Source organism: Bidens hawaiensis, unplaced genomic scaffold (assembly GCF_021521415.1).
Source record: "Bidens hawaiensis isolate Kalapana, Puna unplaced genomic scaffold, B.hawaiensis_p1.1 tig00024244_1, whole genome shotgun sequence".
Taxonomy (NCBI): Eukaryota; Viridiplantae; Streptophyta; class Magnoliopsida; order Asterales; family Asteraceae; genus Bidens; species Bidens hawaiensis.
The window spans coordinates 97,186-169,274 of NW_027493815.1; the positions used below are offsets into that span (position 1 = coordinate 97,186).

The 72,089-nt window shown below is 38.3% G+C and overlaps 2 pseudogenes across 2 annotated transcripts; one reads left to right on the forward strand and one right to left on the reverse strand.

Moving 5' to 3' along the window:
* The first annotated feature begins 13,323 nt into the window (after positions 1-13,323).
* On the forward strand, positions 13,324-15,357 carry LOC143568905 (peroxidase 27-like; annotated as a pseudogene). The gene is made up of 5 exons (XR_013141644.1): positions 13,324-13,330; positions 13,385-13,650; positions 13,731-13,918; positions 14,007-14,166; positions 14,321-15,357. The product of XR_013141644.1 is annotated as a peroxidase 27-like (transcript).
* A 6,959-nt stretch (positions 15,358-22,316) lies between these two features.
* Positions 22,317-36,502, reverse strand: LOC143568906 (MLO-like protein 4; annotated as a pseudogene). Its single transcript, XR_013141645.1, has 13 exons — positions 35,908-36,502; positions 35,692-35,749; positions 35,377-35,585; positions 34,087-34,162; positions 33,495-33,579; positions 33,091-33,203; positions 23,945-23,994; positions 23,812-23,852; positions 23,553-23,717; positions 23,455-23,490; positions 23,059-23,126; positions 22,912-22,972; positions 22,317-22,797 (listed from the first exon to the last, which is right to left on the reverse strand). The product of XR_013141645.1 is annotated as an MLO-like protein 4 (transcript).
* Between the last annotated feature and the right edge of the window lie 35,587 nt (positions 36,503-72,089).

A 72,089-nucleotide genomic window follows, 5' to 3' on the forward strand; every position in this document is an offset into this window, starting at 1 on the left:
TCCAATGCTCAACTTTTCAAGACAATTGCCGAATATTCTCTCGTTGACGACTTTTGTTAATATATCCGGTAATTCGTCTTCCGATAGAACGAAACGTAGCTCTATCATTTTGGCTTCATGTTTTTCTTTATTGATCGATGTGTCTATCAACCCCCACTTGTTTTGTACCATCGTGTTGAACTGGGTTTTCAGATATACGTATTGCATTTTTGTTATCACACATGATCCTAGTGGCTTCGGTTTAGGGAAACTTGGTTTCTGTCAACAGTTTTTGTATCCATAGAACCTTTCTCACACCCTGTGCAATGAAAATTTAGAAAGAGCAAGAGATGGACGGGAACGGCTTCTTAAAAGTCCACGCAAAACCAGAACTATAATTCGCAAAGGATGATTCATTCACTTTATTTAAAGAATGCCTATGTGTGTAAAAGACTATAACAATTGTTGTAATATAATATTACCATGAACGTAGGTACATTTGTTGTTGTTCAAGAAACAGGTGGATACTTGTAAGGCCCGTTTCTAGTATTAGTCTTTCATATTTGTTATTTTTAGTTTGTTAGTTTGTTATTATTAATCTTTTGTATGTTGGGGCCAAGGCCATTTGTATTAGGAGCCCACTGGGCATGTTATATGAAAGATGTGTATGTGAATATAAACACTATATATTGTGTGTGTATCACATACACAAACCAATCCTTTTGAAAATATTATCTTCTAAGCCTACAAACTCTCTCTTCTCCCTCTTCTATTCTAGGCCGGAATAAGCACACAACAAGATCCGAGATCTCGGTCCTAGCTAGTTGTTTCCGCCAACTAGTTGAGAGGTTGATCCAAGACAACTAGTAATAGTGTATTTGTTGTTTGATCCGGTCTCGGTACCTACAATTGGTATTAGAGCTTTCGGGCTCTACTAGTTGTAGATCTTGGGTCACAACCTTTGGATTTTGGTCTTGTTTGCGTAGAAATACGGATTTTCAAGAGTTCTTGTGGGTTCGGGTTCACAAAGGTTCAAGAAAATTCTTCAAAAGTTCAAGAAAAGTCTACAAAAGTTCATAAAAAGTGTGTTTAATCTTCAAAGATTCAAAGATTTGTGTTAAAAGTGGTGTTGAATCTTCTTGTGTTGGTGTTTGAAAAGTGTATAAACATAGGGATTTGTGTAATCTATAAAGTGTCAAAGGTTAAAGGTGAAAGAAGTGACTTTCGTAAAAAGGATCTTCTAGGAAAAGGGTAAAAGGAAAGTACCAGTTGCACTTTCCAAAAGTGCAACTCATTCGAATCAACCATTCGAATCAAGTGTTGATTCGAATCAAATAATTATTCCATTCGAATCACCACTCTATTTGAATAAGAGTGTAATTTAGTTCAGTTCAAGGATAATCCATTCGAATTGAGTATCCATTCGAATCGAATCACCATTCGATTCGAATAGAAACTCAAATCAAGTAAAGTCCAAGTCATTCGAATCAAAGTTCATTCGAATACACCATTCAATTCGAATAAACTACTCGATTCGAATACAATTTTACTTGACTAAATCATTCGAATAGTTTATACTTGTGCTAAGTTAAATTGCATTTGAATTATCATTCGAATACCCATTCGAATTGTCATTCGAATTGTTTGTACTTGTTTCCTGAGCAGAATGTGTTTCAAGAAGTGTTTGATCTTTGAGTTGTTGAGCAATGGCAAATCCTAATCCTAACACTGTAGCTAGTAATGAAGCTGCAACCAAATGTGTGATGTTTGAGAACGAGGCTGGAACCACAACTAAGCCACCAAAGCTAATGACATGGGAAAGCGAATTTGATGAATTCAAATGGAGGTTTATAAATTATCTAAGAATCATTGACTACAATCTTATTCAACCATTTGAACATGGTCCTCATATTCCCACAACTACAACTGCTGATGTGATGTTCCCAAGCGAGTGGCTAATTATGATGATAATGTTAGAAGAATGCTTGCTGAAGACAACAAAGCTTTTGGTGTTCTGAGTGTATGTCTCTCACGTGAAATTGCACTAACTTTAAGAGATTACACTACTGCCAAAACACTTTGGGATGCATTGGTTGCTAAGTTTGAAGGAAATTTGGAAATAAGAAACAGCCGGAAAGGGATGCTGAAATGAGAGTTTAACATGTTTAACTATGTTCAAGGAGATCCCATTGCTAGCCTTATTTCAAGATTTGAAACATTGATCACTAAAATCAACAGTGTTGGCATTGAGTATGATCAAAATGAGATCATTGACAAGTTACTCAACTCACTCCCCTATGAACGGAGAAGTAATGTCATTACAATTAAGAGAACCACTAATCTTTAGATTACCAGCCTTGGTGACTTGAATTTAATCATCAAGTCATTTGAAATGGATGAAAAACTAAGGATGGGTAATCACATCAGTTCTCTTTCCAAAGCCGGTATGACTACTGGTTCTGGTGTAAGCACGACTTTCATTAGTCAAGCTCACTCTGCTGCTCCCAATGCAAGCTCAACCTTCAAGACTGCTGCTGCACCAAGCTTCATCAAGTTCAAGCTCAAGTTCCTTCCAAACTATTGTTGACAAAGCCATAGCACAAGCCCTAAAAGCTAATGGGATCAAACCATCTCACCTGATGACTCCAACATGGCACTGTTTCATGCCTTTATGGCAAGCCACGAGGAGTTATTGCAAGGAAAGTTACTTCCTCCTTCCTTTGAGAAGGAGATCTTACCGAGATCAACAAACATGATTTCAAGAAAATGGACATCAAGTACCAGATGGCCATGGCCGTTCATTGAGCTACCAACTTTATGAAGAAGTATGGGAAGAATAATTTCAAGGATCATGTGAATAACAATGGGTTTGAGAAAGACAAGCTTCATTGTTACAACTGTGGGGAACCTGATCACTTTGCCCGAGAATGCACCAATCCACCGATGGCCATGGGTAATATCAAAATCATGGAGATGTCGGATAATGAGAGTGCTAAAAGGCTTGACAAGAGAATCATCCCAAACTACTCCTCGAAGACAAGGGTTCCAAGAATCAATCAAGGAAGTGGATCAAAAGGGAACTTCGAGTCGAGTTCAAAGGCAATGATTGCAAGAAATATTGAGTCAACCCAGCCTGATTGGGAGAGGAGCAATTTAAGGAACTGAAGTATCCTCTGACCTTTGCTGGGATGGCCTTCACCGATCAAGCAAGAACTTCATCAAGCACCACTTATGGATTCCTACACCTGCCTCTCTCATTCCCGAGGTACATGAACTTTGCACACAAGATTTTACTGATAAGATCCTACACTATAGAAATCATAATGCTAAAATCTTAGAACAAATTCATAGCATTAAATGTCAAAATGATGAATTTAAAAAGGATGAGAAGATTTATGCCACTAGGATTAAATCTCATAGGGATGATATGGCTAAACTTAGTGAAAATGTTTTTGTAACTCAAAAATTAGCTGAACATCATGAACGTCGTGTAATTGAGTTAAATGCTAAGATTGTTGAGTTAGAACTAGAGTTAGCCCAAAGAAAAATTAAAATTGAGAACTTTGAGTTAGCCTATGAGAAACTGAATAAAATAATTGGGGCTCAGATGGGGTTAAATATAAAGACAAGAATAGGCTTTGATAGTACTGCAGTTCCACCTCCTTTTAATGATAACTATACTAGCCTTCCTCCCTTTGATTTTAATTCCCCACCTGAGGATGAAATGTTCTATGGTATTGGTTATGTGCCAAAGTCACAGACATTTGTTCATGTTGTTCCTAAAACAGTTGATCCAGTAGTTTCTTCAGTAAGTCCTAATGGTAGTTCATTTTCTTCAGCAGGTTGTGTAGAAGAAAGTGGGTGTGTGGAAACAAACAAGGGTTGTGGAGATAAAAATTTACTTTTTGATTCATCTATTGTCAACCCGGTCTATAATTATAATGATTCCAAAAACATTTTGAACAATCATGAAACTGATGAGAGTGTTCATGTTGGCACTTCTCTTAATATTGAAATTGAAAATGATGTTTCCACTTCTGATAGTGACTGTGAAACTATTTTTATGAGATTGTTTTTGATAGAAATGTGCAAGAAAAGGTATTTGTGAATACCAACTTACCTAGCTGTTCTTCAAGTGATTGTAAAGTTGAGAAAACCCAAGTACATAAAAATTGTTTTGAAAAGGAAAAAGCAAGTACATCCGGTAAATATGTCCCACCTCATAGAAACAATTTCTATCAATCTACTAATCAAACTTATCAAACTCAACTATACAATCAATTTGACAATAGCTACTACGGTTATTATCCACAAGATTATGTCAACTCTGTATATTCAAATGGTTTTGATGATCAGGGTTATAGATCTGACAACCTGTTTGTTCCGTTCCAACCATCACCTTATTCACCATAGCCCATGCATTATAATTCTGACAGTTTCTATAAGGATGACAGAAGAAGACTTTGTTATTTGTTTGGTAACCCATCTCACATTGCAAGACATTGCAAGAACTAACATAGAATGCAAAAAGAAACGAACAGTCAATTTAATCAATTCCGTTCCAGAGCTAAACCAAGCTCAAGAACAAGAAATGATCAATTTGTTAGTTTTGCCAGTGAAATGGATGTGAGATCCATAAATAAGAAAACCAGTAAACCTCCTTTCTGGATAACCAAAAAGGAATTCAAAGACTAAAAAGTCTAAAAATTCAATAAAAAGAAATCAGAAAAGGAATCCAAAGATTGAAAAATCTAAGGATTCTGTTTTAAAACCAAAGAGAAGACAGTCTCGAAATCTTTTAAAAACAGGAAACATGCACGTGCATGGAATCCTAAAGACTGTTCTTCTGATTTTGACACGTCCCGGAACTTCATAAATCAAGACGTGAAAAGGAAATTTGATAACCTTGTGGTTGACCCTCCGAGACTTCTAAGTCTCGGGAACCTATATCTAATTGAGCTGTTAATGTGTGTAAGGTAGCCAAGACGGTCTGTGAATAGTATTTGGTATTTGGATAGCGGTAGTACCCGATACATGGCAGGAGACGAATCCTTGCTGTTTGACGTTAAACCGTTCGATGGAGGATACGTCTCTTTTGCTGGAGATATGGGAGGGAACATTAAAAAACAGGGTAGAGTGTCAAATGGAATCCTGACGTTCGACGACGTCAATTTGGTGGAACAGCTGAATCACAACCTACTTAGCGTCTCACAAATTTGCGATAGACAGTACTCCACACTGTTCACTGAGAATGAATGCTTGATTCTCAAACCAGGTTTTAAAGTTTCGAAAGAATAGATTTTGATGCGTACTCCGAGGCATAATAATGCTTATATAATAGATATGAATAGCACTTGTTCACGTAAGACCGCAACCTGTTTATTATCTAAGGCCTTAGAGAACAACTCATCTCTATGGCATAGACGTCTCGGTCATGTTAATTTCAAAAATCTAAACAAGTTGGTTAAAGGGACCATGTGAGGGAATTGTCTGTTAAATCTTTCTCTTGCATTGAAAAATGTCTTTCATACTCTAAATGCAAGCAACACAAGCTCCCTCACAAACCCAAGACGATCAATTCCATAGATTCCATTCTTCAGATGTTACATATGGATTTGTTTGGTCCTATCCATCCTATGGAAATCGGCCGAAAAGCCCATTGCCTTGTGATTAATGATGACTTTTCCTGTTTCAGCTGGACATTCCTTTTAGGGCATAATGATGAAACCGCACAATTTTTGATCAAGTTCATTACTCTAGTGGAGAGACACACAAACAAGAAGGTCAAGTGTATACGTAGCAACAACGGAGCTGAGTTTTGCAATAGAACAATAGACAACTTATGCAGTTCAAATGAAATAGAACGTCATATACTCAACAAAATGGAGTGGCTGAACGTCGAAACCGAACACTGACTGAAGCTGCAAGAACAATGTTGTCAGACTCCAAACTTCCACTGTTCTTTTGGAGTGAAGCCATCAACACGAATTGCTTCATTCAAAACCGCGTGCTCATTAAAAAACGTCTGAAAAAGACTCATACTAAGTCTACTACAAAGCGAAGCCGCAATTCAACTACTTCAAGACTTTTGGATGTCCTTGCACCTTACTTCATATAGGTGCTCAGCATGATCCCAAGTTCGCAGAAAAAGCTGATGAGTGTTATTTTGTTGGGTACGCCTCTAACAAAACTGCTTATCAAGTTTACAACAAGAAGACCAAGCTGATATTGGAATCCTATAATGTTGAGTGGCAAGAACTGAATGCTACTGATGCTCGCACAAGACCAGATTGGTTGTTTGACTATGACAATATGTTCAATCAGTTTCGAGGCATGTCTATTCCATAACCTGCAAATACTCAAGTTCCATCTCATCACAAGAACTTTTGTTGATGAAAACTTTGATCAACAGTTTGTCTGAGGTGGATCTCTCTGTTATGCCTGAAATACCTGCACCACTTGCAATTCCACCTCCACCTCCACCTCAAGTCAATAATCAAGTTGCTAACAATCCTGCTCCCAATTCAACATAAATTGTTGCTGTTGAAGATATACCTGATTCAGATTCAGATGATTCCTTCCAGTCTGCCGACAATGTGGAACAACATCAGACTGAACCCATACCTGATCTTCAAGTAGCTCCTAGCGTGGTAGAATCTGCCGCTAGCTACTCCTGTTGAAGAACCTGCTGCTGGTGATTCTGACCACAGTGCAACAACTCCCATATAAAAACCATTGTTGTTCCATATGGTGAAGATCTCTCTGAAGAAAAAATTAATAAAGAGAATAGAGTTGATCAACCCGACTCTGTTCTATCAACTGCTGATCTCGCACCTTCCATCCCATTGAGAATTTCTCTATGAATCTTCAAGCAGAGCCGGTCACCATTGTCGAAGACAAGCCGGTCACCATTGTCGAAGACATTCCTCAGTTACCCATTGACCGACGTCATCCTTCAGCGAACATCATCGGCTCTCCATCTGCCGGAATCCAAACGAGAAGTAAATATGGTAACATTAACAAATGTCCGTTTGCTTGTTTTATTGCACAGGTTGAGCCGAAGGACTACAAAATGTCCCTAAGGGAAAACTCGTGGGTTGAGGCAATGCAAGAAGAGTTGTTACAATTCAAGAAACTTTAGGTCTAGTGGAGACAGGTCAAGATGCTGCAAGAAGAGTTGCTCGTTTTACAATTCAAGAAACTTCTAGTTAATCAGACAACGTACATTGCATTCACATATATCAGTGTCAGAAGACACGTATCGTATACATAACTTACATTTCATTCATGCACTCTTGGAGTTTTTTCCCAAACTAGTGTTGGTGGAAAAACTATTTACCAATATAGTGTTCCTCAAAAACTATTTACCAAACTAGTATTTTCATTTATTTTATATCTTTCTTTTATGATTTTAACCAGAATTCTTTTCTATTTTATATTAATATATATATATATACACCAATTAACTAATTAATTAATTAATTAGTGCTGCATTTTATTTTCCATTTTTACGGTTTTAGCTTTCAATTAATTAATTAATTAGTGCTGTATATATATATATTTTTTTCGTTTTTACCTATCTCTTAACCTATCCATTATAGTCTTTTTTTTGTTTTTAATTTTTAAGTTGCTCTCACTAACTCTTTTATTTTTACTTTTTTTTATTAAATTATAAGAATCATCCAATATCAATTTAAATAACAACACAGAAAACATAAAAAAGACTTCGAACATCAAAACTTTAGGCCCCAGCTACCGGTTTCATTAATAAATACAAGCAATTTAAAGATGCCAAATAAATAACAATGTCACTACTGAATACAAATGATAATAACAATGTCAATGAGTCACTACTTAACTCAAAATCTAAAAAATTAAAAAGAGAACATGTCACATAAATTCAACCCACATAACACTATTTTGGTAAATCATAAAAGAAAGATATAAAATAAATGAAAAACTATTTTGGTAAATAGTTTTTGAGAAACACCATATAGGTAAATAGTTTTTCCACCAATACTAGTTTGGGAAAAAAATTCTGTACTCTTGCATTCTTACTTTATTACTTTCATACTTTCATATTTTACTTCTTTCTTACTTTATCTTACTAATACATACATACTTATCTCTACGTTTTAAAAAGCATTCCGCCCTACTTCCTCGAGTATCATTAGGGCCCGATTCCCTTTATGCCTTGGATATTATTAGGGCCCGGTTCCCTTCTGCCTCGGATATTATTAGGGTCCGGTTCTTTTCAGGCTCAGATATTATTAGATATTATTAGGGTCCGGTTCCCTTATGCCTCAGATATTATTAGGTTCCGGTTCCCTCATGCCTTGGATATTATTAGGGTCTGGTTCCCTTATGCATCGAATAACCATACAACCATACCATAGACATACACATGTTCATATAAGTTTACTTGTATATTTCTAATTCTTTCTACATTAAATATCATTCATATATCATCATTAAACATACTAATAGACCTAACGTAAGTGTATTAGCAAATCACATTGAGTATGCACACAACCCCAAAAACATAACAAGAAAAATGGGGCTAGAAACTAACTTGTGTCATGTTCCTTTCTGAGTTTATGGTCACACCTCTTCTCATATAGTCACGACTAAATGTGTAGCAATTAACAGACATCACTTCACTACTCCTAATTATATCATATTTCTAGGTTAATGAAACTTCTAGCTAACAAGGGTCGGAGTGGCAACGGGGTTCTAGGGGCGACATCCCCTAGCAGGGTCCAAGGGGCAGAGCCCCCCAAGCTGCGGTTAAACATATCCGTCGTATATGTATTTACAACGTATATGTTTCCAAACATATATGTTCTCCAGCTTATAAGTACATACACGCTAGATACATATGCGCCCGTATAAGTCAAACATATCCGCCGTATATGTGTATAAATATGCGTCGTATATGTGTATACATATACGTCGTATATGTGTATGCATATATCCACCACACTTATCCACTATCCGCCAGATATGTGTAGGTTAGCTTATCTTTAACGTGTTTTTAGGGTTTTTCAGAGATTCTGGCACCACCATGGTTGGCCGGATATTGATTGTTTATAACCCAGGTAGCTTCGGGGTGTCCATATCCAAGATAAGGTAGCCCTTAAGCTTATTTTTGATTGATTAAACACCCTATTTAAGCTACATCTAGATTCAAACGGCTCATTCGGCATCCCAGGGCTGTGGTGTCGGTTCTAAAATGTTGGGTCAGTTGAGATAAATGATTTCTTGTCTTCGGTTGCTCTTGGATCGTTGAATAGAATAATGTAAAGAGTGTTTGACTTAAGTGTGTGTTTTTTATGGTGTATGCTAAGGTGTAGAATGATGGAGATAGAAAGGATTTAGGGTTTAAGGGGTATTTACAATCCTTAAGCACACGGACCTTATGCCCATCTTCATCTTAAGTCCATGATTTAATCTAATTCTATTTATTTTAGCCTACCATCCTTTAATCATTAAAATTATATTATTATTTTTCTATTAACTAAAATTAATTATTTCAACGTAAATAATATTTTAATATTATTAATAGAAATTCGGGATGTTACAATCTTTCTAGGTTTTACTTGTTCCGTCGATTTTCAGGGTAATTTGTAAGCATGAAATTTTGTTTATTTTCATATTTTAAACTAAATCCCTCAATCATTTTAATGATTGATGAGGTTTCGATGGTCATTTTCAATTTGGCCCGTTTAGGGTATTTGTAAGTCTAATTTGGGGCTTTTAGATTTCGACATGAATCGTCCCGAATTAGCGAATGACCCTTATATATTTTATTCATATCTCATCTTTTTGGACATGTTGGACTTGAATTCGGTCACATACTGACATCCGGGTTAGACACGAACCAACACTCGGTTTAAAAAGTAGAACCTACTATAAATTTACCAAAATATTTTATTTTTAAGTTAGCCAACTCGCTTATCTCTTGTTTTCTCCATAACAAGAGTTGTAGCTTGCATATTCATTTCTTCTCGGTTTTAATATAATGTAATATTTTTAGATTTTTAGAAATTTTCAATTAAGTTTGGTCGACTCGCTTATTCTCACATATCACATCTAATTTATTAACTCGCCTATATCAAGGTGAGTAATCACATGTATTTCCTATTTTTGTTTTGGGGGCTTTATGCATATAAAACTAAATCATTTAATATATTATTTATATACTCTCAATATAATTCCCTTATTTGTGTAATTGTGTAATTGATCGATTAGTTGCTAAATGTTATCTATCTATGTGTTTACTACTTTTTGTTGGTTGATAACTCATCCCATCCTCATAGTATGATCATACACTGTCGGAGTAACTTGACCCATTGTGTGTCAAGAGGAAATGACATACTTTATTTTGTTATTATTATACTAATTGTTGTACTTCACAAGTTTGCAAGGAACTGCTTATAATTTCTCAATATTATTATTGTTATCTCATATGAATTGAAGTGAAGAACTTAGATTGGACCTTAGAATAAAATAGAAAATATATGTAGAATTTAGATCGATGTAATATTTTATTTCTTTGTTAAATGACATTGTGTTCTATTATATGAACGGAATAAATTAGATACTTACACTTGTATTATTTTTAGTGTATTTGAGATATGATACAACTTTAGTTGCACCCCGACATGTTCTGCCGTAGTTTGGTGTGTGACAAGTTGTGTTCCAACGACGCGAACGTGTAGCATTTCATTCGCGGACGCAAGGGGTGCCCTCAACAATTGTTAAAGCTCATAACACCCTGTCCGAATGGAGATTGAGTACAGACGGATCCATCCAAACCTGCAAAATAAAGCTCAAAACAGACTACAAACAGATTCTAAAACTTAAAACTGACTCACAATACAAAAATAAATAGGGAACGCAAAACCTGAAGATAAGAGAAAACAAATTAAAAAATAAACCTATACAAAATCTACAACTTGGAAAAATTCTACAAAAATGCTAAAAAAATGTAGTTGTTTCAGCCCACCATCTTTATACTTCTCGGGACTAAACTTTATACGAGGCATGTAATGCAAGAATTTTCTGTCACTACAAACGATGTGTCGCCTCACCACGTGCTCGTCAAGATGTCTCATGCTTTCGCCATTACGCTTATTCGGGTGGCGATCCACCCTCAATATGTGTTGATATGTGCTTTTGCGTTCCCTCTCCCGTGGCTTTATCGATTATGGTGGCCATCCACCATTTAGTTCCTCCACAGTCGGCTATCCTTAATATGATGTGGCAGCTCAACTAACGTCAATGAGCGCTCCTTCTTTGTTGCAACTTCCTCTTCTTCATCGTTTGGTACATGTTTGATCTACATTGTTAGTTTCCTCATGGGTAACACCTTAAGCAAATAAGATCGCTAACATGGTCAAATTCTTCCTCTTCATCCGTTAGTGTTGAATTAGTAGGAAGTTTGAATGGTTAAGAGATTCTGAGCTAGTAAATATTGACTCGCTGCTGAGTACGCCGATGTGGTGGTGGAGGCGGTGGTGGGTTGAGGATGTGGTGCATGAGTGGCAAACTAATTAAGGGTTATGAAAAGATGTGAATGGACAAATGGATAAAATTTTTATTCAGCATCATTTTCAAGCTTAGGTTAAGAGGTTTGCTAACTGATTCAGATGTGTCATTTAGGTAAACCAAACACACTTAATGCTGACTCATTTAGACTCTTATTGAAATTATTGAAATTATTAAGAAGCTCACAAACATCCTCTTAGTTGAGCTTGTATTTTTTATTTAAATTGATAGCTCCATCATGCAACATGCATGTTAGATCAGAATGGTTTGAGCATAGAGTAGTTTCTTGGCTCTAATTAACGAACTGTTTTTGGTTACACATATGGATTGAGTGGATTCTAGAACGGCTTGGTGTCTAGTATCAATATAAATCATTAAAAAAATTAAATCATTGCACCATACTTATCATAATCTTAAGTCGAAAATAAATCAATAAATTATTTGTGGGTTGGAAATTTTTTTACTAGTTGAATTCACTTTACAATTTAATTAATGCTAGTGGTGGTAAATTTTAATTACCACATCCCCCAGTAATAGAATTCTAACTACATTCATACCAATCATAGATCCATTATTCTACTTATAAAGTTATAATATAACAAACAAACAAAACATAAAGAAAGGAACACAAATGAGAAGAAACTAAAGTCACTTAGGATATATGGCTTACTTCTAAGAAGTGTCTAAACACGGCTTGTGATCATCTCGATCGTACATGTTTATTGTTTATTTTTCCTAGTCTACTTGGTGCAGGTGAATTCCTAAATAAAAACCAAATGCAGGTGACAGCCAATCTATAATGATTAATTGCCACATGTCTAACAGCCTTCTTTTATTTTTCAACTCTTATTTATCAGAGTTCCAGAAAAACAAAGATTCTGTTTGCATGTATGAAGCATTAGCAACAACAGAAGTCAATCAATCAATTTTGTTCAAATATAGATGCAAGGGTTCCCCCCTTCCATATTATGTACTTACAGATTGCCGATCTTAGATAAATACTAACGTAAACTAAATGTTATAATTTTAAACCAAAATTGGAATTCCCTTTAGTTTCGGTTTCGTTTATACCCCATAGTTCTAAGTATACACTATGTAAGGTCCAAAATATGAGAATGATATAATTATTAAATAAATCAGCCGGACATTTCACGCTGTTGGAAGCAACTGGCGACACTAGAAGGGCACTTGTGACACTTAATGAGTTTGGGCGGACAAATTGCGAAACTATCTAGTGCCGCTAGCGACACTTCACGGTTCTTCAGCAGAAGCGACCGCTTGGAGAGCAAGGCTGAAAAAACTATAAATAGTGTATTAGGGCCTCATTTGTGTGTGTTGGTCATTGTGTGAGCCACACCCTGCAAGAGCTCACCCGAGGAGGAAGAAAGTTATCAAATTTATGTTCGGGTTTTAATGTAAATCGTAGTTTTCAATCTTCTATTGTCTATTTTATTGTTACTTGATTGTTTGCTTGGCTCACAACCAACCGTCTCTACCATTTCTATCAAAAACGAGCTTGAAATCCCACTATGTTATGAAATCCTCTTTCATGAAACTCGTAAAGCACTTCAAAAAATCGAGTTTTATTTATACGGTAGTTACAGAGCATGTGCGTCAAGAATCTTAAACAGTAACATGCGAGGAAGATAATTGCATGGCGCATAAATAATATACAATATTAAACAAGCCAAAGTCCACCTGAGCCTTTTCATTAGAATATAGTAGGTGAAATGAAAATAAAGGGTTGACTATATTGAGGAGCAATGCAGGTATCTCACTATCATGTTGGAAACAATGATTAGTTAGCTGATTAGTTAAATGAAAAACAACTCGTATTGGCTACTATAAATTCAAGACTCACATCACCCTCCTAATCATCCTCTTAAAATTGTATTGAAGAAATATGGATTCAGAAAACACATTGCACTATTTCTCCAACTTCTTCTAGTGGCTATAATTCTCAGCGTTGCAAATGGCAAAGGTCTAAAATTGGGGTTCTACAAAAAGACATGCCCTAAAGCCGAGGCCATTGTAAAGAGGACAACTGCAAACTACATTTCCAGAGCTCCTTCTCTTGCTGCGCCTTTGCTTCGAACGCATTTTCATGATTGTTTTGTCAGGGTCCGTGCAGTAACACAAAACATTTTATACACTTTAATACATATAATATAAAATGACGGAATTATATCATGTTTATGCAGGGATGTGACGATTCTGTACTACTAAACTCTACGACAAATAACCAGGCGGAGAAAGACGGACCGCCAAATCTTTCCCTTGAGGATTTCAAGTTATTGATGCTGCAAAAACCGCTGTAGAAGCAGCATGTCCGGGAGTTGTTTCTTGTGCAGATATCTTAGCTTTGGTAGCTCGAGATGCAATCCAACAGGTGTTTACCTCTACCCAACCTTGAATGCACATAAATCTACTCAATCTCTTTTTTTTGTTGAACATATATTCCACCTTTCTTTTTTCAGATTAAGGGACCAGCTTGGCCAGTGCCATTAGGGAGAAGAGATGGAAGAGTATCAAAAGCATCAGAGAGTTTGACCCTACCTTCTCCTGCTGCTAACATTACTCAACTCAAAGCAGATTTTAGTTCTAAGGGCTTAAGTGTTGACTTGGTGGTTCTTTCAGGTATGGTTCAATCTAAATTTACTTATTTATTGAATTTCGATTGTTATAGTCGTAAAATGGACATGCGGAATTAAAAGACATAAATGTTCATAATTTACATGGAGTGAGGGTGGTTTGTAAAGTCCAATAACTCAATATATCTTTCTTCATACAGGAGGACACACTGTGGGTACTTCTCATTGCTCTAGCATAGCAACCCGGTTGTATAACTTTACAGGCAAAGGGGACGCCGACCCCTCTCTAGACTCGAACTATGTGACTCAATTAAAAAGCAAGTGTAAACCCAACGATAGAACCACACTTATTGAAATGGATTCAGGGAGTTTCCGACGATTCGATGATGATTACTACACTATTGTTTTGAAAAGGAGAGGATTGTTTCAATCAGACGCTGCTCTACTTAACGACAAGAAAACAAGTGCCTACGTCAAGCGTCAAGCACAATCTCACGGGTCTATATTTTTCAAGGATTTCAAAAAATCAATGGTTAAAATGGGTCAAATTGGAGTTCTAACAGGAAAGGCTGGTGAAATCAGGAAACAGTGTGCTTTAATTAACTAAATAGTTAAGTAACATCATTTTTTTCATGAAAAGAAAATAAGCTAATGTGTGAGTTGATTAAATAACTAGAGATCACGGCAGTTATTGGTTTATTGACCATGATGCTCTATATGGATCAAGTTTATTGTTGCTTGGACGTTGATAATTCATAGTTTTATGTTGTAAATTAATTTTATTGATGTACTTATCTGAATATTCAAAAGTATTCTTTTTTTTAATTGAATTAACATAAGATTTCTTTTCTTTTGCTTTGGATTTTTCTAAGAGACCGAAACAAATGGTATTACAAAAATGCGTGACATGTACTATTGCATCAATCAGAATTAAGCATAAACGAGGTAAAACCCGCACCGATTAAAAAATAAATAATTCTGTAAATCCCCAAAACATGATCAACACACGTACGACATAGGATTAAAACAACACGAATTTGGTCAGTATCGATTAAGTTCGTTACGTTACCAACACTACAATATACAATATCCCTAGATAAAAACTATAACAAAACTTATAAAATATACAAATTAAAAAAGCATTTGTGGCACCAAGCCGTGGAATATATCTATATATATAGTGTATTAACGATTGAGACAAACTTAAACACAGGTTTATTAACTATCAAATTTACTACATTTGTAATTAAAAAAAAATTGTGTATAATTTCTCTCTTTTCCCTTGAACTCGAGTAAAATTCAGAAAAATATTAGATTGTTAATAAAACTGACCGATTTATTATTTTTTCTAATAAAGATTAAGTTTTGAAACTCTAATACACTTTTAATTCATGATAAGACGACCAAATAAGGCTACACATTTGTCTATATATTAAAATTCAATCTCATTAGCATCATCCAATCAAATAAAATTTTTATGAATGGCGTATGTGTAATTATAACTGATACTTGATAAATTAAATTACTAGCTGTATTTGAATTAAAAAACGAAGTGCATAATTTATTTCTCTTGAACCCAGGTCAAATTTAGAAAAATATTAGCTTGTTAATAAAATGACTACTTTGTTAGTTTTGTGCACAAACCTAAAGATATGGGTTCTAACGATCGAGCAAAACCTTCACGCTTGTCGAGACACAAGAGTCAGGTTTCTTCATGGCAAAGCAACGCCCGGAAAAGGGTCACAGGGAAGATGTATTGAGAGAATGATCAAATTTTGAATGAGATCTCAATCCGCTATTTATAGGCTAAATTTGGGACCCATAGAGGATAGTTATGCCTATTCGTGGCGGTCCGCCACCGAACTACAAATGTTGCATCATCGGACATGGGTTAACCTATGATTGATCAAAAAAGTATGTATGGCTTTAGGTGTAGCATACAGTTTGTTGTGCCGTTAGTGGTCCGATGCGATGATGAGTCACCTAACACGTGTCAAGATCAATGTCTCATCATCTACCATGTGTCAAACCCGTATTGTTTCGTTCATCACTAAGTAATAAATTGTTAAGCTTATGGTAGCGCTCCGTCGCTATTTCCTTTATTATAGCGAATCGTTAAGCCGAAGGATATCGGTTCATTAGCCACTACTTTTTTGCTATCATGGTTAGGCCCACAACCTGGATTTGATATATTAAGGAATTACAGTTATACGCGAGCGCCAAATGTGCCGTTGATGGTGGCGAAAACTTGATGCTGAGTTATTTATATTTTTGAAAACTTGATGCGAGTGCGAACTGTGCTGTCAAGTAACATTTTTTGTTGGCCTTCTTCTACGGATGCAAACCTTTTGGTTGAGAAATCTACAGCTTTCAAAATCAAAAGGGCAGTTTTGGGTTGTGGCATTGTTTGTGACACCGACCCTGGTGGATTTACTTTCAAGTTTATAGAAGATAGAAGATACTGGGAACATTTAGAAGGCAAGTTTCATAACCTTCTTGATAATATTTACCACACCGATAAAATAAATAAAGGTTGCAACTCCTCTTTTGATTTGGGTTATCTTCGTATCAATTTGATTGGCATTATAGGGCTGCAATCAGTCTTTTGTTCTATGTAATTGGAGTGATAGTTAGGGCTCTATGCTAGACTCAGTCGGGTATTCTCATAGTAGTGGTTTCTAACTTGAAGAGATAGGTATTAGTCCATCTATATTTATAGTAATGATGTATACAGATCATTTATAATATTGGAATACTGTAATTTGACGGAAATAAGTGTCGCATCGATCAATGGCTTCTATCATGGTCGACCTAGCATCGAATTTCCGATTATCTCTTGAATTCGATTTTGAAGCTAGATAACACCTTTTGAATACGCTTCACTAATTGGAAGAAAACAAAAACCGTATTTAACCACAGGAGAATATGGTAACCTCCCTGGAAACTTTTGTTTAAGTGATCATATAGGGTCAGTATTTCATCTATAAGGATGACATTTAAAGAAAATGAAGTTACAACATCATTCACTCTTCTCTGACTATATAATATATAATAAAAAAATACAATAATGTATGGGACGCCTAAAGTTGGTGGTTGTAGGTCCCGTGACCGGATCAAACAACACAACAAACTAAGTACTAGTCGTTCTTGGATCAAACTCACAACTAGTTGGTGGAAACAACTAGCTAGACCGAGATCTCGGATCTTGTGGTGTGTGGATGTGGAGGCCAAAACTAGGAAGAGGGTGAGGGAGGTTGAGAGAGTTTGTAAGAGTTAGACAATAATAATGCAAAAGGGTTTATGCACAAGGTTATGGAGAAATGGGTCCAATACTTACATTTTGTCCTTACACAATAAACGTACTGACGTATTACACCGACTCTAAGCAAATATAAAGACATACACAATCCTAAAACTAATATAGAATATTGGCCCTACAATACTTCATGTAATAAGCCTTTCATATTGTTATTTAACCAACTTAAATAACATTATAATATATCTTTTCTCAAAGTATAAATTATCCATATAATTTATTTACTTCACAAGAGCAAATATCTAGAAACCCAATTTCCAAATATTCTAAGTGTTAATATTTACTTGTCAGTTCATATCATAAAATAAATATCGTGGGTGTTTGTCTAGCTTGTTATTGGGTATGACCCGACTTGGATCATAACATACTAGCCACATCAGTTCTAACATGTGTCTTGAGCAGACCAAGTCCAACAGAAAGGACACCATTGTTAATCCGGTCAAAGATATGTAACACAGAGGTATTTGTCTCATCTTCACTCCTTTCTCAACATTTGGAGTTGAATGGTTATAACTTTCCTTCAAATATTGCTACACAAATACTGAAGTCTGAACTTATTGAGAGAGGGTATTTGGGTTCTACCCAAAAGGCTACTCTTTATAAAACTTATTTCCCTCTCCAATGAAGTTCCCTTTTCTCACAATACTTCAGTGTATGTCATGCAAATCCATTAGTTGGATGAATTGCCATTGAATGTTCAATATTTAGCCTATTCCATTCTAACAGGTGAGAATTACTACTTTTCAAAATCAATTTTTAATGACTTGGTTTCAAATATGAAAGCAATGAATGCATCGAAAGAAAAACCATTTTTAATGCTTCCAAGGTTTTTAATGGTTTACCTCATGAAGGTATTACCTCACTTTGATTTGACCCAAGGATCATCAGTTCGAAGTAAGTCTTAACAATGAGTTGTTTCCGAGAATGAAGGATTCTAATCATCATCCTTGGTTGATGAAGAGGAACCTGCCAAAACTGTTGATACTCCGGCAACAACAGTTACAGAAAGCGGGCCCACTACTCAAAGTGATCAAGGTACTCGACCTAGTACCTTAAAACCCACACCTTCCACAAAAAATAATATATCCAAGAAATCCATCAAAGCCAAATTCTCAAAGAAACCCAAAAAGGTAATTCAGGAAGATGAGGTGCCTGATCACCAGTGGCACCACAAAGTCCAAAAAGAAAATTGATTGTTGTTACTTCCTCACAACACGTCACACCTCTACCCAAGAAAACTCCTTAGTCTTCCTAAAAAAGGAAACTATTGTAAGCACATGGGACCTACATCAAAGGGATGATGGGCTAATCAGCACTCCAACTCCAAGCCCCTCTCCACCCCATTGGATCAACACATCATAACCACTGAAAATATTGATCAAGTAATTACCAAAATATCCAACATCACTTAAAGCAGTACTTTCTTCACCGCATTACCTAAAAGGGAAACCACTTCCAAGATCAAGAGGAGGGTATAGTCCGTATCACTACAGGTGATATGGATTTGGGATTCAGAACAGCTACTACAATGTTGAAACAATTGTTTCACAGTTGGGTAGTAGTTTAGGAACTAAGACTCCTATCCTGGTAACAACTGATGATATCTTGATATTAACTCAAGTTGGAAGTCCCAGTACCAAGAAAATGGGGCATCTGATCAATTTCATGATGCACTTCTTGATTTTGATTTAGATAAAACTGCTGATGTAGGTCAAACTACTGATAATTGTACAACAGATGAGACATGGAGCTCAAAAAGCTCAGCTCAAACATGACTCAACCTCAAGTCCAACAACACCATGATAATACCAAATTGTCGCCCATCCGAAGTGAATTCCAATCCTACATACAACAATTAGTCACTCAAAAGCCACCAACCACTCCAAGATCAAGCACTCAAGCGGGTATAACCACCTCTAAGCAGAGCTTGTTGAGCTAAAATCCTTTATTACCTATCAATTCCAAATATTCCAAACCAAAGTCAACACTGATACCACCATGCTTCAAAACTCCCTCAAAACTCTTGCTAATGAATTAAGGAAGCAAATGGCGGATTAAAGAAACCAACTAGCAGAATTCACATGTATTGCTCCTCTTGCACCATGGTTTCCAGAGAAAGCTCGGGCTGCTGCTGATGACAAAAAGTGGGAGAATATTCTTGATGCTTCAAGGAAAGTTGTTGAGAAGAAACCAGATGATTCTGTAAATAAACTTGCTGGGGAAGCTGCTATGTTAAAAGATATGCTGAAGAAAGAAAGGGAAGCAAAGGAAAGAGCTCTTGTTAAGCCACTATGAGAAATACTAGATGAAACAAACACTTCAAACACAAAAAGGTTGAAATCAGTATCCAAAGGTGGAAGACAAGCTGGAAAAACAAACAAAATACTAGTAGTTTCACAAACCACTAATGAATCTGAAAAGATACCAGCAGTTCTTCAAACGAAGAACTGCTAATGTTCAAACAGTTTTTACACCAACTGCTGATGTTGCTACAAAACAAACAATTGGTGTTCCACAAGAAGCAACAGTAGTTTCAGAGATGCATCCAATGCACCACAAGAACCAACTTCCATTCTAAAGGTAGTTGAAACCTTGAAGTCAAAGCCTAGTCAAACAAAGGGTTGTAATAGTAGTTTGAAAAAGAAGAAGTTTATCTCACGTGAAGATGATGCTTTCGCACCATCTACTCCTGCTAAAAAGTTTAAGCCTAAAAATGTTGAAGAACTAATTAGTCATCAAGAAGAGGCTGCAAGAACATTAGCAGGAGCTACTAAAAGAATGTCTGAAGAAGAAGTTGTAAGGTTGTATCAACAAGACCTTCTGAAGGCAAGAGATCTTGAACATCAGGCTTATTGAAGAAGCTTTATTGTATCTGAAAGACCAATAGTTGACAAGCAGCTATTGATGGAAGCCAAGAAATGTGCTCTTATTTGGCTAAAAGAATATGCCAAGTACAAATTCACCACACAAATTTTCAGATGGTGGACCTATGAAGATCTGCAAGCTGAATGTGAAAGAATTGAAAGGTTATTAAACAAGACCCGGATTAGGCTCATCCTGAACCTAATTGGGATGCTGTAAATTTAAGGATTTCTGAAGAGAAGCAAAGGGAAATCTTAAAAATGAAAATAGAATTAGATAAAACTAATTTTCATTCAAGAAAAGAGACTGCCAGATGGGGAATAGATAGGCTAAGGAATGCTTATAGAGATCTTTTTCATGAAAGAAAGAAGAATCCAAGCAAGTTTCTTGAACCAAAAGCCTTATCTGAAATTAAGCTTCCCAAAAGGCAAAGAACTGCCCAAACTACTGCTCTAATCCCTAACTCTACAGAGAGGGAATCAAAGCAAGAAACTTGGCTTTGTATGCTAAGAGAAGGCAGTTGACTTAAGTAGAGGAACTACAAGCCATCAAAGGCATACACATAGATGCTAAGATGGGATTTACATATGATATAAATTTGTTTCCTTCTTCAACTTCTTTACCAACATTGGCTGTTGTTATTGCTGAACAAAGTCAGTCAATCTCTAAAGTCATTCAAAGGAGCAAAATAAGAAATTGTTCTTATGTGGTTTTGGAATTTGAGTCTAGCACTCAACATACGGTGGAACTTCAGGATGTGCCAATATTAGATGAACAACTTTTAATAAGTCTAATAGACCTTCCATTGGAGATGGAAGAAGATGATATTTTGGGCATTGAGTTTCTACAATTCATCAAAGACTAAGCCCAAAGAAGACATTCAAGATAAGACAATGGAGCTAAAGGAATAAATGGTTTTGGCAACATCAGTTCAGAAGGAGATTGTTGAACCTTGCGAAGAACCGATGACCTCGTAAACTGCTGATGACCAAATATCAAACAACTGATGGCTCAAATAAGTTGTTCTCCATTATGAAGTTTTGGCAACTACTGCTCCAAACAGTTGACCTCATAAACTGCTAACATAAAAGAACCGAAGACAACTGATGTTCTACAAACTATTGAAGATTGGTTAAAACATTCGTTGTTTAACAAAGATTGGTAGTTAGCATAGGATTCTCTATATGCAGTTGTTTGTAATAAGTTTATCAGTAGTTTGTAACCGGTTTTGTTAGCTGTCACTATCACCTTTAGCTCATTAATAATTTTACACTTGTATAAAATGAAGAAGAGAGACTCCTCTTTATTAACAATTTTCAATTTCCAATACTCACCTAAATCGTGTACTTTTGTACTAGAAAACTCAGTGTGAATGATGAGCTAAGTTTGAGGGGTAGCAATAGATTGTAATCATTTGATTATAGTTAATGCATAACTGTTTTTCCATATGTAACCAATTATTTAGCTCTAATGAATTCCACTTCTTAAGTTGTTCAGTTCATAGACTAATTGAATTATAGTTCAAATATGATTATAATTAAAGTGATACTAATCCGTTCAAAGGATTAGATTAGTTGTTTACTATTCCATTGATTGTGAATTGTGTTCAAGTTAGCTTAGATTAAAGGTCTTCGATCCTAACAACTATGTTTACTAGTATGCAGCTAGTGTTGGTGAGAAAAGTTATAGCTAAGTTAGTTAATTATTTTTAAGTGTTTTAAATAGGTGAGTTATGTTAAGTTTTGGATAGAAATGAATTAATCAGAAAGCTATTGCAAGTATCATCTATATTCTCTTATATAATGCTTGGGAGATTAGCCTCCTCTAATTGGCTTTTATCATTATACATATGTTTTTAAAGTTTATAAATAGTTTCACAAGATTACATCTAAAGAAAATTAAGTGACCTTAAATGAACAAACAACAAAAAGGTGACAATCTTGAATACTATTGTGTGAATTACTCTATGTTATAAACAATCAAGAGCTAAGAACCAACCAAAATTAGTTGGTTACGGGCCTATTGTTTTTGAGTTTTGTAAACCTTATGAATTTTCTCATCTAATTCATGTATTTGAAATCAACATTCAAGTTGATTCATAATAATAATCCGTGCAAACATTAATGCAACGGCTTGGTACCACGTACTCGAAATCTATAATCTCCCGGTTATAGGTTCAAGTCGTTGTGATTCAGCTGAACTATATATCTCATCACAATCTTCATTTTCATGCATAACTCGATTAAAATAGATGTTGTCATCACCCGTTGAAACTTCAAGAGCTTTACTTTGGTTTTTGTCCAAGAACGCATGAAGAGGTGAGATCGCCTCATCATGATCATCATCCACCATGGAGTCCAAAGACATGGTTGATGATGTTGTCGGAAGGAGGGTGAAAGCGGAATCATGTTTGTGTTTAGCCTTTACCCTCCTCTGCCATGTATGCAATGATTCTCTTACGTTTTCAGACACTATGGTTTTCTTAAACCGAGAGCCCATCTGCAAAACTTAATAGAATGTCTAAGAAAACATGCATGGATAAACACATATAAAGAAAGATATTTTTAAATACAAACGAACAAACTATAAAATAGGATGGTGGTTTAGTCATGCCTGAGTAACAATAACATAGAGAGGAAATGTGATGAAACTACACCAAATTTGTGAGATAATCCTGCAAAAACCACGAGAATGAAGCGTAAAACATTATTTTAAAAGAACATTATAACCAAAATCGAACTTTTTCTGTCGTAAATTTACCCAAATGTCAAGCGAATTACTAGAAAGCTATGGTTTTTGGTAAAGCAAGACGTTTCATTCACCTCCCACTACAAATAAGAGAGATCAAGATTTAATGTTTGTTATTTTAAACTCAAACCCAATATCACATGTGAAATAATTGAAAGAAGAAAATAAAATACAATACTGATGTTGAATGCTTTCGTGTTAATTTTATTAATTACGTATCTAAGAGATAATATACAACAAGATATTATTCATAAAACAAGAAAAAAAATATAACATTTTTATATTGAACCCTAATCTTAATCTGTTAAATATATCTAGAGATTTATTGTTGATATCCTTCTTAAGATAAACATGAGATGTTTAGCTTAAACATAAAATGGAATGGCAAAATTTAGCAAATGGTCTTACCAGGGACCAAAGACAGGTAGCCATTTCAAAAGCATTCTGCAAACAGTGTTAGTGATTCAAATTTGAGCAAGAAGTATGGAACTTCAGATTTGTATTACCTGGAATGATATAAACTGTATGAATCGTAGCAGAATCCTAGGCCTTCCAAACCAAAAAAGCTCATCCCTCAATTTAATTTGACTCGGATTTTGACTCGTGTTTTTGGTTTCAACAGCAAGTTTTATTACTATGCGATGCAGTTTAGTACCCACAAGGACAATGAACTTTTTTTTATAGTTTAAAACGAAGAGAAAACATTAGTATCTTTAATGGTTATGTGTAAAATGAGAAAGGTTTAACAATGGAGTATTTACATACAATTGCTGGAAGGAATGACAACCAGAAGTAGATATTTGTACCTGCGTAATAACAACACAGATTCACCTATTGAACGAACATGGTGTAAATTATGCACGAAGAAAGTGTCGTGTCTTGAAAAACAGAAATATACCATGAAAACCAAGAAGAATGCATGAAATGGCGAAAATCCATAGAGGGATGCTGCAAGCAAAGAACATATGTGATTGTGTTTTGTAAAGTAAATAGAATTATTATAATGAACTACGATGGAAGGAAGCTAAATATGTTGCCCAAATTGATGATCTTAACAATTGATTAATAAGAATTGATTAGAAATAGAATTAAAATCAACAAGAACTTTATTGAATAATCTGATATTGTAACATTGTACTTGTTCTTGACACTTGATCGAACTATATAAACAAAACAAACTAATGTATTTGAAACATCGCACCGGTTCATATAACTCTAACCAATCGACACATCAACTTGGTGGTTACGTACCAAGATTGATTTATGAAACGCTAAACCCGATACTTAACACACTTTAAATACAACATAAACATAGTTGAACTATTTACATAAGAACCCTTATACTTTGACGATGAGTGACTTAACACTTCATGATACATACAACATATGGTAGTCATCTATTCCATGGGTCATATGCTAATAAAACAATATATATAATTAATATATTTTGCCAAAATACATAATATTAAAGGATATTCTCTTATTAAAAAGTATATTATTCTTGTTTTGGTGTTTATCTTTTGGTTTCCTTGACTCTAGGGGTTTACCATTTTTGTCTTCTAGTCTTTTTTTTTATCTAACTATCTATATAATTGTCTACCATAAAATCCTACGTGTCACTCTCAGGTTGTTTCTCCTATTCTCTAAAGCCACCAGATTGCTTGATTTCTAAATGGAGGTTTCTCATGCATTTAACCCGAATTCGTGGGTATGGGTCTCACCAAACCCGGATAGTATTTAAATGGGTTATAACATCTCATATATTTATGAAACTGTTTCATAATCAAACAATAATTTTTGCGGGTCATGGGTCTCACCAAACCCAGATAACTCCTAAACGGGTTATAACATCTCATTTATTTGTGAAATAATCTCTTAACCATCAAAGAATAATTTCCATGGGTTATAGGTCTTACCAAACCCTAATAACCCTCAAATAGGTTATAAGATCTCATTTATTGGTAAACACTTTCATCATTAAACCCTAATTTAATCTATCTCTTTTACATGTTCTCTGTTGTTGTTCATCTTCATCGCCGGTTAACTTCCGATACTACCCACCACTGTCAACAACATTAAAGCCCCCTTTTTCATTAAACAAATTTTTGTGTTCATGTTTGTTCATTTAAAAATATCAACATGCTCGTGTTTTTTTATGTTTGTTCGTTATAAATCTAAAAAACTACACATCTCAATTGAGAAAACTCAAACGCTAAAAAATATAATAACAAACTAATATATATGTATTAAATTAAAACAAAACTACGTTAAATAAAATATATCATCATAATATCAAAACGATTAAAACAAAAACTTAAATAAACCCCCGTAACACGGGAGGATTAAGCTAGTATATATATATTTTCCTATTGTATCCAGAATGAATGATTTGAACAATGATATACTCTTTATTTCCATCTATCTTTAGATCGCATAAGAGCGGTTCGAAACCCTACCACTTTGATTCATAGACGCCATTATCTTCTACAATGGTTGGAGATGAAGAAAAACCTGGGAGCAATTGTAGCACCATCATCGATCATTCCTCGCCATACTATATTCATCCGTCAGACTATCTGAAACAACTACATGTCAACAATTTACTCACCGACAACAACTACACCAACCTGGTCACAAGAGTTGACGAATTTTTTATTCGCCAAAATCAAAATAGGATTCACAGACGGAACCCTCCAGAAACCAGAATAAATCGTCTCCCGATTGTGTCGTGGATGCGGTGTGATGCATTGATAAAATGATGGCTAACCACGGCCATGGAGAAGACAATATGTAAACGTAAAATATCTTAACACATCGGTGGAGATCAGGTCGGATCTTGTTGAAGGTTTCGAAAGGAGAGCGGTCCAAGAGCCTATGAATTGAAGCAGCAGATTGCCGTCGCTCGACAGGATGGTGCTTTGGTGTCCGCATACTTCACCAAGCTTCGATCTTTATGGATGAAGCTCAATCAGTCCAAGCCCATTCACAATACTCTTGCAGTGGATGTTCATGCAATATTGAAAACAAAAACTTACAGATCACCAAGATAAAGGAAGGCTTTATGAATTTCTTGCAGGGTTAGACTCAAAGCTCACAATTATTAAAACCAAAATTCTGGCAACAAAACCAACACCTTCTTTGACAACGACATTCCAAATGGTTGTTAATGACGAGAAGCAAAGATTGATATTAGCTGAAAAGAGAATCTGCCTGAATCCGCTGCGTACAAGGATTTTCTTAAACGTGACAGTTCTTCTAGTCACACAAAAGACAAGTTTGTTCCAAAGGCAAAGAAATAAAGTAAAGAAACTGATCATTGCAATCATTATGGAAAGGACAGTCACAAGCTTATTAGGTATCCAGAATTGTGTCCCGGAAACACTAAAGCTGAAAAGGCCAAGCCTAAGCATGTTTGTATCGATACGGGATCAAGTCCCATTCCCGTGCTAACCTATGAGCAATACTAAACTTTTGTTAATCACTTTTTAGGAAATAACAAAAAAGAGACCACACCTATGGCTAACATGGCTAGTAAGAGGGACAAGATCAATGAATGGGTTAATGATTCGGGTTGCACCGAACACATAACCAATCGTAGTGACCTAGTCGAAAATAAAAGAAAAAATATATATTTGAGGCACATGTTTTCATACCGAACGTTGAGGCCATTCCCGTTGACGGAACGGTAAATTATACTCTACCGGGAGGTGTTAAAAGAAACAATGTCCTTTATGTCCCAAACCTTAATTGCAATATCCTTTCTGTTGGTCGATTAAGTAATGATCTTTAGTGTGTTGTAACATTGTTTCCTGATATTTGTGTCATGCAGGGTTACGTTCGAGAAACTTGATTGGTGCGGGTAAACACAAGGGTGGATTGTACCGACTGGGGATGATCGTAGAAGACAGAAGAGCCATGATGACCACCATTGACACATGGCACAAAATATTGGGTCATGCCTCAAAGAAAAAGATTTCTAGAGTTAATTTTTTTTCAAGATATTTCTGCTGAACTTAAAATTAAAGTTTGTGATTCTTGTGCAAGGGCGAAACATACCAGGTTACCTTTTATCATTAGTATAATTAAAACCAATGATTGTTTGAGTTGATTCATTGTGACATTTGGGGTATGTAAGGCCTATTTCTGGATTAGTCTTTCGTATTTGTAATGTGTATTTTGTTTATGTTATGTTAAACCTTTATGTATGTATGTTTGGGGTTAAGGCCATTTGTACTTAAGCCCATTGGGCCGTTTCTCATGAAATATATGTGCATGAGAACACACACTTTATAAGGTGTGTGTAACTCATACACATAACAACCTTTTGCAAAACCTTATCCTTAACTCTCTTCTCTTATTCATGGCAATAAACACACACATCTATTTCATTAGAAACGGCCCAATGGGCTAAAGTACAAATGGCCTTGGGCCCAAGCATACATAAATAAAGGTTTAACATAACATAAACAAATACAGATATTTCTGTTGAACTTAAAATTAAAGTTTGTGATTCTTGTGCAAGGGCGAAACATACCAGGTTACCTTTTATCATTAGTATAATTAAAACCAATGATTGTTTGAGTTGATTCATTGTGACATTTGAGGTATGTAAGGCCCATTTCTGGATTAGTCTTTCGTATTTGTAATATGTATTTTGTTTATGTTATGTTAAACCTTTATGTATGTATGTTTGGGGTTAAGGCCATTTGTACTTAAGCCCATTGGGCCGTTTCTCATGAAATATATGTGCATGAGAACACACACTTTATAAGGTGTGTGTAACTCATACACATAACAACCTTTTGCAAAATCTTATCCTTAACTTTCTTCTCTTATTCATGGCAATAAACACACACATCTATTTTATTAGAAACGGCCCAATGGGCTAAAGTACAAATGGCCTTTGGCCCAAGCATACATAAATAAAGGTTTAACATAACATAAACAAATACACATTACAAATACGAAAGACTAAACAAGAAGTGGGCCTTACAGGGTAGATATCATATACCGAGCTATGCTAGGGAAAACTATTTTCTTACAATAGTTGATGATTTTAGTTGATGCTTATAGGTGTTTCTTATTAAGAATAAAAGTGATGCCAGTAAACATCTAATAGATTTTCATAAAATGGTTGAAGTCCAATTTGGAAAACCCACTAAAAGGATTAGGTGTGATAATGGGGTTGCATTAACATCTAGTTCTATGTTTGAATTTTATGCTAAGCAAGGGATTTTACTTGAAATGACATGCCCTCATGCACCCCAAATAAAACAGGGTGGTTGAAAGAAAGCATAGACACTTGCTTGAAACATCTAGGGCTTTATGGTTTGAGGTTTTGGGATAATGCATCTTAACCGCTACCTATATAATAAATTGACTACGCTCAAAAGTGATTAAAAACAAAGCCTTGTATGAATAAATTTTCAAACAAAAGCCAAATATGGCACACATGTGAGTATTTGGTTGTCTTGTCTATTTCAAAAACACCAATACTAATGGAGATAAATTTCAAGAACGTGGAAAGCCTAGGGTATTTTTGGGTTATCCCCAAAGCATCAGAGGGTATAAAATATTTGATGTTTAAAGTGGTAAGTTGATGGTTAATCGTGATGTTGTCATTTGTGAAAAGAATTTTCCCTTTAAAAATATTGAAGTTGACAAAAATAAAATAATAACTGGCCCAGCCCGAATTTATAATTGATCAAGCCCAATTAAGAGGAGCATCCCTTGTCTGATTCAAGTTGGCCCATTAAAAACCTTAGTAATACCAATATTTTTGTTGAGGAAGAACCGGCCAGACTGAAGATCTTTGCCCATATATTGAATGAAATGTTTTAGAAGACGAACAAGCTCCATCAAACATCACTAACAGTGGCCTTGAGACCCTAAATAATGAAAACCTTGACACCATTAATATTGGGCTTGAGACTTAAAGCAAAAAAAACCTTGAACCTCTTCAAGAAGCTGAGTCCAGAAGCACCAGAACACGCACTATGCCAAGAAAATTCAACGGTTTTATAGTCAATCTTCCCCATCGATCGATAACTCGCAACCCGCCACAGATCAAAGAACCTCAACGGTACACCCTATTGCAACTTTTATTTCAGATAATAAATTTTCTGACACTCACAAAGCCTTTTTGGTGGCCATCAGTAGATGATCCAAGATTTTATAAACAAGCGGTGCCAGATGAAAAACGGAGAGAGGCAATGAAGAAAGAAATCAAAGCTCTCGAAAAGAATGGAACATGGACCTTAGAAAAGTTGCCTGAAGGAAAACGAGCCACTGAATCAAAATGGGCTTACAAAATTATTTATAAACCCAATGGTGAAGTCGAGAGATACAAGGCGCACCTGGTTGCAAAAGGGTTCACCCAAATGGAGGGGATAGATTTCATGACAACTTCGCCCCCGTGAAAAAATTTGTCACTGTTAGAACTCTTCTAGCGGTTGTCGTCAAAAGAGATTGGATTGTTCATCAACATGATGTGAACAATGACTTCTTGCACGATGATTTGGAATAAGAAGTTTATATGAAGATTCCTCAAGGTTTTTCCAAATAAAATGAAACAAGAGTTTGACGTCTTCGAAAGTAGCATCCCACAATTGGTACCCCAAGTCTACCACTTTCATCCTTAGTCTTAATTTCAGACAGTACAAAGCGGACCATTCTTTCTTTACATATCGCGAAAGAAATACCTTTGTGGACTTTCTTATTTATGTAGATTACGTTATTATTGTTGGTCATGATCTGAAGATTCAACAAACCATGAAACAACTCAATCAACAGTTTAGTATTAAAGACCTTGGTTCTCTAAAATACTTTCTTGGAATTGAGGTGACTAAAACCTCAGATGGCTTGGACTTAAGTCAAAGAAAGTATACCTTAGACATCTTGGAAGATAGTGGCATGATAGGTTGTCGGGCAAGTGCTTTTCCCATTGAACAAAACCTGAAGCTAGATAAGGGTGAATTTGAAGCTCGAGTTGATGCTAACCAATATCAATTTTATACTTACAAGCAACCAGGCTTAATATTACATACACGGCCGGTCCATATTCTAAGCCAAATTGTAGCCGACCCTGGCCAAAACCACATGGATGTTGTCACACGTGTCGTTAGATATTTGAAGGCTACTCTAGGCCAAGGTATTCAACCACCCCGAGCTAGTGATCCCGTTTTGACAAGTTAGGATGTCCGTTTACTCATCGCTCATGAACTGGGTATATTCTCTTCTTGGGAGGAGCACCGATCTCCGTTAAAACAAGCAAACAACCAGTTGTGTATATCGCTCTTCAGCAGAAGTAGAATATCGATCTATGGGATCCATTGTAACCGAAATCCTATGGGTCCGGTGGCTCCTCAAAGACCTGTGTGTATATCTTGCAGCCCCAACTCCCTTGTTTTGTGATAATCAAGCGGCTCTTCATATTGCCATATCTTGCAGCCCCAACTCCCTTGTTTTGTGATAATCAAGCGGCTCTTCATATTGCCAATAATCTGGTGTTTCATGAATGAACCAAATACATTGAGATGGATTGCTTTTTCATTCCTGAGAGAGTTGAATCCAAGGATGTCATTCCCATGTGCATTGATAGTAAAACGCAGATTGCAAATCTAACTAAAGGACTTGGCATTCAGCAACTTCGGTTTCTACTAGACAAGTTTCACGATCTTCATGCTCCAACTTGTGGGGGAGTAAAGGATATTCTTTTATTAAAAAGAAAATTATTCTTATTTTTGGTGTTTATCATTTTCCGTTTTAGTTTCCTTGACTCTAGGAGTTTACCATTTTTGTCGCATAGTCTTTTTATATATTTTCCTATTGTATCCAGAATGATTTGAAAAATAATATAATCTTGATCTCCATCAATCTTTAGAAATATAACATTCAACCCGAGGAAAATTTTGAATCTAATTTGTTTTTATAAGAAAAGACTATAAAGGCACTGAATATTTAGAACAACCTAAAAAGCTACAAACCCTTTTTTTCTATGTTCATAATCATCGTCTTCAAGATTCAAGAATAAATTCAGCAAATTGGAACACTACTGAAAAGTGGAACATTTCCTACACAAAAATAGGCCATTTAAAATATGTGGTAAGTAATTCTATTCAAACACTACGACATTGAATTCATGCAAACCCTAACAAAGATTTTAAGAGTTTGCTGATGTGACATGCAATCTTGGCTTGAGTTTGCTAGTCAACGAGCGAATTCCATACCAACTTTGTTTCCATATATAGTTACTATTGGTTTGAGTTTATTGGTCAAAAGAGTGTGTAACATCCTACTTTTGATAATAATAAATAAAAAGAATTTCGTTTACTTAAGAGTGTGTTAATACTTAGTTAAGTTAAATAAAATGATAGAGTGTGGGCTTGGTCAATAAAGATGGAATAAAGGATGGTGATGGGACTTAGGTTCATGGGCTTAAGGGTATATAAACCCCTTAAACCTCCCTAAAACCCTAAAACCTCATTCATACCAACCTTGCCTCCCTACAAACTCAAAACACACACACAAACACCTCTATTCTTTACGGATTAGATTTTAATCCGAAACAAGAAGGATTTGTGTTAGATCTTCCTCATACAAACAAGAAAAAAAAACGTCCTTAGTCACGTGTTGAAGCTAAACCGTAGCTAGAAGTGAGCTAAAAAAGTACGTTTTAGATTAAAGGCTGTGTTTTTAAGGTTGGTTTGCCTTAAGATTGGGTACTAGGGCAAATCAGGCATTTTTATACAAGAAAAATATAAACTTGGACGAAAACGAGGTGTTTTAGAATGAAACGGGACAAACAGGTAACGTTTGGACCGGGTTATTGGAAGAAAACGATGTCATCATAGACCAAGGCTTGTTTGTATGAAAGACGGGCAAAACAAGTCGAAACGAAAGGCTGGAAAATGATAAGAATGGAAATCATGTATGAATCGGGTCCTTAAGAAACGATTCAATAAGATAATCGAGTCGAGTTATAAGTAATCGAATCGAGTTGATGAGTGATCGAATCTAATGGGCAAAAAAGTATTCGAATTGTTAGAAAAGTGATCGAATCGAATGGGCAAAAAAAGTAATCGAAATGACATAAAAGTAAGCGAATCGAATGACAAAGTAATCGAATCAAATGGTCATTCGATAAGAATTGTCATTCGATTAGATTAGTTCAAACTTTAATTTTTCTGATGAATTTTTAGTAAATGACTGTTAATAAAAATAAAATATTTACCCAGCCAAACGTTATAATATCTGTGAGATTATAGGACGAAAGGCTCTTTAAGGGTGGCAGACCCTAATAAAAGCTGTGAGGTTATAGGGCGAAATGCTCTTTAAAATGTTTGTGTATGTATATATGTAAAGTAAGATAGAATATGAAAGTATGAAAGAACGAAAGTATGAAAGTAAGAATGAAGATATGTAGTTATGTATGTACGTAAGAAAGTAAAGTAGGTTAAGTATGTAGGATATGAATGCATTGTATGTTGTCTGATTAACTAAAACTCACTCAGTGTAGCCGACTTTTAGTATGCACGCATGTAAATAGGTTAAAAGAGCTAGCATGAGGATAGCACATGACATGGATTGAATGGCTGGCATCTAAAGATGGACGTCATGATGTTTTATTTTATGTTTTATGTTGAGACAATTTGTGATGTTTTAACACAAGTATTCTATGGTTTGTAAGAATTAGGTGACTTTTATTATACCACGAAAAGTTTTAATTAACTCTGATATTTAGAACTGTATTTATGAGTAAATCCAACGTCCAAAGTAGGGCACCCGGACCGAGGCCTTACAGAATGAACTCTACATTTTGTCTTTATCCAAATCGGCTTGTCACACCAACAAACTCGAAAAAACTTTTCACATTTCTTTTGAGTTCATTCATAGAGTGTATCCAATTGCTTAATTGTATAATAACTCAAAAAGTACCTAAATTACTTCAGACATCTCTAAACTACCTAAAAGTCCAAATTTATCATTAAAGAGGGGGGTCTTCGAAAGGATCTATAAGTGAAGGGAAACATTGGTAGTTTATACCTTATTCCAACTATATCTCGAAACTCTTCTTCCATGCTTCGAAGCATATAGTTATGAAAGTCATATGATAATGGTAGTTATGAGTCTGAAACAATGAGTTCATGAAAAATATACTTATTCAATTACTACTTGCCAAACAAGGATATTGTGCTGGGTCCACGGATGATCAGCGTTGCGATAAATAAAAGTCAACAATCGTGTCATTCCTATCACAAGGGGTGATGAAAAAATGTAAAAATAATCATTAAATATCAAATTTTAAATGGTAGCAAGAGCCTTCACAATTGTAACAGAAAAATCACTACTATAGTCATCTTGACTTATGAGTTTGACAAAATAGCCTTAGACTTTACTTTTACACAAATATCTTTTGACCTTATGTTTTTGAAATTGTATCAACCTACCAAAGGCTTCTATGTGACACCCTAATTTGACTTGAGCCTGTAACTTGGTACTTCTTGGAGCAACAACATGGATGTGTGCATGGATCTGCTATGCCAATTTCATTAAAGGTGGTCAAGAATCTAGCACAAGAGAATTAATCTATTGCTTGCAAGTATTTCTTGATTCAAAACTTAAAAATATTCGAGACTATTTATCGACTCAGGTCAAGACGACCGTTTTAGTGATTTTCCTATTGAATAACCTAAAAGGAAAATTGTTCACCTTGTGGTTTATGGTGAGCCAGGGACTTGGCTTGGTTTTCCCATATTTTCTAGCTGTAGATCTGGTTAGAGTGAATAAGGATATTCTTTTAGGCCAAAGAAAATTTAAGAAACTAAAAGAATAAACATATCGTAAAATAATGATTTTTTTAGATGAAAGCTGAAGGTATAGATTAAGATTAAACATTTGGAATAGTTTGTTTTTCAAAAGATGAGTATATTGAATACTAAAGGTTTGAAAATAACTTTTATTTTGTATAAAAAAGACGATGAAAAGGATAACGGAAACCTTGATCATGGCGAGGGCGATCGCAAAGAAGCTGTAAGACACATGTGTAACACCCAAAACAAGCAAGAAGGGAATGAAGCTGCTCTAGACTTTCTTTTGAAACAAAAGATGAACTTCCCTGGAAATCGGTGGTGCATATGCATGGTCAGTAATAGTCGTTTACTAGAGCTCAAGAAATAGGCACAAATGCATACAAAAACTAAATTCGAAAAAGAGAACACGTTTGTATCATTGACTAGGGCCGTGTTTTATCTAACATCTAATTATAAAGTAAAGAAAATAAATGTTTGCACCAAACCCAAACCAAGCCATCGAGTTTTGACCCAGACTAAAGGTCACGATGAATAAAGTTTACAACTTTGGGATGCCATCAAAGACACTCGCAAATTATCCATGTAACATTTAAAAAAGAGTGGACGTACAAAACACCTTCAGACACATGAGGCATATTCCACATCATTATGCTTTGTCCACATTATATCACCAACACACTATGGGTGTGGATAAAAGGAGAAATTCACGGTTAATCATGCTTGATTGGGAAATTTTCAATCATGGCGACCATAAACAAATCCATGAGTTCCTAGTGTATGCAGAGAAAACAAATAAAATTGGGTGATATGATCAAGCTAGGTCGGATGTGATATTACAAATCCACATATTTATCATCCTCATACTGGGTAATTAAAGAATATGCGGGTTCTTATAAGGTTTATAACCAACTCCAAAAGTGTCCTTGATGGATACAATCTAAATTAACTACTCCCTTCGTCTCTTTGAAAGTGCCCACATTTCTTTTTTAGTTTGTCTCATTATAAATGTTCACTTTGAAAATTTATTAACTAATTTTCAAGTTTACCCTTACACAAATGCAATCATTCAAACTTTGTAAATTTTGTATTTCTTCATTCAAACTTTCTTAAATTTTGTGTTTTTCAAACCATGACACTTGTAAAGGGACGAAGGAAGTATATATCTTATGGATGGCAAGCACTATCTTGTGTCCATAACCCTTAAGGACAAGAAAACAAGATTGCCTAGAATAGAAAGATACCTCACAATTGATAGTTTGATACATATGTTTTGACCTTTACCTACAACATGATGCCAAAGATTCAAGAAAACAACACTTGCAGCACAAAAGTTACCATCTTTGGTTCAAAGACTAAGACTGTAGTACTAATGAAATGTCTAAACAACCCTTTCTTGTGGACCAACTTATAATAAAGGCAAGTGGGTGAAAGGGAAATGTTGCAACTAGTATTTGACTGAAGTTAATGCATACTTAACAAAACTTAAAACATTTGAGTAATAAAGAGAAGAACCTTCCACCTTGGGGCATATTTCACTGTGTTTATGGCTCAAAAGCTGTCTGGAAACCACATAATTTGAATAATTACTGAAAGATGACTGACGCCTAGGTGGCTCAACTGAACATGGATAAAACTGGCTGCTAATCGCAGACGATTTAACACAATTTTTCGCAGCATAAACGATCCAATGACCCATTAGCAATGAGAGCACAGCAAATAGCATTAGTTCTGTTCATAAACAACACAAACCGAATAGAATCTCAAGAAACTTTCACAAGTTAATTAATAAAGTAAAGAAACAAGAAGTGTTCTCAGTTATGCCTAAGCTCATTACCTTCTTTGATCTTGTCTAGAGCAGCACTAAGAGCTTTCCTCTTTGTTCTATACAACCACTATATGCCAGACCAAATCCAATCAGAAATGTTCAACAAATTGTAAATTTCAACTCACCCAACACATACTTAACAGGAAAAAACATGACTACGCAAATTAATTTGAAACTTTTCAACAAAAAAGTTAAAAAAGATACAAAAGTTTGCTATGTTTTTACCTTCTCAGCGTGTCCAAGAGCTGCATTAATGAAGAATCCAAGAAGAACCATGACTGATACAACACTAGCAACAGCCCATGTTGGTGTTTCCACCAATGATTTTCCTTCTGTCTCCATTTTCATTAAAATTTGACAAAATCAATGAACCAAGCTTGTGAAAATTAATCAAGATTTTGTTGATCGATTTTGCTATCTGATAAGATCACAGGCGCAACATCAAGATGAGATTAAACTTTAATCTTAGTGGTTATCTTTTGGCAACATCAAGATGAGATTACTTCAATCTTAGTGGTTATCTTTTAGTAGTTCAGTGTGATGTATATATTTGGGTAGTTCAATGTACTATTAAAATCAATGGGGTCATTGATGGCCACCAATTAAATAGTTTCAGAGCGTTGGGAGACATAGTTGCATGGAGGGCTCTATATATAGTTGCAAATTTGGATAGTTTTTCTTGTCAATAATTTATGTTTAATAATTTAGAGCAGATGTGGACCATGTAAAGAATTGACCTATTTTTTTTTTTTTTTTTATTTTTTGGAAATATGAAGATAGTTTGAAGTTAGTTGGAAATCTTTACTAAGAATTTAGGTATATTGGTTGGTGGGTTGAAATATGCAACCATAACCAATTATATATTATTATTATTCGTGTCAAAAAGTGCAACACTAGCTAATCCTTAAATTCAGGTCGACACGAAAATATAGACTCAACGGAGTAAATGAGTAATATGAATAATTTTCTTTTGAAAATATTTAAAAATTTTGAAAATGGATTGAAAATTGCAGATATATCTTAGAAAAATGGAAAATGGAAAATTGAAAAAAAAATTAATGTAAATGTTTTTTTAATATACATAATTGGTTAACGGGTCAACACGAATCTAAGTTGTCTTGTAAAACGGGTCAACTCGAACCCGGCCCCTTTTTTATATGTTTTGTGCTAGTCAATCCAAAAATTTCTTTTTATTTAGAATTGATTTCTTTTTCTTGAAATAAGGAGAGTTATTTTTAAATCATTGTGTAAACAAGTTATACACACTAGTTAGTCAAGCTGTTTGTGAGGTACTATAGATTAGTAAACTAGAGCTCAAACCCCGAGATTAAATAAACAAACTCATGCTCATGCTTACGTTTATTTATTAAGCCAGCCATAGCCTGAGCTTCACTAACTTAGTTTGAAGTTGGTTGGAAATATTTTACTTCAACATGACTGGAAATAGATCGATTTTGTCTTTTCATTTTTAATTTTTTCTTAAGATAAAATACATAAACTAGTTGTCAACAGTCAACATCATGTTAATAGGGGTGTTGTCTCTGTGTTAAGGGCTCAAATCGAATTTTTGGCATTTTTGATTCTAGGAAGCTAATCAGTTTCAGTTTTTTGATTTTTATGTATGAATTCAAATCGATTACGTGTCGGTTTTCGGTTTTGCGTTTGAACTATAAATGTTTGGGGCGGAAAAAAGCAGTCCAAGATAATAAATTTGTGTTTGAGACTTTTTGCCTAATATTTTTGTTGTTGGCTTATTAGTGAACTTAGGTTTAAAACTTTTTTACTACTTATGTGTCCATTTTAGTAATATTAACACAAACCAAGCTACATTTGTATATTGGGTAAGCGAGCAACAAGTTGCGCCGCTATCCCATTTTGAATCGCAAAGCCTATCCTACTAAATATCAATCCTTAGTTCTTCGGGCTCTGCGAGTCACTGTGGACCGACTACCTTCTGCACCCGCTCCAAAAACCGAACCGCCTCGGGAGCTAGGGATCCAAATGTGTAGAGGGAAAATGGAATGAACACGTGCTGATTCTCTAAACACGTTGCCTCATGCTTAGCAACCTTCCTAGATTCCGCCCTCAAAACCGTATGTCCCAGAACGAAGCCACTGTCTCCAACCCCACCAATGGGGACACCCCAGTGAGGTCGACACACGCATGCTTACCCCTGCCCAGCCAAACACAAGAACGTCCGCAGGATGCAGGGTAGATCTTCCCTCTCGCGGATCAGTCAGAAAGTTAACAGGTGCCTCATTCTTGTCTGAGATTCTGGCACGCCTAAGCACATCCCATAAGACATCTCTAACCCAGTCGTGATGATACTTGAATCACGGCAATTTCTTATAGTGGAGGGCATGCTCACCAAATCTATCCACACAGGCTGTTTTATAAATGGGGCATAATTCGTCTGAAGGGAAAAGAGAAATCATAATCCGGTATTTAAGGATGGCTCTGTATTCAACTGGAAACTTGCCCAAGACCTTCAATGGGCACAACGGTCAAAAAACCCTGGACATGAACCCCCTTGAGACAAGCAACAGTTGTCTTTTGTCTCGGGGTCATATCGAATCGCTCCTCCAAATCATATACGTGTTTACCATAAAGAGCACTCGCCAAGGTTTGTTGAGATTTCTTGGAAGCGGTCTCCTTATCAGTAAAACCATCTAGATTAAGGTCCGGGAGAGTTGTTCCAATATTACCAAGTGTAAGGGAGTAGTCAGAATATACCCCATAACACCAGTGCTTCGCAAGATGTGGTCCTGCAATTTTCACGACTAGGCCCTGGAAGCCACAAAGGCATATGTGGAGACATCATCCGCCAAGAAAATTCCTAAGCCTCCGCAATGCATAGGGAAGGAGCCAACCTCTACCGGAGGTCCCCAAAATGCAGTCCTCAACATACAACAATATCTTCAATTGCCTCCCGTAGGCTCGCATCAAAGATGGACACAGCCTCTTTGATAAGTTCAGGTTGACATGTCTAGAGCCCAAACACTAACTTAACAACCCCATGCACGAGCGCAACTAAAGGAGCTCACTTTGGGGTCCCCGTCAGAATGGAACGCACTCAGAAAACCTGTTAGCACTATGCAGTACCGCTTCTGCCCCATTAGGGATCCCAACCCCGAATTGAAAATCCCCTATAAGCAGCCACCTCTTTCCCCACTTTACGCACGGCGACTTTCGACACCAATCTTCTCCAAATGGCCCAACCGCTATGGGTCTAATTCCATTGTCAGGCTTCAACAGGGGGTCAACAGCGCCGAAGCAATGAACTCCGCTAGAACTTTAGGACAAAGCCCCCCAAGCCACAAGTTGACAACATCAGTGATGGCCTTTAAGAGCCCGGAGGCGATTGGAGACCCCTGTCCACAGAAATCGTCTAAAATATGTTGGGCTCGCAAATCATCCCTCCCACAAGATGTACCTTGCGGGAATGTATTAATACATTCCAACACACAATTACCGTCCACCGGCAAAGATGGTTCCAATGGCACGGCGAAGGGCATGGTCGAGGGGTCCACCACTGGGTGTTTATCTATCAAGGCTCTCAATGTATCCCCCAGCAAGCGCGACCCCGGATGAACACAAGACTTTGACCGCCGCTGTGTAATGGCCATCCACTACCTTCCGGAGGGACTGCTTAATATTGCCCTCGTCCTCTTCTTTAACTTAGCCATCCCACATCACAGGAGGTTCAAGGAGGGGTAGCACCAACTCTTCTAAACTTATCTCATATTTCCAAACAGCCAAAGCCCGCATAATGAAGTTACATTGAAGCGATTTCCTGTTACCCGACCTTCGTTCCTGCCTAGTAGCCGGTTTGACAACGCGTAAGGTGCAGCGAGACAACAACAAAAGTTTAACCCAAACCTCAATAGACCTCGGGGCATCCACCACTTTACGGAGCCCTGACAAAGCTTGGGCAAAAGCCATGTGGCACGCGGACGGGATACTCTTGACAGTAGCAATAGGAAGGGCGAGGACGTGCTCAATAAGAGCGACATCTACAACAATCGTCTCAAAATATAAATATAACTATTATTCGTACACTAACTCATAAGATCATCTTCATTCCCCAAGTATGAAATTATGGAGTTCTAGAATGGCACATACCAAAAGGAAACACAGTTAATGATGACTTATAGCACTTATAAATAATTACTTTGTCATTTTAAAATAAAATATAAAGTTAATTAATAAGAACTCATAAAATATAGGGAAATATCTTAAAATAGCCTATTTATATTATGGTTTTTTAGAAATAACCTAAGACAAAAAAACAAACTAGCTTAAAAATCATGTTGGATCCGACGAAAACCGTTTCTAATCCGATGGAATTTCGACACCGTCCAACGGAATTTTGGACCTTAAAGTTCGCGCCACATGTCCACGTATTAATGGATTCGACGAAAAATCTTTAAAAACGTTGGATCCGACGGAATCTTCATCTTCCACATCTAAAACGCTAAACTTCCATAACCAACCTCCATCTCCATCTTTTTTATTTCTCCACAAAAACAAAAATATCAATAGTACAAATCGCTTAGTTTTTCAAGAAAAACACAACCATAGTGTTTAATTTAATTTATTTTAGAACTCAAAATTGAAAATCCCCAAATTAAAGAGTCGGATCTAACACAAGCATGAACTGAACCGTCATATTCAATTGTTTATTATTATGTAAGTTTGTTTCATTAATCCGTCAGACAACACGGTAAACCGCCGGATCCGACAAAATAATATGCTTTCGTGGCGCGTCATGACAGGATCATTTATCCATCGGATGAGAAACGATTTCCGTCGGATCCGGCGGAATTTTTAGGCTAGTTTGGGTTTTTGTTTGGTCTTGGGCTATTTCTGAAAACCATGGCCAAAATAGGCTATTTTGAGAAATTTACCAAAAAACATAACTAGTTAATTTAACTTAATAAAACTAATTAGTTGATTTCAATAATCGTTAGATAAAACGAAAGAAAGAAAATAAAATTAGTAATTGATAAAAAGGAAGTAGCTTAAAAATAGGAAATAAAATATACTTTGGGCCAAAAACTAATTTGTTGTTTCCAATAATCTATATTACTGTTGGAACCAATTCCAACGGCTATATTACCCTCAAAAACCGGTTTAAACGGCTATATTACCGTTGGATATATTTTGAGCTGCAGCTGCATTTAATTTCAAATACCCGGCGGAACCGGTTATTCCGGATAGGAACCGGAACCGGTTTTGAAACGGAACCGGGTAGGAACCGTTATGAGATATAATATCGAGAACCGGGTTGGGCTTTCGGGTATATAAATAGACAAACCGGGTTTTGGGTACACCAGGTACGACCTGGAACCGGTTCCGGGTTTTTTTATGCCCGTCTATTTTGGGGTATTAATTATAACCCATGATGTGAGTGGCATTACCTATATGGTTTTAATCAGGGTGTGTATTATGTGTATGAGTTTAACATTGTTTTCTATCTTTATATGATTATATCTCAAGTCGAGGACATCCTATATTTAATAAAATATTACTGTCATTCGATTCCTAAAGCCACATGTTATAGCACCTCATTAAAGCCACACGTTATAGCACCTCATGATAGTAAGTATTAAAACAGAAACACCCAAATTTGTTTGTTTGATGCCATAAAATAAATACCCAAATCACGGTAATGTATTGTTATGACTTGTGCATCATATGATTATATTAGTCCTTCTTTGGCCCAAATTAATAGCCCACTTAAGGAGCCCATGAAGAAATCAGGTATGTTCGTGAATAAATATTGTTAAGGTGTATTGGTTGTTTTACATCTCTGGTTCTTCCATCCACTTTCATGTTACTTGTTCTATCTTGCTTATAATCTCCTATTTGTAACCGTTCATGAAACGAAAATATAATTGATTAAAGTTTCTTTAGATTGTGTTAGTGTAATCTTGCGTAAGTGCGGGGACCTAGTCGTCGTACTTACAAACCTAGGGGGTTTTTGAGTTAGTTTTTCTCCTATTCTTGTCTAACAAGTAATTTTATGATTATAAATAGGGGTTATTTGTAATCAAGTAATTACAACTTATCAATCAATATAATAAAGGTTTAGACTTGAAATCTTATTGTCTTCAATTGAGTTAGTTTTTCTCCTATTCTTGTCTAACAAGTAATTGTATGGTTATAAATAGGGGTTATTTGTAATCAATTAATTACAACAACTTATCAATCAATACAATAAAGGTTTAGACTTGAAATCTTATTGTCTTCAATTGGTATCAAAGCTTACAGTTAAGTTCTAGGATTGTCGGCGAGGATTACCGATCAAGAAGATCCGGCAAGTAAGGACGGTGTTTCACCGCAAGAGCTTGTGACAGCAGGTTTGATCGGAAATCAAGAAATCGGCGGCAACGAACAAGATTCTGGTGTGTGTGTGACATCTAGCGTCATCAAGAACGAGTTCAGCAGAAGATTCTGGAGATCGATCAAGATAGCAAGTCCGTTGACCTGCATATAAGGTATCGATCGGACCAGAAGTTGAAACTTGTGTATCTCTCGGTTCCAAGATTCAATTTAATTGCCCAGGTTGTTCACGTGTTGAAAAGGCTGTGTGCTCTTGTTTGATGATTAAATAATTGAAGAAGGGTAACGGAATCTTGAAGGGAAAACGCATTTTGAATTGTTTTGGGTTTTGTTCTTGAAGTTCACGACAACCACAGAAAAGAAAAAGTAAACTCTTTTTCTTGGGTTTTGTGATTAAATCCAATTTTACAAAAGTCAAAGTAGGTATATTTTGTGTGGTCACGTTTAATAACAAGAAAGCATCCAGAAAGTCTTCTTTTAATTATTTTTAAGAGTTCAAGAAAAGATGGGTGATCAACCAAATAATCAAGTCGTAGGGCCAAGTAATCAAGTCGGCTTCCCCAAAGAACCGAGTTTCCTCTCGATTCAGTTTCCGATTCTTATGTCCACTAATTACACGATTTGGACTGTAAAAATCAAGGCCATCTTCAAGGTTCAAGGGTTGTTGGAGGCTATCGAACCAAGAACGGGAACGGTGATTGACTCAAAGATAGACGGGTTGGCGATTGTGTTTCTTTATCAAGGCATGCCGGAGGCTTTGGTGATGCAAGTGGCTCACCTTTCCACCGCTAAAGAGATATGGGATGCACTTAAGACTCGTTTCGTTGGGGTTGATAGTGTTCGAGAAGCACGTATTGAGTCTCTTCAACATGAGTTCGATGTACTCAAGATGAAAGAAACGGACACGATTGATGACTTCTCGACCAAGATAAGCCCAATAGCTTCCAAAGAAAGCAATCTTGGAGAACCGTTTGAAGAAAAGACCCTTGTGAGAAAACTTTTGAAGTCTGTTCCAAGAAAGAGGTATATAGCGATTGTTGCTACTATTGAACAGTTTGCCGATATAAAGACCATGACGTTCCATGAAGCCGTTAGACGCCTAAAAGCGTTTGAGGAACGATCTGGAGATGAAGGCAAACACGTGTCCTATAAGCAAGAACAACTCCTACATACATATGAAGAATGGAAAGCTAAAAGTAATCAAGAAAGGCGTCATGGGAAAGGCAAGATTGGAACTGAATCAAGTCAAAAGAACAAGGGAAAGGGTAAGGTTGTGGATCGGGAAAAGAAAGAACCCCGAGTTAAGAAGGATCGGTCAAAGATTAAATGTTATCAGTGTGATGAACTAGGACACTTTGCCACATCATGTCCTAATCGAAACAAGGAGATTAACTTTCAAAGTAACCTCGCTCAAGATGGCGGACCGGTTCTAAACATGATGACGGTAGCTCGGAGTAAGGAAGATGTCGTTTTTCTAAAAGAAGACCGGGTTGATCCAAAGCAATATGCTTCAACCCCATGTGATAAAAACACGTGGATTCTTAATAACGGGGCGAGTAACCACATGACGGGAAATCCGGAATGGTTTTCCAATATCGATCGTAACAAGACCGGTACAGTAAGTTTCGGTGATGGTTCGTGTGTCGAAATCGAAGGTTGGGGCACGATAGTAGTAGAAGGTCAAAGGGGAGAACAATGAGCCTTGAGGGACGTTTATTTCATTCCATCTCTCAAAAATAATATTATAAGTCTCGGGCAATTAGACGAAGGAGGATGCAAGATCGCGATCCAAGATGGTATCTTATGGATATTTGAACAAGATGTAAGACTTCTAATCAAGGTACCGCGTTCCTTTAACCGGGTTTATAAAATTAATTTAAAGGTTGTTTCTCCGGTTTGCTTACAAGTCAATTTGCATAATGTTGCATGGATATGGCATGCTTGATTGGGGCATTTGAATTTCGATGCCCTTCGGGGTCTCTCGAAACTCGCGGATGGAGTGCCAAGAATCAAACACCCGATGCAAATTTGTGATGCATGTATGTTAGGCAAACAAACAAGATCGGATATCCCGAAAGAATCTAATTATCGTGCAAAGGTACCGCTCGAGCTCGTTTATGCCGATGTTTGTGGCGCGATTACTCCCGAAACACATGGTGGCAACCGATACTTTTTATTAGTTATTGACGACTACACCCGCTATATGTGGGTTTTCACGATAAAGACGAAAGACCAAGTTGCGGGCTTACTCATAGATTTCGTGAAAAGGGTGGAAATCGAAACGGGCAAGAAACTCAAAACCATACGAACCGACAATGGGGGTGAGTTTACATCCCACGTGTTGGAAGATTACTTGTCAAGTATAGGTGTGGCATATCAGTTTACGGCCCCATACACCACACATTAAAACGGAGTGGTTGAAAGAAGAAACCGAACCATACTTGGTACGACTCGAAGTTTGTTAAAGACGATGTCACTACCACATGACCTATGGGGAGAAGCGGTTCATCACTCGGTTTATTTACTAAGCCGGTCACCAACAAAATCGTTGGAGGATTCGACTCCGTACGAGCGTTTAAAAGGAAGAAAACCGAACCTTTCACACGTTAAAGTGTTCGGATGCACGTGGTATGTAAAATTCCTTGGTACCGGTCAAAAGAAGTTGGACGGCCGAAGCATTGTGATGATTCACTTAGGTATTCAACCTGGAACAAAAGCCTACCGTGTGTTTGATCCGATCAAAAGGCGAGTACACGTTACCCGGGATGTCAAGTTTGACGGGTGTAAAAGGTACGCGTGGGCTGATCTTGACAAACAAGAAGGCGAAAAGGGTCCTGAATGGACCGAGTTTATTGTCAGGTGCGACATTGAACCCGAACCCGAGCAAGTGACATCCGGGTTTGACACCGGGTCCATAGACCGACATGATATCGGTGAGTTGGTTCGTCTTAGAAACGGAAGTGAGTCATCAAGTTCAGAAGGTGGCAGCCCACCTGTAAGCCCGGCTAGGCCCAACACTGTCCTAAACGAAGAACCGTTACAAGTTATTCAGCTGCGTCGAACTACTCGAAAGACGGTTTTCCCCAAGAAATTTAGCGACTTTCTGGTTGAAGGTATACCGACACCCGCCGAGCACGACCCGACAACCGACGAGGTAAATCTCCTATTATTATTTGATGATGAGCCTTTTCGAGAAGCGAATAATGAAAAACATTGGAGAAAAGCAATGGAAGCAGAGATCGAGTCGATTGAAAGAAACAAGACATGGCGGTTAGTCGAAGCACCACCCGAAGTAAAACCTATAGGTTTAAAGTGGGTCTATAATATCAAAAGAGATGAAGCCGGAAAAATAACCAAGTACAAGGCCCGACTCATAGCTAAGGGGTATGTTCAGAAATATGGGATCGATTTTGAAGAGGTGTTCGCACCAGTGGCGAGAATCGAAACCGTTCGACTTTTACTCGAGTTAGCAGCAAACCGAGGTTGGGAAGTTCATCACTTGGAAGTAAAATCCGCGTTTCTTCTTGGCGATTTGAAAGAAGTGGTGTACGTGTTTCAACCGGATGGGTTCGTTAAGAAAGGTCAAGAAAGAAAAGTGTACAAGTTGGCTAAAGAATTATACGGTCTACGCCAAGCTCCAAGGGCGTGGAATACTAAACTAGACGAGTCGTTAAAGGAACTCGGTTTCACTCGATGTAATAAAGAACAAGCGGTTTACAAATGGTGTTCCGGTCAAAAGCTACTACTCGTTGGAGTTTACGTTGATGATTTGATAGTCACGAGTACAAGTGTACAAGAAATTGCAAAATTCAAAAGACAAATGGTGTCAAGGTTCGAGATGAGTGACCTCGGGTTGTTGCATTACTATCTCGGGATCGAAGTGAAGCAAAGCGATCGTGGGATAACGTTAAAGCAAAGTGGTTATGCAACGAAGATAATAAAAGAAGCAAGTCTTTGGGAATGTAACTCGACTCAATTTCCTATGGAACCGGGCTTAAAGTTGTCAAAGGAAGATGAAAATCCGAAGGTAGATCCGACCGGTTATAGAAAGATAATCGGAAGCTTGCGGTATTTAACTCATACGAGACCTGATTTGAGCTACTCGATTGGTTATGCAAGTCGGTTCATGCAATCACCAACTCAAGCTCATGCTCAAGCGGTTAAATATATTCTCCGTTATCTAAGAGGTACACTAGACTTTTGTATTACTTACTCGAGAGGCGAAAAAAGTATGTTGCACGGGTATAGTGATAGTAGTTATGCGGTGGATATGGATGATGGTCGGAGCACCTCAGGTTTGATTTTCTACTATGGTACATCGCCGATATCATGGGTTTCTCAGAAACAAGGAACGGTGGCGTTATCATCATGTGAGGCTGAATTTATGGCAGCTACATCGGCTGCATGTCAAGCCTTATGGCTTCGAGGTTTGTTGTCAGAGATCACTAGAGAAAATGAGGAGATCGTGACGTTGAAGGTGGATAATTCATCGGCTATTGCCTTGATGAAGAACCCGGTTTTTCACGGGAGAAGCAAGCACATCAACATACGATACCATTTCATTCAGGAGTGCATCGAGAGAGAACAAATCAAGGTGGAGCATGTCAGTGGAGATTTACAAAGAGCAGACATCCTTATAAAAGCGTTGCCACGGTTGAAGTTTAACGAGATGCGAAGCTTCATCGGTGTCACAAGATTAGGGGGTGATTGTTAGTGTAATCTTGCTTAAGTGCGGGGACCTAGTTGTCGTACTTACAAACCTAGGGGGTTTTTGAGTTAGTTTTTCTCATATTCTTGTCTAACAAGTAATCGTATGGTTATAAATAGGGGTTATTTGTAATCAAGTAATTACAACAACTTATCAATCAATACAATAAAGGTTTAGACTTGAAATCTTATTGTCTTCATATTGTGCTTATATGTGTTGTGATTATATCGAATCACCTCATGTATATTTATCATTTCCTCTTTGTATGATGGATCTTATTAGAAGTTTGTGTATTACTATCATATAAAACAAATATTAATGGTTACATTTCACGCCAACGCCAAGTTGGATTATGTGTTATGGACCTATGGTATGATGAAATGTAGTTGTTGTAGACTTGTAGGTTTGACTTTTTAGTCATCATTGACAAATTTGTCAAAGGAAAAGTCAATGGTCAATGTCAGGTTAATGGTCAAAGAATAAGGGATTACACTGTTGACTGTATAACCCAATATTCTTATTGGCTCCTTTTATATTTCATAGAAACATCCAAACGATTTACAATGAAGTGGCAGGTAAGCGGGCAACAAGTTGCGCCGCAACTCCCTTTTGGATAGCAAACCCAATCCAACTAAAAACAAAGTTTTGATTCTTATGGGCTGATACGTTACTTTACACAACTTTCTGAACCCTATTCAAAAGGTCCACGGCATCCGGAGCTAAGAAACCAAAAGTGTCAAAGGCGAAGGGGATAAACACGTGTTGATTCTCCAAACAAGCTCTCTCGTGTTTAGCAACCTTGCCCGATGCCGCCTTCAATGCTGCCTGGCCTGCTACAAATCCAGTGTCCCTAATCCCAACAAGAGGGGACACTCCTGTGAGGTCGACACAAGCGTGTTTTCCCCCTACCCACCCAAAAACAAGTATATCAGCCGGTCGTAATGTAGATCTTCCTTCTTGAGGATCCGTAAGAAAGTTTACGGGGGCTTCCTTTTTAGCCGAAATTTCGGCTCGTTTAAGAAAATCGCATAGAACATCCCTCACCAAATCATGCCTGTACTTAAACCCAGGCAACTCTTTGCAGTGAACCGCATGCTCGCCAAAAGAATCCAAACAAACCTTACGGCAAACCGGGCACGACTCATCTACCAGAAACAAAGGGATCATTAACCGATACTTCAGGATGGCCCGGTACTCCAAGCCGACATATGTTGGCCCAATCCTTCAATAGGGAGAACACTTAAGAAATCTGAGCCCGAGGAGCCCGAAGACACTCAAACACCGCTTTCTGACGAGGGGATAAATCAAACTTCATTTCTAAACTCTTGATGATTCCACTATAAAGGGAACTCGCCAAAGCATGTTGGGATTTAGGGGGCGGTGTCTTTATTAGAGAAACCGCTAATGTCAACATCGAGAAGTGAAATGTGCAACCGATCTATCGCACTCCCATAATCGGAGTCAAACCCATCAATACCACAACCTCGAAGAATGTGGTCTTGTAATTCCCAAGATTGCGCCCTCGAGGCCACAAACGCATAAGTAGAAACGTCTGAAGCTGAACATAAACCCAAACCTCCAAAACGAGTCGGAAGTGATGCCAACCTCCATTGAAAATCTCCAAAGAAGGGACCACCACAAACCACGATGTCCTCAATCACCCCCCGAAGGCCATTGTCAAACACAGAAACTGCTTCCCCTACATACACAGGTTGGCATGTTATGAGACCAAACAACAACTTTCCAACTCCCATACATGAGCGGAGCAAAAGGAGCTCGCATTGAGGGTCCCGTAAATGCGGGAGATAGCTCATCAACTCCACAGCTCGCGAAGCCCTTTTCATAGCAAGTTAACTGATGAACCCGGCATCCCGGCTAACGGCTCCGCCGAGGAGTTTCACACCTAGCACCGGTCTTCCAATCTCACAGGGAAACACCCCCTCCTGCACCTTAACCCCATTGCACGACGGCCAAAATACTTCGGTTTTCTTAATATTAAGTTCAAGGCCCAGGCGGGGACCCTCCGACCTGATAATATCTAAAGCTTTTTGCAACCTCTTTAGAGTACCCAATAATTGTACCATCATCTAGGTACCAAGCATGAAAGAGAAGCTTACAGGAACTCTGGACTAGATGAATAAGTGGGTGCAGAACTAAGGCGAAAAAAAGAGGTCCCAAAGGGTCCCCCTGCTGAACCCCAGTGGTGGACCAAATGTGGTCATCCCCCACATATAGCCTGGTCGGTTGCCCATATAAAAAGTTCACCCATAAGGAAATAGATGGACATCGGGCCCGGACCTCATTCAGAAGGGCAGTCCTATCCACCAAGTTGAAGGTATTACAAAAATCAATAGTAAGCATAGCCAATGACCCATCAGAATGGAACTTACTTAAAACCTGTTCGTGCTATGAAGAACGGCCTCTGCACCACTAGGGACTCCCACCCCAAACTGAAAGTCGCACAGGTATTTAGTAATGCCTTTCCCAACACCCCTCATTGCCACCTTAGAGATCAATCTTCTCCAAATGGCACCTACAGCAATGGGTCTAATCCCATTGTCCGGTTTGAGCAACGGTGTGAGAGGAGCCGACGCATTAAATTCTGCCAAAACCCTTGGGCATCTCCCCCCAAACATAAATTAACCATCGCAGTAGTAGCCTTTAGTAACCCAACAGCGATCGGCAACCCCTCTCCACAAAATGCATCCAAAATATGTTGTGCCCTCAATCCATCTCGTCCGCATGACGTCCCTTTAGGGAAGGATTTAATGCATCCAAGCACACAATCCTCATCAACAACAAGAGGAGGCTCAGAAAGCAATGAAGCAGGCATAACGGCGGGGGCAAATTGGGATGCTTAGCCACTAACGCTTTCAAAGTGTCATTGCCGAAAGGTGCAACCCCTGAAGAGCATAATACTTTAATGGCGGCAGCAAAATGCCCGTCCGCCACTTTTCGTAAACATTGTTTCACATTGGGGCATACCGCAACATCATCGTGCTTAGCGAGAGGCTCCCCATGACTCGAGTTCACCCCTATAGGTGTGGCAAAAAGGGATAAAATACGCGCATCAAAACCATCCTTAGCACCCCAACTTGCTAGTGCTGGTTGAATACTCTGACATTGCAAAGACTTTCTATTACCGGACCTGCGCTCCTGACGTTTAGAAGGTCTGAAAACACGCAGCGTGCACCGCGGTAACAAGAAAAGTTTCACCCATGCCTCAACAGAGTCTGGCATAGCAACCACCTTACCCAGAGCCGCAGTTAACGCTTTGTCACACCCTCAAAATCCACTAACGGAGTTTTACCGTCAGAGGGTGTGAACTGGCAGGATCGGAATCATCAGTTATAATCAAACCATAAAATAAAGTTTCAAAACCGTGAAAACGTTTACGAGTAATTAAATGCAGAAGCGTAAAAACCTTTAATCAAAAGTTGCGTCACGCAGGACGACTTAAAACCAAAGATAACCGTTAAAAATAAGTTTGCAGGACAAAAGCGTTTTCAATCAATGCATGTTCCTAAACCGCGCGCCCGCCTCGGCTACCTGAGAATAACATACTAAAAGTGTCAACACAAGGTTGGTGAGTTCAAAGTTATATAAAAATAAATCGTTTAGCGTTTGCGTTCAGCGTTACAGCGTTTTGCGTTAAGCGTTTTGCGTAACCACGTTACGGCGTTTTGCGTTAAGCGTTTTGCGTAACCACGTTACGGCGTTTTGCGTTACCAGATAGTGTTATGTCAAATTATATATCGATAGGTAGCTAGTCTATACAACAAGTATTACTAAGTGTTCGACACCGAAGCTGACTCGTTTAATAAGTGCCTTGTCACCAGGTCCTCCAGACCATGGTACGTGTTAGCCAAAATTACACCCGCTCGACCTCCAGTCGAGTTTAGCGTTGGGTGGGGTTTGTCAAACCCAGTAGTACTACTCAACAGTGACTCGCTATTCTAAATATTAACCGGTTCGATGTGTAGGACTTCAAATATTTCGTTTGCCACTTAGCCTTTACAAGTGATATATAATTTATAACAAAATCTTAAAAATGCGTTGTGGAGTATGTTATCTCCCCCAAAAGAAAAGCGTTTGAAAACAGTTTAAAGAGGGGAAAGTGAAACTCACTGTTTGCGAAGAATTTCCCAAAATAAGTCACCAAGATGCGCGTCACCGAAAAACTCTTTCTAACGTTCTAAAACAACAAAGAGATTTTTCTAAGTGTCGGAATATTATCGAGTCTCTATAAATTACAAATTTATACTTTATAGAAACTAGACTCAACCTAGTTTACTGCAGTACCAATGATCTCAACCAATTTTCACGTTTACACTTCGTTACAGTCACTTAAACATCATATACACATTCTGTCCAGAAACTGTTTGCATCCAAACTCAATATATTAACAACCTATGAACTATCATGCATTCATATGACCCTCTAGACTCCATAAACACCATCCACGCACATCAATTACATATTGCATACTTGATTAGGGTTTGTGTTTGAACTCAAATCAAAGACACAACAATCAACATGCAACAGCATCAATACTAGTTATCAATCATCATTAATTCAACAACCATCATGTTAACTCATACATACACATGAAAATCGGCTGCCTAGGGTTTTCAATTAACCCATTAAACATCAAAATCAAACATCAAGAAGGTAAAGGATGATCAAATATACCTTCCTAGCACCTAGTTCTTCAATCAAAGGCTTGAGTTGATGGTGTATATGTGTGTGAAAGTGGACGGCAGCCAAGAGGATGAGGCTTAAGGTTTCCGATCGGGATTTGGGTGGAAGAAAGAATAATAAGTTAGGGTTTGTAGTTAAGGTTATATTTATAGACATACAAGTTACAATCAAGTCCCTCCACTTTCAATTGTTGTTTTTCTAGCCTAACTAACTTGTTTACATCTTGAGTTAACGTCTATAACCATGTTATCACATAACACATAAGTCTAACACATAATTATCACATAATTACTGTTTTGACGTTTTTCGTTTATTCATCAATCGTTTGCGTCAACTCGTTTGCGTTTCGGTGCAAATCCCGAAAGACTACACATGTAGTAAGTGTTAAGCGTCATTAAACCCTAGTTTAAATGTAATGAAGTGTGCGTTATAGATTTAGTGATCTTAAGTTTGAATTGACGGAGTTGAGTTAACGGAGTTAACCTGAAATTGACGATTGTCACATCATTCCCATGTTAAAGAATTTTCGTCCCGAAAATTTGAGTCAAGTCGTGATGAGTGTCTGAAAGAGTAAGAAAAAAAATTCAGTTTGTCATATCATCCCCTAGTAGAAAGAAATTTCGTCCCGAAATTTAATTCATACCTCCGGTGATGTCTGACGGTTTGCCGAGTTTCGCGGTTTTCTGTGTTTGGTTAACCCTTCAAAAAGGTGAGGATACTTTTTCATCATTTGATCCTCGCGTTCCCACGTGAACTCCGGTTCACGTCTCGAGTTCCAACGAACTTTAACAATTGAAATTTTGCTGTGCTTGAGCGTTTTGGTTTCCCAATCCAAAACCTCGACTGGTTCCTCAATGAAACATAACTGTTCATCAACTTGCAGTTCCTCCAAAGGAACTACTTGGGTTTCATCGGACAGACATTTCTTCAAATTTGATACGTGGAATACATCGTGTACGCCACTGAGTTCTGTTGGTAGGTCCAGTCGGTACGCCACCAGACCAATGCGCTCAGTTATCTGGTACGGACCAACATACCGTGGGTTGAGTTTGTTTCGCTTCCCAAAGCGAACCACACCTTTCCAAGGTGAGACTTTGAGTAATGCCTGATCGTCCACTTGAAATTCGAGAGGTTTTCGGCGCTTGTCGGCGTAACTCTTTTGGCGATCTCATGCTGCTGCCATGCGATTTCGGATTTGAACAATCTTTTCTGAAGTTTCGAGTACCAGTTCTGGACCAGTGATTTGGCTGTCACCCACCTCTGCCCAGCAGAGTGGTGATCGACACTTCCGTCCGTACAACGCTTCAAACGGCGCTGCTTTAATACTTGCGTGGTAGCTGTTATTATACGAAAACTCTACCAAAGGTAAGTGAGGTTCCCAACTTTTTCCGAAATCCAATACGCATGCACGCAACATATCTTCCAGGGTCTGAATAGTTCGTTCACTTTGCCCATCCGTCTGAGGATGGTATGCTGTGCTCATAACAAGACGGGTGCCTAGTGCGCTTTGCAGCGACTTCCAAAAGTGCGAAGTGAAACGAGAATCTCGATCAGAAATGATTGAGACAGGCACTTCGTGTCTAGACACTACTTCTTTCATGTTAACACGAGTTAGTCTTTCCATTTTGTCCGATTCCTTAATCGTTAAGAAGTGTGCAGACTTAGTCAACCGGTCAACGATCACCCAGATGGTATCGCATCCCGTCGGTGTCTTAGGTAAACCCGTGATAAAATCCATTGAGATGTGTTCCCATTTCCACGTTGGGAGTTCCGGTTGTTGCAGTAGACCAGATGGTTTCTGGTATTCTATCTTGACTCTGGCACAAGTCAAGCATTTGCTCACGTAGGTGGCAATGTCGGCTTTCATGGTCGGCCACCAGTAAAGTGCCTTTAAATCATGATACATTTTATCTGAGCCAGGGTGGATAGAATATCGGGATTTGTGAGCTTCGTCCATCACTAGAGTTCTCAACTCTCCGTATCGTGGAACCCAAATCCGGTTCTTAAAATATCGAACCCCGTCCGATCTGGTTTCAAGTTGTTTGTTCATGCCCCGCATGAGTTCCGATGGAAGATTGTCATCTTTCAAAGCTTCAAGTTGCGCATCGCGAATCTGATCGGGTAAGCTGGCATGAATCGTGAGTTGCAATGCTCTCACCCATCTGGGTTTATCTGTTTCTTTTCTGCTGAGGGCGTCGGCCACCACATTGGCCTTGCCAGGGTGGTACTTGATGGCACAATCATAATCCTTGAGCAGCTCGACCCAACGACGCTGTCGCATGTTCAGCTCCTTCTGATCGTAGATATGTTGGAGACTCTTGTGGTCGGTGTAAATGGTAAACTTGGTACCGTACAAGTAATGCCTTCATATCTTAAGAGCAAACACCACAGCTCCGAGTTCCAAATCGTGGGTCGTATAGTTCTTCTCGTGAACCCGTAGTTGTCGAGAGGCTTAGGCTATAACCTTCTCGAGTTGCATCAGCACACAACCGAGACCTTGTATAGATGCGTCACAGTGTACCTCAAAATTTTCCGTTCCCTCGGGGAGGGCTAAAATAGGGGCGCTACAAAGCTTGGTTTTCAACAATTGAAAAGCGGATTCTTGCGCGTCACCCCAATTGTACTTAGTGCCTTTGTGAGTCAAAGTGGTGAGGGGTTGAACAATCTTTGGAAATCCCTCGATGAAACGCCGGTAGTAGCCGGCCAGTCCTAGGAATTGCCGCACCTCAGTCGGAGTCTTAGGTGCTTCCCAGTTTTTGATGGCCTCTACCTTACCGGGATCGACATGGATACCATTCTCGTTGATCACATGTCCTAAAAAGTGAACTTCGCGATGCCAAAATTCACATTTCGAGAGTTTAGCATACAGTTGTTCCTTCTTCAACAGTTCCAGAGTTTCCCTTAAGTGTTCTTCGTGGTCAGCTTCATTCTTGGAGTAGACGAGAATATCATCGATGAAAACAATCACAAACTTGTCGAGGTACGCCTTGCATACTCGATTCATGAGATCCATAAATACGGCGGGTGCGTTGGTTAGGCCAAAAGGCATAACCGAAAACTCGTAGTGACCATACCGTGTTCTGAAAGCCGTCTTAGAGATATCTTCCTCGCGCACTCTTAGTTGGTGGTAACCGGATCGCAGATCGATCTTCGAGTAGTAACTCGATCCTTGAAGCTGGTCAAACAAATCATCAATTCGGGGTAAAGGATAACGGTTCTTGACCGTCACCTTGTTCAACTCGTAGTCGATGCACATGCGGAAAGTCCCGTCCTTCTTTCGGACAAACAAGACAGGGGCTCCCCACGGCGATGAGCTAGGTCGGATAAAACCCTTATCCAACAAATCTTGCAACTGAGTGGACAACTCCTGAAGTTCCGCCGGTGCGAGCCGATACGGGGCTCGTGCTATGGGTGCTGCACCGGGTGTCAACTCGATTCGGAATTCGACTTGACGAATAGGAGGGAGTCCGAGCAAATCCTCCGGGAAAACTTCTGGGAAGTCTCGCACAACAGGTATATCTTCAATTCGTTTCTCCTCCGCGGGTTTCTCAACAATCTGCGCCAAAATTGCCGGATGACCCTTTCGTAGATACTTTTGCGCCTTCATAAGGGTAATGACGCTGGTGGTCATGCCGCTTCTCTCGCCTCGGACCGAGATGATCTCGCCGGAAGGGGTAGTAATATGGACTATCTTATCGTGGCATATAATCTCCGCTCGGTTCTCGGATAACCAGTCCATGCCGACAACGACATCGAAACTACTAAGCGTAAAAGGAATAAGGTCGATATCAAAGACATGACCTGACAGTTTTAACTTACATCCCGCAAGTACATGAGTCGTTACTATAGTCTTACCGTCAGCTAATTCAACAGGAAACTTAGCATCTAACGGAATTGGAGTTACGTCTAAGAGTTGACTAAAGGATTTAGACACAAAACTCCTATCAGCTCCAGTGTCAAACAATACAGAAGCAAAACAATCGTTTACAGGGAACTTACCAGTCACCACGTGCGGATCATTGCGGGCTTGACCCGACCTAATCACAAAAGCTCTTCCCTTGCCATTGCTTCCACCATTACTGCCACTTCCATTACCCCCATTGTTGTCGTTCTGTTTCAGCTTGGGGCAATCTTTTCTGAAATGACCTTCCTGCCCACATTCAAAGCATCCCTTCGTTGTCATAGGTGGCTTAGGAGCACCCTTTGCCACAAGGTCTCCTCTACATTCTTTCGCTTGGTGACCCATCTTTCCGAATCTCTGACACTTGGCACTGTCACACTGGCCAACATGATGATAATTACACCTGTTGCACTTCGGGTATTTCCCAGCATACCCGCTCGAAACCTGCCCGCTACCGTTGTTGTTGTTGTGATTCTGAGTGTTAAAGCTCCGAGTGAATTCGGGCTTACGGTAGTGTTGTTGCGGTGGGAGGTTCGAGGATGAAGATCGGTGTTGTCAAACTTCCTCTTCCCGCTGTTCGGGTTGCTGTTGCTGTTATTGTCGTTACTCTGGTTGTCACGGGCTTTAACGGTCGAACCCCTAGGTGGTAACGCACCTTGGGCCACAGCCTGATCCGTCAGTTTGTGAGCTAAACGGATCGCTTGTTGGATCGTGGCTGGCCTGGAAGACGTCACCATGCATTGAATCTGCGGTGCTAATCCATCAATGTACATTTCTATCCTCTTGCTCGGCGGATCTACCATCCGCGGACACATCACAGCCAACTCGTGCGAACGAGTAGTGTAGGCTTCGATTTCCGAACCCACCATCTTCAGCGACCAAAATTCTGACTCTAATTTTGAAATTTCTTCCCTCGGACAGTACTCCTCTCGCATCATATTTTTGAACTCCTCCCAGTTCATCGCGTTAGCCAGTTCCAACCCAAGGATCTGGACGTTTGAATTCCACCAAGTGAGGGCGGAATCCTCAAGTGTCCCAGCAGCGAATTTGACCCTACTGGCAGGGGGACAATTACACATCTCAAATGCCGACTCGGCCTTCTCAGCCCAACGCAGGAAGCCTATAGCTCCCTCAGTGCCCTTAAACGTACTGGGCTTGCAGTCAAGGTAGTTCTTGAAGGTACACGTTCCACTCGGACCTCCAGCTTGATTCTGAACGTGTGCGGCTAAAGCGGCCGCTGCATGATCGTTCAGCAGAGTTTGGGGTTCAGCTGCAGTCAAGTTGATGTTACCACGTCCTTGTCCAGCGTTTCTTCCAGCCATCTAGGTATTATCATCCCGAGATGTCGTCGCCTGAGGACACATCCGAGTGTGCCTCTGGCTCAGCCGGTCCTTCCTCCGGTTCCTCTTCGGGTTCCTCCTCGGGATCCTCCTCAGGCTCCTCTTCGGGATCTCTTTCGGGTTCGGCCTCAGGCTCTGCCTCAGGTTCGGCTGCGTTCTGAGCAAGTTGCATTCGTAAGACATCGCAACGCTCTAGAGCTATCTCGGTTCGGGTCCTTGCTTCTTGGAGTTGCTCTTGCAAGTCTATCATCTCAGCTTGCATCTTCATCGTAATTTCATCTGTTGATCACTAGCCTCTTGCATTTCCTTCATTGCCGCTACCATGCAGGCAATCTCCTCCTTAGTCTCGGTTCCGTCTTTTAACACTCTGGAAACGTTCTCCCTCGTATAGCGCATGTAACCCACGTCACGCTCCAAGCATGAAACAACAGCTGCGAGAACTCTCTCCACAGGTTCGGTTATGGGTGGTAGGGTGTTGGGATAAGCAGGGTGGTTCGGGTGAGGTAACGGGGGAACTTGTTCGCGATAGACCATACGTCTGATCATGTTAGGGTACTAATCCCAGCTAACGTCGTTTTCGTATATGCCTCCAGATAGGCGGTACCTCTTCGGTGCGGGAGCTTCGAGTTCCGGGACTACTCGGGGTGGCGATGCGGTGGGTAACCGCGGTTCCTTCCCGTGAGCATGCGTCATCGGATCAGATGATGATGATGATGGCGGCGTCGACATTCCTTCAGGTAAGCCGTGTATGCGCGCGCGTATGAGTGAAAGAGGTAAAGAAATAAGATTTCAAGACTACACAAACCTATGCAGTGCGTATCATTATAACTAATGGGTCGTCGCGGTTATAGTCTAGTATGCATGCAGCTTCTAGTTCGCTATAACCAATGGCTCTGATACCAATCTGTCACACCCTCAAAATCCACTAACGGAGTTTTACCGTCAGAGGGTGTGAACTGGCAGGATCGGAATCATCAGTTATAATCAAACCATAAAATAAAGTTTCAAAACCGTGAAAACGTTTACGAGTAATTAAATGCAGAAGCGTAAAAACCTTTAATCAAAAGTTGCGTCACGCAGGACGACTTAAAACCAAAGATAACCGTTAAAAATAAGTTTGCAGGACAAAAGCGTTTTCAATCAATGCATGTTCCTAAACCGCGAGCCCGCCTCGGCTACCTGAGAATAACATACTAAAAGTGTCAACACAAGGTTGGTGAGTTCACAAGTTATATAAAAATAAATCGTTTAGCGTTTGCGTTCAGCGTTACAGCGTTTTGCGTTAAGCGTTTTGCGTAACCACGTTACGGCGTTTTGCGTTAAGCGTTTTGCGTAACCACGTTACGGCGTTTTGCGTTACCAGATAGTGTTATGTCAAATTATATATCGATAGGTAGCTAGTCTATACAACAAGTATTACTAAGTGTTCGACACCGAAGCTGATTCGTTTAATAAGTGCCTTGTCACCAGGTCCTCCAGACCCTGGTACGTGTTAGCCAAAATAACACCCGCTCGACCTCCAGTCGAGTTTAGCGTTGGGTGGGGTTTGTCAAACCCAGTAGTACTAATCAACAGTGACTCGCTATTCTAAATATTAACCGGTTCGATGTGTAAGACTTCAAATATTTCGTTTGCCACTTAGCCTTTACAAGTGATATATAATTTATAACAAAATCTTAAAAATGCGTTGTGGAGTATGTTATCTCCCCCAAAAGAAAAGCGTTTGAAAACAGTTTAAAGAGGGGAAAGTGAAACTCACTGTTTGCGAAGAATTTCCCAAAATAAGTCACCAAGATGCGCGTCACCGAAAAACTCTCTCTAACGTTCTAAAACAACAAAGAGATTTTTCTAAGTGTCGGAATATTATCGAGTCTCTAGACCCGGCACATAATACCTATGCACATAACATGTTTCGTGTTTCGTTTGTGAATCGTGGGTGACTTAAACAAGTGTTTTTGTGACACATTACATGTGTAAGCAATCATATACGTGCCATGTATTCATAACGTACATTACTAGCAATTATTCCCCGTAAGGGTATTTTGGTCAACAAATAACAATTAACTAGCCATTATTCCCCATAAGGGCATTTTGGTCAAATTATGACAATCAATCAGCAGTTATTCCCCGCAAGGGCATTTTAGTCAAAACATGACAATTATCTTGCAATCATTCCCCTCAAGGGCAATTTGGTCATAACGCGTTAATAAAATAGCAAGTATCATATTTCATGCATTTTCACAAAACTCAGCAGCTAGTTTCACCGAGACAGAAATCCTACTAGAAATATTGTACTATTTCACCGATCATAGCATCTCAATTAATTTACCAAAAATCATCACAGAAGCACATATGTCTTAGGTTTCCAGAACATATTTTATTACATTTTTATTTCTCATAGTTTTCTCACAATCATCAAATCAATACAGCAAACTCATAACAATCAGATTCATGCACAACAGAATGTTATTTTCAATTCCCGTTAAACGAAGAATCCAATAAATGCAAAACCACTTGGGTTTGGTTCCTAACTCAATGAGTCAACTTCCAGAAGTGGAACCAACCCAATTGGTCTCGTAGTTCATGAGATATAACATTTACAACATAACCTAACAGCAGGTCTAACAGCTCAGCTTTGCACAACGTTTTTGTAAAATCATAAAAGTTAACTTCTACTTGTCCAAAAATTACAAATTTATACTTTATAGAAACTAGACTCAACCTAGTTTACTGCAGTACCAATGATCTCAACCAATTTTCACGTTTACACTTCGTTACAGTCACTTAAACATCATATACACATTCTGTCCAGAAACTGTTTGCATCCAAACTCAATATATTAACAACCTATGAACTATCATGCATTCATATGACCCTCTAGACTCCATAAACACCATCCATGCACATCAATTACATATTGCATACTTGATTAGGGTTTGAGTTTGAACTCAAATCAAAGACACAACAATCAACATGCAACAACATCAATACTAGTTATCAATCATCATTAATTCAACAACCATCATGTTAACTCATACATACACATGAAAATCGGCTGCCTAGGGTTTTCAATTAACCCATTAAACATCAAAATCAAACAACAAGAAGGTAAAGGATGATCAAATATACCTTCCTAGCACCTAGTTCTTCAATCAAAGGCTTGAGTTGATGGTGTATATGTGTGTGAAAGTGGACGGCAGCCAAGAGGATGAGGCTTAAGGTTTCCGATCGGGATTTGGGTGGAAGAAAGAATAATAAGTTAGGGTTTGTAGTTAAGGTTATATTTATAGACATACAAGTTACAATCAAGTCCCTCCACTTTCAATTGTTGTTTTTCTAGCCTAACTAACTTGTTTACATCTTGAGTTAACGTCTATAACCATGTTATCACATAACACATAAGTCTAACACATAATTATCACATAATTACTGTTTTGACGTTTTTCGTTTATTCATCAATCGTTTGCGTCAACTCGTTTGCGTTTTGGTGCAAATCCCGAAAGACTACACATGTAGTAAGTGTTAAGCGTCATTTAAACCCTAGTTTAAATGTAATGAAGTGTGCGTTATAGATTTAGTGATCTTAAGTTTGAATTGACGGAGTTGAGTTAACGGAGTTAACCTGAAATTGACGATTGTCACACGCTTGAGCAAATGCCATACAACAACTATGAGGGATGCTCTTAACAGTTGTGATAGGAAGAGAGAAGACACGGTCAAGGAGAACCTCATCCACCACTATCCCTCCCAAGGGAGCAACATCCCTCATAACATGTGGTTTATCAAAACCTACAATAAACTCCTCCACAGCTCCCACACCCTCGTTGTACTTGGTGACTCCATCAGCATGATGACACGTCCGTTTAAGAGCATTTGGACGCATACACACCCCACATAGCCACTGGTCCGAGGCCTTAAATATAAAGATTTTTACATAGAAATATATAGGGAAAATTTTTAAAATAGGCAAATGGGTTAAAAAAAGTACAAAAATTATGCAACGAAAAACATCTTTTTAAAGCTAGGCAAAACCAATGAAACAAAGACATAATCTCATTCAGCAACACCCTAACGCTGAGTCCATGAAAAATTATTTGGCAGCACCACACTCTAACAAGTATCGCAATTAATTAGGTTACATGGAGCCTAAAAAGAAAGATCAGGCTAAGAAGTTGTCCTCTGTAGTAGGTAAGGTTGAAGCAGTGCCTTGTTAGGATGCTTAAGCTAAAATGGTGTCTGAATCGTTTGGCTAGGAGCTTGCTAGTGTCTGATTGGTTTGGCTCCAAAGGAGCCTAAATTTTGGTGTGTAGGATACAAAAGAGCCTTATCTTATGCAGACGTCACATTTTTAGATTGTTCGCTCTCTCTAGGCTTCTTTGTATCTTAAGTGCGACACATGTCATATTATGACGTTGGCAAATTATTTTTCATGGGCTTTAGCGTTACACTAATTGCCGCCTAGTGGTGCCTAACAAGATTAGGCGTCTTTGTTACATTGGCTTTTCCTAGTTTTAAAAAGTTGTTTTTCATTGTACTTTTATAAAAAAATTTATCCATGTTTTTCTATTTCAAAAATTTTCTGTTATATAAATATATGGCTTTATGAAAAGGCATGTTAATCATATCTATAAAGAATAAAATTCGGAGTTTCGGTGGAAAATTATCTTTGTGTTTCAAAGAACACATGGTATTAGTTATCTTTGCATGTATTAATTATCTATTATTATTAGTTAATCATCGCTTCTCCAGTTGTTCGGGGACGTCTGTGGTGTGGGAGTTTATTAACTCTCTTGGTGCAAGGTGCCGCTTATTTATGCCTTCTCGGCTAGATGTTTGTTGGAGTTAAGCATGTTGGGAGATCAAGAGAAGAATGTGTGTTCGTTCTATGGGCGTGTGATAATTGCATGTTGGAGATTATAGAAAGCCCATAACAAAAAGCTTTTGGAGCAAAGAGGCTAAGACAGAAGAGATATTTGGTCATGATATCAAGTCCTTAATTGGTATCCTTTTGTTCAAAAAAAGTTCAAAATGTAAATACATAGAGTAGTCGAATCGGTATAACTTAATTTTATATGTAAGTTTTGTGCGGTCGGCTCCTCTCTAGGTTGTGGAGGGGTTGGTGTGGTTTTATTGTGAAAAGAAGATACAAAGAATAACCATTATTTTTATATTAACTTTTGTATAAGGCTAAGGATATACTTTAAGAACACCACTAGACGGTCTCACTAAAACACCATGTCCCCACCCCAGACACTAGTTATGGAGTCCCAATTACCCCAGCCCACGCACAACATTGCCCAATTAAAATTTTCTTCTTTTTAAATTTATTTCTTTTTTTATTTAAATACCATAAACAAAGGAACGGTGAAGAATGAAGTAATCTTAGCTGGAATGGGGGGTTGAAGGGTTGAGAAAAAACCAGGGCGACGCTAATGTAATTATTGGTCCAAAGTGGTGAAAAATAAAGGGTAGGACATAGTCTAATCTTGCAAACTGAATTTTTAATCATAAGATAATAATAATAAAATATATCAACCACATGAAAACAGTTTTGAAAAGCGGTTGACACTCAGAACAATTATGTTATTAATCAGTATAAAACTCAACCGCCTAAAGACCAATCTTTGTGTAAAAAATGGCAGTTTGGTTTATCATCCTCGGATAAAAAGTTTGTTTTTTAAGGTAAATTCATAATCTTGATGTTTGGAGGTAAGTGTATAACTATTGACCCATTTGAATAGCATGCATGGAGATAAAACGATTGATTGAAGATTATGAACCTCCTAAATTGTAGATGTTTGTTAATATTATTATTTCTTATTTGTGTGGAATTAGAACTTGGGTCAAACTGGTTTACTTCCTTTCCAAGGATCTCTTTATAGTTTAAAAAGGGATCATTGTGTTTTGTTCTTCTTGTAACATTTTAAGATTATCAAAGTAAAGGAAAAGAGTCGTGATCACAAAGCTATCATGTTCTTGATTGAGGCTGTTTGAACCAATTGAAACCTTCAAATTCAGGCGAGGATGTACCTGGGAGAGGGTTTCAGGCAGAGCTATTAGGGGGTTAAGGAAAGGTGAAATTTTTCAAACTGTGTCATGATCATTTTTCAAATTTTGTTTAGAGGTACAAATTTACAATGATCTTCTTTCCATCAAAGTGGAACAAAATCACAAACACAATCGCTGTCTATATCAGTTTCAGTTCTGGCTTAAACTTAACATGTACTTATTGTGCCACGTGTACTTAGGTTGTTGAATGTTCATTCTTGACATAGAAACTTTCTTTTTTGGAATTGCAGTGATCATAGCTTCTCTTGGTTGTGAAGATAGATTAAAGTTTATTCAATAAAAAACTGCGGTTTAAAGCAAAATCAATACCAACTGAGTTCCCGTTGTGTCCCTAACGCAACACACCGGTTTAAAGCAACTACAGAGCATTTTGGGTTTCCAGTGAGGTAACGACGTTAGCATTAGGTCCCTTTGCAAAGCAAGTTCAAGTCACCGCAACACGCAAAGTCTTCAACTTATTATTTTAATTGTATGTTCTATAAATACACTTATATTGTAAACGTAAACTAAGTGTATGATGTTAGATATTTGGAGGCCCCTCAAGCTTGTATAAATAATAATTGGTTCATATTTTAGCAAGGCGGTTTCTCCTTAGACTCTTTTATTATTTATTTCAAGCTATATAGTTAAGTAGTTTTATCTACACGTATTACGCGGGTCGCTTCTAGTTTTTTTTAATATTTCTGGCTGGCACGACACGAACCTAATAAGAAATTTGCAGGTTCGGGTTATGTTCGTTTATTAAATAAACTAATTTCTTGCCAAACGCTTCACAAACTGTTCACTGAACGTTTAGTTCGTTTACATGACTACATGTCCTTAGTCCTTACCTATTGGACTCGTGTCCTTAATTATTTTAGGCATCACCCATTTGACCCGTTAGAGATAAATAATTATATATAACCCAAATCAACATATGACTTTACAATAACATAAAACCAGACCACTGGTTCGTGTTTCGGTTCGTTTTTTCGGTTTATATTACATGCAAAACCAAAACCGAATTGTAAATTCGGTTTTCACAAAAATATATAACCAAACCACCGGTTATTCTTTCGGTTCAATTTTTCGGTTTCAAGCACACCCATAATAATAAATATAAAACAAATAATATACGTACGTATTAGAATTATACACATAGCTAATGAGAGCCGAGAAAAAAAATATATTGTTTTCCAACCGCTCTACAAAACGTCTAAATCTCTAAAATTCCATTCAACCCTTTTAATAAGTTAAGAGAAGCTAATTGAAAGAGAATTAAGGAAACCAATTTCTGAATACCCAGAAATTAGCGATCATACTGAATTAAATAAGCCAATACTTCCAAAGTTACAAAATACACCCCAAAATACTAGAAAAAATACATGAAAACACGTAAATGAACAAAACATAAAACATAAACGTAACCAGGTCGTTCGTATCAAGACTTCCCCCTCAGCACTTTTTGACCACGCAGCCTTAACTCGTCCAAGAACTCCCAAGTAGCATCTTGCGTTCCTTGACCCTTCCATTGAACTAAAACCTTCACCGCTGCCCGATTCTTCCTCTTGACCAGCTTCTGATCCAACACAGCCTGGGTTGAATAGTGAATCTAGCTTCAATAGGGAACGGAATGATCTTAGTTGGTGGTCCTCCAGCCTCCTTCAACAACGATACATGAAAAACCGGATGGATTTGTGCCTCTTCCGGTAAGTCCAAACGATACGCCACGTTACCCACCTTCTCCACAATCATAAACGGCCCGAAATACTTAGGAGTGAGCTTCGAATGCTTGTTGACTCTCAACGAATTCTGCATGTATGGCTGTAATTTTAAATACACCCATGCCCCCGGTTCAAAAACCCTCTCCGATCTATGTTTATCCGCTTGTTGCCTCATACGGTTTTCAGCCTTGAGCAATGACTGCTTCACTAACCTTATCGCTGTCTCTCGGTCTTGCATCATTTCATCCACATCTCGATCACTCGTATCACGAGGAATATACGGTATATGCAAGGGTGGGCGGTACCCGTATAAAGCCTCAAAAGGAGTTTTTTCCAACGACAAGTGGAACGTGGTGTTATACCACCATTCAGCCAGGGACATCCATTTGACCCATGTATGAGGTCTCTCCATTACCAGGCATCTCAAATAACCCTCTAAACAACGATTAACTACCTCTGTTTGGCCGTCTGACTGTGGATGGTATGCGGTGGACAAGTTCACTTCTATTCCTTGGAGGTTTAGAAATTCTGTCCAAAAAGCACTCAAAAATATCGGGTCACGGTCCGAGACGATTGACTTTGGACTCCCATGGAGTTTGAACACGTTATCAAGAAAGACTTGAGCCACCTCCTTAGCCGAGAACGGATGTCCCAACGTCATAAAATGGCTATACTTCGTGAGTCGGTCAACCACCACGAATATAGTATCCTTACCCTTGACCTTCGGTAGTCCACCTGTGAAATCCATGGATATATCCATAAAAATAGTGTCGGGAATCGGTAGTGGTTGTAACAAACCCGGGGTTGCAATGTTTTCGTGTTTGGCTCTCATGCATACGTCACATGCACGTAGTATCCGGCGAACCACCTTCGATATCCCCTTCCAAAAAAACATACCCTTGACCCGTTAGACCGTTGCTCATATTCCCGAATGACCACCCATGGCCGTCTTGTGGCACAACTTTACAATCTCCTCCATTAACTTCGTATCCGCCCCTATCACCATACGTTCCTCTTTAGTTAGCCACTTTCCATTCCACTTGAACCTTGGCACATGTTCCCCTCTCTTTAACCTCTGCACTATATGTTGCATTTCAACATCCCCATTTTGACTATCCAAGATTCTTTGCAGTAAGAGTGGCTCAAGTTGAGAGATTGACATCGTAAAAAGAGTACCCCCTTGTACCCGAGACAAGGCATCAGCCGTGACGTTCTCTCGACCCTGTTTATATTCGATTCAATAGTCGTAACCCATTAACCTTGCTAACCATTTATGTTGCAGTGGAGTAGTAACCTTTTGAGTTAAGAGGTGCTTTAAGCTTCGTTGATCTGCACGAATAACGAATGGGCCGGTAATGAGGTAATAGTGCCACTGTTTTACAGCCACCATGATCGCTAACAATTCTTTTTCATAAACCGACAATGCATCTTGTTTGGGTGATAGCGCTCGAGTTAGAAACGAGACCGGGTGGTTCTCTTGCATGAGCACCGCCCCGACACCCCCCGCCGATGCGTCCGTCTCTACTACAAACTGTTTCTTAGGATCCGAGAGAGCCAAGACCGGGGCCGACGATAAGGCCGTTTTGAGACGCTCGAACGCGTCTTGAGCATCCTCACTCCATTTGAACGCATCCTTCTTGAGTAGATTAGTGAGAGGTTTTGCAATCATACCAAAGGATCGTATAAAGCGTCGGTAGTACCCTGCTAACCCCAAAAAACCTCGGAGTTGCTTAAGAGTTTTCGGTACGGTCCATTGTTGGATTGCCTCTATCTTCAGCGGTTCCGTCTTTACCCCTTCTCCGGAGATTATGTGGCCCAAATATTCTACCGCTCTGCCCCAAACACACATTTCGACTCTTTTGCAAACAACTTGTTTTCTTTCATAATGGACATAACTCGTTTCAAATGTTGCACATGTTGCTCTTCATCCCTACTATAAACCAATATGTCATCGAAAAATACCAAGACTCCCTTCCGTAACATGGGACGAAACACGTGATTCATAAGTGCTTGGAACGTTGCCGGTGCATTTGTGAGACCAAACGACATAACGAGGAATTCGTAATGCCCTTCATGGGTTCGAAACGCGGTTTTGTGGACTTCTTCGGGTGCCATGCGCACCTGATGATACCCAGAACGTAAGTCTAGCTTCGAAAAAAATGTAGCGCCCCCCAACTCATCTAACAGCTCTTCGATCAATGGGATGGGGAATTTGTCTTTGACCGTTACCTCATTGAGAAGACGATAGTTCATACACATGCGCCATTGACCGTCCTTTTTCTTAACCAAGACCACCGGGGCGGCAAAAGAGCTTTGGCTATTCTGGATGACCCCCACATCTAACAGTTCCCGGGTTGTTTTCTCTATGACATATTTCTGTACAGACGGGTATCTATAAGGCCGCTGACTTATCGGGCTCGTTCCTTTTTGGAGTACGATTCGATGGTCAAACGGACGAGGAGGGGGCAACCCTTTCGGCAGCTGAACACCTCAGCGAATGCACAGACTAACAATTTCCACGGTAGGTTTTCAAAAGGCACATCAGAATCACATAGAACCTTCGACTGATACGTGGACTCGGCTCCCCGATTAGCCAACTGTAAACTAAAAAGTTGCAGATTACCCTCCTTCGCATGCTTGTTCAATAGGCCGTCCATTTTCTCCACCGAACACACCAACACTTTGTTGTTTTGTAAGCCCTTCAACTCGTATTATTTGCCCTCCAACTCCATGGTCATTTTTTGGAAGTTCCACAGAATATCTTGTAATGGAAGGAGCCATTGGACCCCTAAGATCATGTCATAATTTTCCAACGTTAGAAGTAACACCTCCGTTTTAAACCAGTGGCCTTGCATGGCCCATTAAAACTCGGGGCAAAACTGGGTACATTCGAGTTCCTTCCCGTTCGCCACCCCCACGTTGATAGGAGTGATGTCCTGCACCTCGCACTGCAGTTTCTTTGCTACCCTGCTATCAATGAAGTTGTGAGTCGATCCAGAATGGATGACGATATGCAACTGACGGTTCCCCATTGATCCCATGAACCCGCATAGTCGAGTATGATATGGTGTTCTTTTTCATCTTCCTTAGTTCCCTCGACGTCTACATCCTCTTCGTCTTCCACTTCAATGACATAAACTTGGCCACGCGTTCGCGTACCTTTGTTACCCGGCACGAACTTTTCCGTGCACCAAAAACATTCTCCTTTTGCCCTTTTTTGTTCCAATTCCTTACTACTCAAACGACGTTGATTGTTTGGGGGTCGAGACGTAGCAGGTGCGAGTCGGTTGGGTGTAGGTAGGATCAGTAGTTTAGCGGCATTGGTGGGTGGTGTGATTTTTGCATTGGTGTTCTTTGCAGTTCCGGCGTTCCATTTATCACCCGCAAAATTCCCCTCAAGGGTTTCGTTATTAAGGGCTTGTGTTCTCGCCAACCCGTACGCCTCATGCAACGTACGTGGTTTGAACATTTTTACCGGCCCCCGGATATCGAGCTTGAGGGCCTTGATATATAAACTCACGGCTTGGGTTTCGCTTAGTGCAACCTTGTTCAACAATGAGTCAAAAGCTGTGTTCAGTTCCTGTAACGTACCCGTTTGTTGTAGAGATGCCATTTCTTCCAGTGGGTCTTCGAACAACGCGTCTGAAAAACGCGCAGAAATGGAACGAACATAGTCTGGCCAAGGAACCTCAGCGACCATCGCGTTTCTGGTTTTCATATAAGCCCGGTGCCATTGTAGGGTGTCGCCTTCTAGATGAACCGCAACACACCTCAGTTTGGACTCATCGGGTGTGTCGTCCATTGCGAAGAAGTGCTCGCAACGGTAGACCCAACCCTCCACATCATCTCCCGAGAACTTGTGAAATTCAATCTTACCGATACGAAAGGGTTTGGAACCCCGAGAATCGGCGTCGGAACCAGACAAAGAACCAAAAGAACTGCCGGACGATTGTACCGATTTGTCATGCACAGCCTTCAGAATCTCCTCTTGTTGTTTCGAGGATTGTTCCTGTTGCTTCATCAGCGCTGATAATGCAGCCTGGATATCATGAGACTTAAGGGTGTTGTCGATTTCGTTGTTACGGGTGTTGGTCATGGCGGCAGCGGAGCTCCGATGAGGGATCGTAAAGCTCTGATACCCTTGATAATTTAAGAGAAGCTAATTGAGAGAGCATTAAGGAAACCAATTTCTGAATACCCAGAAATTAGCGATCATATTGAATTAAATAAGCCAATACTTCCAAAGTTACAAAAGACACCCCAAAATACTAGAAAAGGCCATACTGGTCCTTCAATACATGAAAACACGTAAATGAACAAAACATAAAACATAAACGTAACCAGGTCGTTCGTATCACCTTTCATAGAGCTGACTCATCTTCAATGACCGATCATAAAACAGTTACAAAATTTCTGTAAATTCAAACAAATCCTAGTGAGGCATTTCGTCAAACAATTGGTGTGCATACCAATATCAGGTGGATACTTGCCGCATATTAAATGTAAAAAAAACCATTAAAATACCATGATCGGGATGAAGAATGGATCCGCCTTGAAAGTGAGAGATTTAATACTCGGCCCGATCTCATCGTAAGTTGTATAACAAAAAATGACACAAAACCGACAAATGACTATTTTGTACATTAACGACAAACAAACCAATGGCCTTGTCGATTAAGAAATGGGCGTATTAGTAAATATACCTGTTCACCGGCGTCGGGCAGAAAGTGATTACATAGTCACCGGAGGTACACGTAAACGTTCTACCTGTGGCGGAGGAGCAGCCGTAACTACCGCCAGAGGAGCAACTACCATAACGAAACCATTGGCGTAGCTAGTCGGCCTACCCCTGTGAAAATATTTATTCTAGTGGTATATATGTGTTAAAATCTCGGCCGACCGTTGTAAAATTTTGACATCGACCCCTGTGGAATTTCGTGAATGACAAAAAGACTCTGTGAAAATTCGAGAATGACCCCATGAAATTTAAGACCGGTCATAATAAAAAATAAATTTACAAATTTACATTTATAATTATATAAATGTATATAAATAACTAAATTTGAGTTTAATTGAAACAAATTTTAGCTCAAATGCTCAATCAATATATTTCTAAGTTTTAAGTCCAAGCTCAAATCCAATATACATTTAACTTATTAAAAAATGTTACAATGACGCAAATAATTATTTAAGTGAGTTCAACATATTATAAGTGCTTTAATATTCAAAGAATATTTTTCGACTTCCTACATACGTTGGTTTGCTCACCAACTTCATTTGTATTGGTTTATCGTTTATTGAGGCTAGCTCTCATATTACCCGCCGCAACCGCAAACGTTAAAAATACTTTTACGTGAAGTCTGATTTGCGTAATAAAATGAGTGATAAGAATTTAAGCAATAGTTGGATTTGTTTTATTGAAAAGACATGCATACTATATGATGTTTTTGTTAAAGCTTCAAAAAATGAAAACCCGAAAAGAACAATTTTAGACGTATGGCATTTTATTTATGCATTTCTAATGAAGTTTCACGTATTTTTTTTTCTTGTAATCTTTTTTCTATATTACTCAAGCCGACCCAATTCTAGCCGATCGGAGGGGCCAGCCGGACTAAAAAAATTATATAGTGATTACTTGACATGAGCGGCCGAACCGGATCAGAAAAAAATTATGTAGTGATGATCAATTGAATACCAACTAAAAAATTTTCCGACCCTGTAAGAAAATTTTCTGGATCCGCCACTGACCGGAACAGGAGATGAAGGTGGCGGATCAATACGTCGTGGAGTCTAGTGACGATTAGTAATCTTTTGAAGGGGGTATGATTATTGGAGAAAGGGTTATAGAGCAGTCATAACCCGTGTAAGGATCCGGGTTTGGTGACCCACGATACCCGCGAAAATTAAAGCATAAACGGGTCGTGATGTGCTCGTTTCCTCTTTTTCTGGAGTCACTAGATTTGCTTGATTTTTAAATGGAGGTTTCTCATGTATTTGACCCGAATTCACGGGTATGGGTCTCATCAAACCCAGATATTTCTTAAACGGGTTATAACATCTCATTAAATTTAAAACTAATCTCACCATATATTTGATATAAAAATCCAATAAAGTAGGAATATACTAAAAATTAATATTTGATTTATTTAATATATATATATATATATATATATTATTTATAATTAAAAAAACTAACTTTATATAAAAAAAAATAAACGGGTCTTGGGTCTCATCAAACCCATATAGCTTTTAAACCGGGTTATAACATCTCATTTATTTGTGAAACAATTTTTCATTAAACTCTAAGTATATTATTAACTTTCATACAATAAAAAAATAAAAATAAATAAATATTAGAAACAAATAATATAAAACAACCCCGTAATACAGGGGATAAAAACTAGTATGTGTGTATATATATATAGGAAAAGTATAGAATAAAAACCCACTCAAAATAAGAAAACCTTAGAAACTCAATTTATGTGGTTAAAAATGCATCCACATATGCATGTGGATTATTTAATCTCATTATATTAAAGAAGGTTATTATGGTAATTTCACATTCTTTCTTTTATCTATCTTCTAGATTTCTTTCCAGAGTTATGGTCCACCACCACCACCACCACCACCACCAGATTCTTTATTTCTCTCTCTTCAAAGTTCAAAACCCCTAACAACAAATCTCAACATCTCTCTGCCAAGATCAAGTTCCGGCCCCTCTATGACATCATCCACTGCCACCGCACACCACCAGAGCTGCAATTTATCTCTAACAAGATCAAGATCGGCCCCTCTACAACACTATCCACCGTCGCCAGACACCACCTCAGGACCACCACCGCTTGCAGTCGCCACACCACCGGATCTGCAATTTCTCTCTACCAAGATCAAGATCTGGCACCTCTACAACACCATCCACCACCACCACACACCACTGTCTCCGGTTGACGGATTTTGTCTCCGGTGAGTTTGTTCTCTACCACATATCTGAACAACCCATAATTCGCCTTTCTCTCCTAAGATCTATAAATACTTTCTAGTTTTTTATTTTATAATAACTAGTTTTAAGACCCCGCCGCATTGCGGCGGGAATGTTAATTTTAGGAGGCACGTTCGTCAGGTCACTTTCACCACCAAATCAATATGACACAACCACCTTATAGTCACCACCATAGCACCACCATGTAACTATCGTTGCTTCATTCTCTTATTCTCTAAAAACCATTACTGCGACCAAACAATACTTAGTCTTAGCGTTCAGACACACACACACTCATCGCCGCTCAATGATCCTCCAACCAAAAATTACAATTTAATATGTATATATATAGTAAAGTAATGATATGTGAAATTATCAAAAAATTTTAAAACACAAGTGAAACTATGCATATGTAAGTAGTGTTTTATGTAATGGAAAACAATTGACTTCTTAACCTATGATACAACTTTTATTACATGGTGTACAACCTATGATGCAACAAAAAGTTGCAAATTAATATATATAGTAATAAGAAGTTAGTTTTAAAGTTTAATAAAAAGTTCTTTCCTTCCGATCTCAATTACCACCACAAATTCCTCGTAGTTCTTGTTTTCCACCAACCAGGCCATAATATTCACATTTTACATTTTCTTTTCAAGAA